Source organism: Malania oleifera, chromosome 1 (genome assembly GCF_029873635.1).
Source record: "Malania oleifera isolate guangnan ecotype guangnan chromosome 1, ASM2987363v1, whole genome shotgun sequence".
Lineage (NCBI taxonomy): Eukaryota > Viridiplantae > Streptophyta > Magnoliopsida > Santalales > Ximeniaceae > Malania > Malania oleifera.
This window is the reverse complement of record NC_080417.1, coordinates 32,263,332-32,335,420: the sequence shown is the minus strand read 5'-3', so window position 1 is coordinate 32,335,420 and position 72,089 is coordinate 32,263,332. Positions and strand designations below refer to the sequence as shown.

At 35.5% G+C, this 72,089-nt stretch overlaps 1 protein-coding gene and 1 non-coding gene across 2 annotated transcripts; one reads left to right on the top strand and one right to left on the bottom strand.

The window, feature by feature from the left end:
• Nucleotides 1-35,776: 35,776 nt before the first annotated feature.
• LOC131147410 (small nucleolar RNA R71) lies at nucleotides 35,777-35,882 on the bottom strand. The gene has a single exon (XR_009134792.1). It is a non-coding gene; the product is annotated as a small nucleolar RNA R71 (small nucleolar RNA).
• Nucleotides 35,883-63,011: 27,129 nt separating this feature from the next.
• LOC131160365 (GATA transcription factor 19) lies at nucleotides 63,012-65,354 on the top strand. Its single transcript, XM_058115990.1, has 2 exons — nucleotides 63,012-64,442; nucleotides 64,806-65,354. The coding sequence occupies exons 1-2, from the start codon at nucleotides 63,897-63,899 to the stop codon at nucleotides 65,127-65,129; spliced, it is 870 nt and encodes a 289-aa protein (XP_057971973.1). The 5' UTR covers nucleotides 63,012-63,896; the 3' UTR covers nucleotides 65,130-65,354.
• The last annotated feature ends 6,735 nt before the right edge of the window (nucleotides 65,355-72,089 follow it).

Here is a 72,089-nt window from a genome sequence, read left to right as displayed (position 1 = left end):
AAGAATGTGATTTCATTGGACACTTTAGATTGTAACGGGTATATTTACAAGACTGAAAGTGGGATAAAGAAGGTGTGTGAACGTGACTTGATGGTGATGAAGGGATAAAAATTAGCGGGAAATATCTATGCATTGTAAGGCCTACCACAATTGTAAGTGGAGCTGCAAATGTAGAATGTGAGTTAGATAACATTGATTTTTGGCATATGCGGTTAGGGCATATGAGTGACTACATTTATTTAGATATTTGGGGACCGGTGAGGGTAACATCATGGGCTGGACATGTGTATTTCATGAGTTTATCACAAAAGATCTGGTGTGTTTTATGTGGCACAAGTCAGAGATGTTTGTCAGGTTTAACTTGTGGATAAAGTGGAAAACCAGACTGGGAGAGAGATCCTCACGTCAGACATTTGAACATAGTATGCTGGTTCTGTTCAAGGAGTTTTGTTAGCAACATGGCAAGTTGTATACAGGGCTTGCAAGGAATTTCTTGGTAAAGTAGAAAGTATCACGTATTTATCAATTAACAAATCGCCAAGGGTATCACTAGATAGAAAAGTTGTAAAAAAGGTTTGGACAGGTAATGCGGTAGACTACTCTAGGTTGAGAGAATTGGGAGGTCCAGCCATGAGTGTGGTGAGATCTAAGCTTGGTATAATGTCTAGAAGGTAAATCTTTCTGGTGTATAAGGAAGGTGTATTCAAGTTGTGTGATCCAATGGCAAACAAGATGGTGATAAGTGGAGACGTGGTTTTCAGTGAGAAAGCCATGGTGCAACATACTCAAGTAAAGGAAGAGAAACAAATACCAAAAAATTGCAGCAGCAATGAGTATGTGATGCAAATAAAGTTACAGACTTAAGGTAGAGATGACATTGTTCATAATGCAGGGAGTTATAGCTCGAGAGACTAGCAGGATCACAATGGATCCAGATGCACTATCAGGCCATTACTCAAGTATGAATTTGATGTTCTGGTTTCTCATGCATTCATTACTACCAGCAAGGTTCCTACTATTTTTCAAGATGTGGGGCACAACAAAGGGAAAAATAGATAAATGAGTGCTATGGTGGAGGATATGAAGTTATTGTATATGAACCATGCATATGTCTTCTAGAAGGGAAGAGGGTGATAGGATGCAAGGGGGTGATGCATATGTTGTTGTATGTGGATAACATGTTATTTTTTAGGAAGGCTTTGATTGAGGCTAATCAGTTGGGAACTCTATTGAGAAATGTGCCAGACATGAAGGTTTTGGGTATGACCAAAAAGAGTCTTGGGTTGGAGATTCGCAAGGACAAAGTTGTAGTGAAATTAGGGTTATCTCAGGGTAGCTTTGTAAATAGAATTGCTTGGAGATTGTGGTTGTCTCAGGGTATTTTTGTGGAGAATCAATGTAAATTGTCTACCACTTGGAACCCAAGGACGGACGGTGATGTTCGGGACATGTCAAAGGTCCCTTATGCTTGTGCAATGGGGTGTTTCGACAAGCAACATAGTGATTCTATTTGAATCAAATGACTCAATCCAATTCTGCACAAATGGAAGAGCCCAAAGCTTCACAAAGAACACCTTTCTTAAGTTGTCAAACTCTTTATACTTGAATGATAAGATAGTATGATAATAGTGATGTGAAGGGAATTGTATGTAGAGATGTATCTTAGAGTCCATGCCATAGGGTATATATAGGCATACAAGTCCTAAAAACAAGGTCCAATTAATTCTATTGAATTTAAGAAACACAAAAAATCAAAACCTAAATAAATAGATTTCTAACTCTAATGTATACTCTTTTCAAAGACTTAAATAAATAAGAGTCTTACTTCAAGGTACATGTCCTTTCCAAAGGCGGCTCAGTTAACTAAAAATATAACTCCAAGATACATTTCCTTTCGAAGGACTTAATTAAACAAAGTCCAACTCCAAGATGATGAATCTTCTTTGGTAATATAATATTAAAAAAAAAAACTAACATTTATGATCTTTTGGCTTAAAGATATATGAAGAGATAAAAAAAAAAAAAATTCAACACTTTTTTCCTTTTTTCGGTGGAGATTTTAGAGATTTTTTGGTATAATTATCATAAATATTCTAAAAAGTCTAGGGGCTTGTGACATGAAACTAGGTAGCTAGGTCGAAACTCCTATTAAATGGTACTACGGGCAATGTAGTAGTCCGGGACTACCTAAAATTTTTTGAAGATTGGTTGGCACACATGCACCTCGCATCCACACAGACAACTAGCTATCCCTACACACAAATAAGGTACGTAATGTTTATTGATCTATTTTTAGATTATCAATTTGTTTTTTTTTTTTTAAATAATATAATAAGAAAATAAAAAGCTTGAAATGCATACTTCTAATTAAACCGTGTAAAAAAGATTTGCCTCTCTCATAGCATTTGATTCTAAAACACTTATTTTATGTTTGTAAGCATGAAATTTTGGATCTTAAGTAAGAGTTGTATGATGTGTGGATAAAATATAGTATAGATCGATTTTTAGGTTATCCATCTATAATAACTTCTCTCTCTCTCTCTCTCTCTCTCTCTCTCTCTCTCTCTCAGATGATATTTTGGCAGGGTGGTTTAATTTTGCTCACCGGCGCTACCTACTCTATGTTGACATGGCGGTAGAGGTTAGATAAACCAAAGGCATTTGAGTTTGATTATGTATGTTGAAGAGCATATCATATTCATATGGGCTGCTGGGCCCACTTAATTAATTCTGCTTGTTTGCACCCCAACTCCTTGTTGAACTAAGCATGTTAATTGGATGGGCATGGATTAAATGGGTAGTATGTAACATATTATAACCGAATTGTCCATAATTATAAAATTATGCATGTAAATTTTTTAATTATAATACTATTTACATAATTATATAATTTAATTATAAATAATAAACTATAATCATATACCGACATAATTACATACATGCAGAAACCTAATCTATTGTGCAATTACAAACATGCATGCATATTAATTTGTTTGAAAATCTAGACAAATTATGTATGTAGTTATGTAAATATTCAAACCAAATAATACATAATTATATTGCGTACATAGAATTTAAAACTATAATATTAGTTATTTACTTATAGTATATTTTTAAATGTGATAAATTAAATAAAGTAATTAAGGCTGAAAATATTAATAAGTTGATGGATTAAGCGGGTACGCCCATTTAAACCATTTAATAAATGGGTTACCCATTTATGACCTGTATAATTATATGAGTGTATTCTAACATTTTTATTCATCATGAGTATGGGTGGATTAATGGGCACGTGTAGTAATTGCCACCACTAATTAGAACATAATTAGGTTTGGCTTATAAAATGAAAATGTACCATTGGCCATCTCATTCCTTTTCAAATACCAAAAATTTGATGCAAAGAATATATGAGTCGTAGGCTCATTAATTTGCAACATGGAAGAAATGAGCTTGATGATTCCTAGACTCCTCCTTTGCCCCGAGCCCTTCTAGGAGGACAATAGAGCTCCAACATGCTCATCGATCTATTGGGTAACCTCCCACCAGTGTCGAGATAAATTCAAATTAAAGTGTCTCAATATTGATACTTTCGAATATATTAACTTTGCAGGATATAACCACCCTATCCCTAACAATGAAGGATGAAGAGACTGGCAGACAAGATAGCAGGGAGGAAGGACATGATGATGAGGAAATGACTTCTAGTTATCACTCATTTCGTTTCCCTAAAATCTCTCTCTCTCTCTCTGAATTCAAATTCATGTACTCATTAGAAACATTTAAGTTTCAAACTCTGAATAAATATCAAAAGCACCTATTATTTTAATGCAATATTAATTAATTCCAAATAACACATTTTCTATACAACCTTCAACTTCCCTTATTCTAGGATGATTGTATTTCATTTTGGTTCTCTTCTCCTTTTAAGAACCTTATTAATGCTCTAAACATTTTCCATTTTTTTTTTTCATACTTACTCTTTTTCTTCTAGCGATCATTACTTCATCTAAATTGATGTACTTTAGTTCTGGAGACATAACTCACCTATGCGTACATGGGGCTACTTGTCCGATGATACCAAGTTGTTGACCTCGACATAGCTCATGCGGTGTGGGAGGCTCTCAAAAATGCATATGTCCAAGACTCGCAAGAACATGAATTCACTTTACACCAACAAGTTGCATATCTTTGGAAAGAAGATCACACAACAATCACAGACCACATTTGCACCTTCAAAGGTCTCTATGACAATTTAGCAACAATTGGGAAGCCCATTCTAGACCAAGAAAAGGTATTTTGTCTTCTCACTAATCTTGGTCCACAATATGAAGTCTTCACAACAACTATGTTAAAGCCCTCGAGATATTCCGAGTTGGTCTCTCAACTCCAAAATGCTGATAAAAAAGGTAATTGGTTTTCTGGCCACACCGATGTTCAACCCACATCCCTCACCCATCAAGTGACATTTTATGGATAACAACAGTGTCGTCTCCAATCAAACTCTTCAGGATATTGTGAACCAACACAAAAATTCATGTCAACCGAATGTGGATTTCAGGCACAAAAAAATAAGGACTCAAGGCTTAAGCCTACACACAATCTACCCCTCATTCAAATACACAGTGGTGTCCTCCACCATCAGGTGAACGCCACATGACACCTATCGAGAGGGACAAGTACCATAACCTATTGATTTTTGAGTCCTATTCCTATTTTGATTATGACAAACAACAGGATCTCATGTTTGTATTTAGTATTGAACATGTTAAATTCTTGAAAAGCACAAAATGATGTTGCAATATGGAAGCCTTAACAAGCTCCCACATGATTGTATTCCAAGGCGTATTCCATGGACACTAGAAAGCAAAGACAGAACACTTATGTAATTTTGTGTTGTAATAGTAATTAGTGTTTGGATGTGCATGCATTTCATTTGATTTCTATTGAAACTCTACTAAAACCATAGATTGACCATAGAAACCCTAAACTGAACTAAAACCTTGTTTACTTAAAGTTAAACACTTTCACAAAAGGTTTAAACTATTTTTGGAATTAAAGACTTGGCCAAAAATTCATTTTTGCTGAGGTCAATCGACCGGCCAGTCAAGCTCAGTCAACCAACATGTCCTTAAAAGCAAAAATGATATTTTCATATAAGCTCAATTGACCGACCTCCCTATAGTTGTATCATGGTCAATCGACCGACGAATGCTTAAGGTCAATTTTGTAATTCCAATAAGCTTGGTAGACTAACCCCCTTAAAATGTAAATGGCTTAGTTGATCGACACTATTCACTCAGTCAACCGACGCTTTTGCTCAGCTGACTAACTATCACGAATTTTGAAATCGCCTAAGGGTCAATCGATTGGCCCTACTAGTCAGTCAATCGAACCTCGCGAAAGTTCAAAATATTAGGAATTTAATGGTAGAAAAATTCAAATTTTAATATTATTTTAATGCCCAATGGTTAGATAACGCCCATATCTTGAAAAAAGTCTATAAATACTTGGCCAAGACATCTTTTGAATATTAAAAAAATAGATTGAAAGTTATATTGCTTATTTTTTAATTCTTTCTCTTTTTCTACTCCATATCAAAAGATCAAATCCATTTTTCCCATACTATCTTTTTAAAAATATTTTTGGGAAAGATTGAGGTTCATATAAGTTGGCTTTGAGCATTTATTCAAGTTTTATATCTTACTTTGAAAGCCTCTTGTTCTTAAGATTTTAAAGAGCAATCCTTTCTCCAAAATTCTTTGTTTTGAAAAATATTTTCTTGGAGAAAATTTCTTTGGGTTCTTGAAAAAGACTTGAGCTTGTATTCAAGTTTCATATACTTAGCTCGAAAGTCTTTATATATTTTGTAATTAACCTTGTTAGCCTTGTCAGGTACACTATCTTGGCTTATATGTTTTGATGATATTAACCTAGTTGTTGTTTCTAGTATTTCCCATTCTTGCAAATCTTATCTAGTATAGGTACATAGTGTCAGATACATAGAGGTACCAAATCAAAAGCAAAGATCAGACCTAGTAGATTTTGGGCAAGGAGTATCTTTAGTGGATTTTGGAATCCTTGACTTGGTGCTAAGGCGTGGACGTAGGCTTGGTGACGAACCACGTAAAAATACTGGTGTTGTTCTTTCTCTCCCTTACACTCTTTATTTTATATCTTGTGCATAATTTATATTTATATTGCGATATAATTTCTTGTATCTTGTCAAGAGTTTTTATTTTTTAGAAAATACGTATTCCGCAAAAAGAGTCTATTCACCCCCCCTTTAGACTATATACTCCGGGCTGGGACTCCCAACAAGTGGTATCAGAGCCAGACGCTTGCATTTAACGGTGTAAAATCCAAAGTGTAAAGATCAAATGGAGTATTTAGCGAGTACCTCCTTCTAAGGACAGTCCGTGGCAAGACCACCATTGTTCAACAATTCAAACTACCCGGCTTGGAAAAACCGAATGACCATCTTCATCCAAACACACAATCTCAAAATGTGGAGTGTCATCTCAAAGGGAAATTACGAATTCAAAAATATCGAGGGTGAACCAAAAAAACTAGAGGAAATGTTAGACACCGAAATAAGGTTAGTTGAGCAACTTTCAAACCAAAAATTTTATTTATTGTGCTTTAAGTGATAATGAATATAATCGTGTTTGTGGTTGTGATACTGGTAAAGAAATATGGGAAAAACTTGAAGTCACATATGAAGGTACTTCACAAGTTAAGAAGTCCAAAATTTACATGTTAGTCAATGAATATGAAATGTTTAAAATGGATGAGGGAGAATCTATCACATCCATGTTCACTCGGTTCACACACATCATAAATGAATTAAAAGCACTCGGTAGAACTTATTCTATAGAGGATAATGTTCAAAAAATTTTAAGATCTTTACCCGAGTCATGACATGCTAAATCCACCGCCATTGAGGAGGCAAAGGATTCAACCAAAGTCACGCTTGATGAGCTTATTGGATCACTTATGACTCATGAACTTAAGAAAAATACGACTTTGGATCCTCAAAAGTCTAGGAAGGATAAGTGTATTGCTCTTCAACCATCTAGTCCAAAATTCAAAGAAATGTTAGAAAATGATGAGGATAATAAGGATGATATGGAATCACTCATAAAAGACTTTAGAAAATTCCTTGAAGAAAAACAACACTTTAGGAAAGAAGAAATAAGCAAAAATGAGGAAAAAGCACATCCATGCTTAATGGCTAACGAACAAGAAGATGAAGTAAGTTCGGATGAGAAGGATTATGCACCTTCTTATGATGAAGTAATAGAAAATTGTGCTAAATTATATGATGAATTAGTTTTAGTAAAAAGAATGAACAAAAATATGGAGAAAAAACTTGCTTTGTCAAAACATAGGGAATCCTCATTGATAGAAGAAAATAATTCTTTTAAAAAGAAATTGTTTTAAATTCTCAAAAGGAGCAAGTAAAGATAGAAAACTTGGAGGAAAAATTGTCAAAATACAAAGGAAAAGAACCTTGTCTTTGTTCCTCCTTGAAAGATGAAAATGCTTCCCTTAGAAAAGAAAATGAGGAGCTTAATGAAAAAGCACAAAAAGACCATAAAATTTTACAAGAGCAAGTTGAAAATTTGAAAAATCAAATTCAAAATATAATGAAAGAAAAGACTCTCTTGAAAAAGATAAAGGAAGATTATAGCAAAACCATTAAAGGAAAAGAAAACTCCAAAGCATTTTTGGGAGTTAAGAAAAATAATTTTAAACCACATGGTCATGCCTCAACAAGCAAAAATAATACAAATAAGTCAAGACCCTCACATGAAAATAAAATTTGTTTGTATTGTGAAAGAAAGGGCCACATAAGATATTTTTGCCATTATAGAGGAAATAGAGGCAAACAAAAGAAGTTATAATGGGTAGTGAAGAAAAACTCATTGGCACCCAAGGAAGAATGGGTACCCAAAGGAAACACGTGACCTTTGAATTCTTGTTTCCTTAGAACCTAGGATTAGGAATTAGTTTTAGGTAGACTTTACTTTACTTAGGTAAAAAGAATCTGATGATTAAGATGTGCTTAAAAAATAAAATCTCAATTAATGCATTCTAAATTGTTAAATTACTTTATTGGGAATTCTTGATGATCATGCCAATGTTGATGAATGAAAATACTAAAACCAATATGATTTCTTGAATTGTATTCATCTTGAAAATTGGTTTGTTTCCTTTTATTGACTATTATTTATGGGATGAAATAGCATGCAAAGTTTGATAGTTAAAAATAAATTTTATGGGTGATAAATGGAAAAACCTTGTTTTTCTCACGTGAATTGTTTTGATGATATATGCTTTAGTTTAGATATCTAAAACATAACATCCTTAAAAATAGAAATTTAGTAAAAATAATCATAACAACAAGTGGTATTATAAAATTAAGCATTTATTTGTGATATCATATGTTTGAGGAATACCTTCCCATTACTAGCAAATTAGGAGAACATGTCTCCTATTTTCTAAGAGCATTGTCAAATAAAGCCAAGTTAATTGGAAAGGTTTATTTTCTTCCTTCTACTTTATTTCATGCCATGATTCATGATTTACATCTTGTGTTAAATTCATTAACAATTCATGGGTTATATTTGCATGTCATCTTATGAGATATCTTAAAAGAAATTTTTTTTACTCATAAGATTCTTGTTAGGTTATAAGGGGCAGTAATGTTTTAAAAGCTTAAATAGTGTTTTGTGCTTAAAATTTTAAATTTTAGTATACATTATTGTTATACTAAGAACCTTAGGAAAATCAAGCCAATATGAGAACTTTAGTCAAATATCCAATCTATTTCGCTTAATATATATATCATTATGATTGGTTATTATATGATAGTATTGGTTATTGCATACTTAAGTAAACCCCCTAAATGGACAAAGGATCTTAACTAGTTAAATAATTTTTTAAATGCTATATACATATGTTTTTGTATGAATATCTTAAAATATAGCATATTTTGTCCATCATACAAAATTGAGCTTTTGCGAATTAATTATAGACTTTGCACATATAGCCCTAAACTCATCTTGAAGCTTAATTGATTAATATATTCAAAAGATCATAAATTTTTTGTGCTTGGGTTGTGTAATTGAAGGGAAGTAACAAATTTAAAGTTCATCCAATAAATACTTCAGTGTATTGTGCTTATTTTGGATATATATATTTGGATGCTTCATGTGAACTAAACGCTTACTATCCATTACTTTCTAAATATTACATTATTTAATAGTTTATATTGTTTGAATATACTGAACTGCATGCTTAATTTGAACATAATCTACTTGGTCGATGCAGATTTGTGCATTGTATGCTAATAGTTGACTAGGGTCTGGCATGTTGAATTTATTGATCTAGTTAGTCAACTGAAATTATGACTTCATAAGACTTATTTTTTAAATTCTAAATACTTTTGAAAGTCCTATGCAGTATTAGTATGGTGACCAAGTTAAACTTAGTGTTTTAACCTTAAGTGGTCACTTAGACTGGTTCATATACATTGTCATTAATGAATATTTATAAATGATGTATGATAAAAAGATCATTTGCATGAAGATTCATTGGTAATTATAAGTCTTTGCATGTTAAATGATCATGGCTTGAAATCCATTGCATGTGGGTTGAACTTTATGAATTTTTTATAATGTATGCTGAATAATTGAATGCTCTAAAATATACACATGCTTTTTACCTAGTTGTTTGGACACATTTACCATGCTTAAATTATAAGCATGAATATTTTGTGCTTATTTGAAAATGTCTATTCTTGAATGATCATTGAATGATTGATCTACAACAAAGGGTTTAACTTCTGAATCATCATTCATGAGTTTGGAAGGAAGTCAATCTAGACTTTTCTAATATTATGGTTTAGCACCCAAAATTTTGGTATATGTGTTTAGCACACACTCACCTCACTACCATGGAAACTAGTCTTAATAGGCTCTTAGAGTATTTTTAAGATAAATGACCTCTCTTTTTTATGATGATCAAAGGGGGAGAAGATATTTGAAGTTATCCATGGGGATAAGATTTATGGTGTTATATATGTGAGGGAAAACATGATGTATGTGTGGGGGAAAATATGGAATGCATGTTAAAAGCTCAAATGAACATGAATTATTTTTATGCCTCTTATGCATATAGTAAGGGGGAGCAAATTATAAATATCATTTAACAATATGCATAAATTAAGGGGGAGTGCAAAAATTAAGGGGGAGCTTTAAAACATACCCCATATAGAACACCAATGGTTTGCCATCATCAAAAAGGGGGAGAATGTTAGCCTTAGAGGTTACGTAAACTTAATTGTCTTGTTTTGATGATAACAACCCATCAGTGGTTCTAAGTAGGATTATCTTTGCACAATAAGCCTTAGTAAGAACAAACACAAATGCAAAGATTAAGTAGATTCTTAATAGGTTAGACATCATCAAAAAGGGGGGAGAATGTTAGCCCTGTCAGCTACACTATCTTGGCTTATATGTTTTGATGATATTAACCTAGTTGTTGTTTCTAGTATTTTCTATCCTTGCAGATCTTATCTAGTATAGGTACATAGTGTCAGATACATAAAGGTACCAAATTAGAAGAAAAGATCGAACCTAGTAGACATCAAATAGAAAAGATCGGAAGGACATTGACTCAGAAGCACCAAAGCACATCCCGGAGTTTTTATTGTGTATAAATTAATTATAATAAGGGTTGTGTGAGTGAGTGCGTATTATAACTCTTGCGGTGTGTGTCTTGCATGATTTTTTGAGTAAGAGTTGAGCCATTGCATAAGCATACTAGGACATATGAGTTTATAGGATTGCACTAAAGACGTAAACACAAACTTACCTTTCATGGCTTTCTAAGTTAAAATAAGAGTTTGTCAAATGAATCCTAAAACTCAAATATGTTTTCAAAGGAACAAGTTTATAACATCCTAGTTTTAAGAACATTTTTATACTTAGTCCCGATTGTATTAAAACAAGTTTAATGTTCTAAAGGTTCAAATAAAGTCAAGTATTTTTACAAAAGGACATACTAAGCATATAAGATATCAAAATGGGTTTTCAAACGTGTTTTATTAATTAAAATATCTTATATTCAAAAGTAAACTCATTTGGACAAGTTTTAATCTTCATTAGACTTAATATATTTCATATAATTTTTTCCAAGAATGTTTTGAGTCATTAAAATACTTTTTGACAAGGAAAAACAAAGTAATCGTCACTGCCGTAGTGCAGTCTTGAGTCCTGAATACCTTATGGTATTTTGGGCATAAAGTTTTCTAGAAAAGTTTAAGTGGGATGATCTTAGTGTCCCTGGAAAGCTTAGACAAAATTCCACAACTTTCATTTTGGTGACTTTTTCTGATTCAGGGATCTCATCGATGAAATTTAGAGAATTTCGTCGACGAATTCAACGGGCGGAAAACGGCTAGTTTGTAAAATAAAATATTTTTTCTCCCCCCCAACGGCTAGTTAACGCCTCCTAAGGTTCTTGGGCTATAAATACAAGCTTTTAGACTTGTACTAATATGGTTTTGAGCATTGTTAATCATATTTGTTAAAAATATCATTTTATCCAAAACCTAAGCACTTTGCACTTTGCATTTTAGTTTTTCTTCACAAGTGCTCAATCCTCTCTTGCTCACTTATCATGTAAGATTCATTCCTTGAGAGAATAGAGTGAGAATTTGGTTGTGTTTCATATTGGCCCATTTAAGGAGCATTAAATTGTATTTCCAATCTCTTGTAAGGTTCTTTGTGAACCATTGTTGTAAGGTTCTTTGTGAACCGAAGCGAAGGCTCATGGTGAGCACAGTAGGGGTTTCTTCCTAAGTGTAGGGATTTGTTCTCGAGTTGTAAGGCTTCTCCACCGGTGAAAGAGTATCTTTAGTGGATTTTGGAATCCTTGGCTTGGTGTTAAGGCTTGGATGTAGGCTTGGTGCCGAACCACGTAAAAATACCGGTGTTGTTCTTTCTCTCCTTTGCTCTCTTTATTTTATATCTTGTGCATGATTTATATTTATATTGCGATATAATTTCTTGTAACTTGCCAAGAGTTTTTATTTTGTAGAAAAATACGTATTCCGCAAAAATATTCTATTCACCCCCCTCTAGACTATATACTCCGGGCTTGGACTCCCAACAAACCTCAAAGATCAAAATCTCCTATACGCTTCATCATTGAAAATTGTTTGTGGAGATGATCTTTGAGTAAATCAAGAGTGCTTGAGCAATATATCAACTCATATATTTTTTTTCTTGAAAAGCCTCTTGTATTTTGGTTTAATACAAGGTCAATCTTGAGGAAAGGCACCATCCAAAACTCTCAGTCTTTATTTGAAAAATACTTTTGAGAGAAAAATTACATACTCTATAGAGCTTCAATTGTAAATTATTTGAGAGTGTTTATAGTGCTTTATTGTTGTACACATATGCTTATTGGAGAATCATTTTATTTATACAAAAATCATTTTATTCTATTTATATTCCAGGCGTGGCCTAAAGAGGAGGTCACCATCATGTAAGGTGTACTAGTTTGGCTCAACTTGGTAATTGAGCTGAGGTGACTCCGCCTCGTAAGGAGAACTGATTTGGTTCCGCCCAGTACATGAACTAGGGAGACTCTACCCCTACAAGGAGCATTGGTTGTGGCTATTGAGTTAGGGAGTCTCTGACTCATAAGGAGAGTTTGTAAACGGCGTCGCTCCGCCCGATTAAGTGAGCATTTAGTGGAATTCTCAAGTGAGTTGGCTTGAGGCGGGGACGTAAGCAGTATTGGCCCAACCTCGATAAAACCCTTGTGTCACTCTCTCCCTGTTCTCTTTACATTCCTATATTTGCATGCTTATATTCTTTTGTTGATATAACTGCTTGAGTTCTTAAATATTACACTGTGTTTGATTGGGAAACACTAGAATAGTGATACTTGCATAAATTATGTAAATATTCATATATCTGTCGAATTAATTTTAGGATTAGAACAACTCTAGGTTGGGGAATATTGATCTTGATTTTAGTTTGACCTAGAAATTTTAAAATCTCCAATTTACCCTCCTTCTTGGGATTACACCTAAAATCACATGACCAATAGTGCCAATATTGTGGCATGATGGGCCATATTGCAAAGATATGCTAGTAAGTACCGAAGAAATCAGTTTCTCAAGATGACATTCCACAAACACTTGCAGCATTAATGCTAGACAACACCATTGCAGACACATAATGGACTATAGACACTGGTGCTTCCAATCATATGACAAGTAAGTCAGGTATGTTAACTAACCTCGAAAAATACTTTGGTTCTTACTCAGTACTAATTGGAGATGGGTCTTCAATGCCAATTCTTGCCATTGGAGACTCTTATTTAAAACAAAAAAAAAATTTCCTTACCTTTGATGTGTTATAGTTCCCAACATAATAAAGAACTTACTTTCTGTAACTAAGTTAACCACTGAAACTCTTGTTAATTGTGAATTTTCTAATGCTGATTTTTGTATTAAGGAAAGGGAAACTCGACAATCAATGATGACAGTGAAACGCAAGGGTGATCATTATGTCCTACCAACTTCACTAGAGTTATATTTCTTTCATCGATTCAAATCCAGCACTGCAAGAGTTTGGCATCGACGCCTTGGCCATCCCCAATTTTTAGCTTTACAAATGCTAAAAAAATAAAGGATTAATTGACGTTGTAGGGACAACAAAGCCACAACATCTTTGTGATAGTTGTCAATTAGGAAAACTTAGTCGGTTGCCTTTTTCTTGCTCAGAACATTCAAGTACTAGTTCCTTTGAAAAAATTCATTGGGATTTCTGGGGACCCACTCCTACTCTTTCTATTGAAAATATTTAGATATTATGATTGTTTGGTTGATGATTTCTCTAAATATTCATGGATTATTCCTTTACGTCATAAATCTAATTTTTTTTAGTGTATATATATATATAGCCTTTGAAAATTATGTAGCTAGATAATTTAACAAGCAAATAAAATTTTTTCATTCAAATGGAGATGGTGAGTTCATAAATTCCAAATTGTCAACTCATTTTTTTTTTTTTTCCATGGGCATTGTGCATCAAGTATCAACACCATATACGCCCAAGAAAATAGGTATGGTTGAGAGATTCCATAAGACTATAAAAGAACTAGGTATGATAATGTTATTTCATTATGGTGCACCTTTATATTTATGGGTAGAAGTCTTCACTACCACTGTTTATCTAATGAATCAGTTGCCCTTATCAGCCCTCAATTGTGAAACTCCATATTTTGCATTACATAGAATCCATCTAGTTTACTCCTTACTTCGAACCTTTGGGTCTAAGTGTTTTCCCTACACTTGGGACACACGACGCCACAAGTTTGATCCCAAAACACTTCTTTGCATTTTTTTGGTTACATCGACCAACACAAGGCTTACAAACGTTTTCATCCATCAAGTAAAAACACTTTTATCTCCCGACATGTTATCTTTGATGAGCTGGTTTTTCCCTATAAGTCTACACACACCACCTGCATGACAATAACAATACCACACATGATAAATATCTTCAACACCTGGCTACCTAATAATAGCACTCACTCGCCTGGAGACACAACCTATAGCCCTTCCACACCTCCATAATTAAGTCCCTTACTGCCATCCCAAGATACTACAGCATCACCCTCCCAACATTCCATGTCACCCGACCCTCCACCCTTGCCTTTTCACAACAGAGTGTCACCTACCACCACTGACAATTTAGCACATGTTTCTCCTGCATTACCTCATAGAACAACGTCACCAAAAACATCACTACCCCACGAATCACTTCCACCTGATAACTCAGCAACATCCCACACCATAGTCCCACAACCCGTGTCTGAATCATTGGCATCATCTTACCAACACCCTATCTTTTTAGCACAAACACACTCTATGGTCACTCGGTCTAAACTTGGTATAGTCAAACACAATCTAATGTATGCCCTAACTTCACTCACCTCGACCACCATACCCCGTGAACCTTACAACATAAAAGTGGCCCTAGCACACCTTAGTTGGACAACAACCATGAATGAGGAACTTGCTACCCTCCATCAAAACAAGACCTGGACACTTGTTCCTCGCACACCTCACATGTATGCCATTGGTTCCAAATGGGTGTTTAAATCAAAACTCAAACCCGATGGCACCTTAATTATATTGATTTAAAGCACGCTTGGTTGCCAAAGGGCACCTTCAAATTGATGGCGTGTACTAGACTGAAACTTTTTCCCCTGTCATCAAACCTGAAACTATATGCATGATTATGACCATAGCACTCATTTGACAATGGTCTATTCGTCAACTAGATGTCAAAAATGCTTTCTTGCATGGTTTAAATTTTGAAGACCAATATATGTAGTAGCCATCAGGAATGGCAGATCTGCACCATCCAACATATGTTTGTAAACTACAACACGCACTCTATAGATTAAAACAAGCACCCCGTGCTTGGTTCGATCAATTTAGTGCCTTTCTTCTTAAATATGATTTCTTCTGTAACCTGACTGACCCTTCCCTATTTGTTTTTCACCCTGATTTTGGCTCCTTAATTTTACTTTTTTATATGGATGATATATTATTCATTGGATCTACTCCAACACTTGTTACAAATTTCATTCAAATTCAAAGTAATGAGTTTGCGATGAAAGACTTAGGGCATATTCATCACTTCCTTGACATGGAAATCACCATAACACCTAATAGGCTTCATCTATCTTAATCAAGCTATGCCTTCACTATTTTTGAAAGCTCCAATATGGTTGATTGTAAACCCATGAGTACACCGCTTGAAGTTAAAACTAAATTTACCTTTAATGATATTCCCATAGACGACCCTAGTTACTATTGGAGACTTGTTGGTGCTTTACAATACCTCACACTCACTCATACCAACCTTTTCTTTAATGTTAATTATGTCTCACAATTGATGCATGCTCCCACATTGACACACTTACAAATGGTTCGAGTATTTTGCGATATGTCAAAGGATCAATTGGAATGGGGGTTACATTTTTCTTCACACACTCCACTTGATCTAGTTGCATTTTTAGATGCAAATTGGGTAGGATGTTCTACAATGACGATCAACCACAGGCTACTGTACATTCCTTGGAGGGAACCTCATCTCGTGGTGTGCAAAGAAACAACACACCATTTCACATTCAAGCATGGAGGCTGAGTATTGTGCCATGGCCAACACAATAGCTGAACTCGCTTGGATCACCTTTATCCTCCAAGACCTTCAAATTACACTACCGTCACCTCCCATACTTTACTCTGACAATCTCAATGCACTTTACATGACCGTCATTCTTGTTTTCCATGCTCATACCAAACATATTGAATTGTATTATCATTTCATTCGTGAACGCGTTGCACGAGGACTACTCATCACTCAACATGTTTCAACTACTCACCAGGTCACCGATCTCTTTACAAAGCCAATGTCTAAGTCGTCACTTCATTATATTCGTACCAAACTTTGCCTCTAACCCTAGTAAGGTTTGCGGGAGGGTATTAGCAACACATGTGAGTTCTCCACTGCAGCCACCAATCTCACCTCAATCACTAGAGTGCCGTTAAGGGGTGCTCTCCCTGCAATCAATTCCATCCACGAAGACACATCAGTAAATCCTACAAATCAGGATACTTCACACCAACAAGGCAATAGACTTAAACTCACACCAAATAAGGAAGAATCCAATCAACATGACATTACAAAAAAATTGGCTTTTAGTGACAAAAGTATTAGTGATAGTTTCAATTTCGTAACTAAAAATGCCTTATTAGTGATGGTTTTTAAAAACTGTCACTACTAGTGTAAGTATTAGTGATGAATTTGACCACCGTCACTAATAAGCCACCTTTAGTGATGAAATTGGAACCATCACTAATACTATTGTCACTAAAAAATATTTTCCCCGCTCAAACCATCGCGGGAAACCACTTTTCGCGCAGCAACTATCCCAAGAAAATATTAGCAATATCTTTTAGGGTATTAGTGACGACTTGAAAGCGTCACTAAAAGCCACTTATTAGTGACAGCTAAACAACCATCACTAATAGAATCATATTAGTCACGTTTTTATAAGCTATTACTAATAATGCATTTATTTGAAAAATAAAAAATTTATTTGTTAAAAAATATCACTAAAAGCATATTATTAGTGACGGTTTATACAAACTGTCACTAATAGGTTTGTATTAGTAATGGTTTTTGAAACCGTGACTAATAATGCATATGTTGACTAGGAAAAGTCAACTTCATTAGTGACGGTTTATGTAAACTGTTACTAATATCCTATTATTAGTGATGATTTTATTTAACTGTCACTAATAGTCTTGTATTAGTCCCTCCACTAATAATACATTTTTCGATCGGGAAAACAAGTAGATTAGCTTATAGATAATCCAAACCTAAAAGTTAGGCCTTCCTATAGAGACAGAGATGACCAAGGAATCACATTGATTGTCGTGCTAGAAAAAAGACCCATGCGAGTCCCATTAGTGTTCTAGGTCACTTAATTAAGTGGCCAAGATGCACAACAAATGAGAATATGGATGAAATAAAATACAACGAGATGAGCATGTCCTATGTTTAATGGGACCAGAGCCCTTACACATCATATTATATATATATATATATATATATATATATATATATATATATATATAGCTTTTCCCCCAATTAGAAAGTCCCAATTAATTTCATCATCTGCGGATCAAAGATTTTTCCAATTTCTTGTTGATAGACTTTGTAGTATTATGCAAATCAGGCTTCATGGAAGCATTACTCATTTTTAGCTTTTTTAATGAATGAGGTCCTGAAGATCGTTTCTCCCTTTTCGTAATAGAAGTAACAACCTCTTTCAAATTTGAAGGAAAGATCTATATGTCTAGATGTGGACTGGGATTGTTCTTAACATAGTGGACGAAAAAAAATGGAAGAGCTGTCATTGATCGATAGTGAATATTGGTTGAAAAGATTCTTTAAATTTAAACTTTTTCAAGTTCATATATACATTTTGGAATGACCATGTAGAGACCAGGGAAGGTGTGGTGAAGTTATGCAATAATGATTAGACTGATTATTTTAGTGCAATAGAGTTTGAGAGATCTTTTGAAATTGTTCATCATGTAAAGTAAAAGGAGTGAGATGCACGAAAGAGAAACAATGCACTTTATTCAAATGTCTATACATATATGGGTAGGTTTCTCGTTAAAATGATTACAATTTAGTAGGGCCAGTAAGCTAAGAAATATATCTTCGTAGCGCGCAATGGACAGATAATTAAAAAGAGTTGTTGATATTGTCTAGTACGCAAAGCTTGACATCAAAAATGAGAATCTAGATGGAGTTGAAGATAAAATACAACAACAAGAGCATGTCCTAGGTTTCTTGCGCGCAGAGCCCTTACACGTCATATTATATAGCTTTTCCTCCAATTAGGAAGTCCTACTTTCATCACTTGCGTGCGGTAGATTTTTCCAGTTTCTTTGAGACATACTTTGTAGTGTTAATGTGCATGCAAAGGTTTTACAGAAGCAATACTCATTTTTAGCTTCTGTAATGAATCAAGTCTTGGAGGTATTATGTCACTTTTCCTAATAGAAGCATCCTTTTTCAAATTTGAAGGAAAGATTTATTTGTTTGGCCATGGACTGGGATTGTTCTTAACATAGTGGACGAAAAAATAAGAAGCTGTCATTGATAGTGAACCAGGCGTATGTATGGATTACCAGAAGTAGTATAAGCACAGGTATTCGAGGTCGGTATCGACTGCAGTTAAACTGTAATGAGATTCTGCAGCAACCATGTCAGTGCATGCATGGGTGGGTTGCTCGTGAAAATGATTACAATTCAGATGGGCTAGTAATATGAGACCATCTTCATAGTAGTGGATAGATAGGAACTGTTGCTACGACCTATACTATCTAGGAAGAAAGACCATCACTGATAGTCTTTATATTAGTGACGGTTTTTAGAACCGTCACTAATCATTCAGCTTAATTAATTAATTAAGCAGCTCATCTATTAATTTTATTAACAAAATTAATAAAATATAAATTAGTGACTAAATATGGAATTATCAAAACACTTCAAAGTAGCTTAAATTTATATTTAAATTTGTAATTAATTAATATTAATTCGGGTAACTGAATGAAAATTTATATTAATCGAACCGATAACCAATGAATTGAAAAATTGGTTCGTAACCGAATCGAATCAATCCTATTTATTGATTGAACCAAATTGACCCAAATTGGTCTCTTAATTCAATGAATTCAGGTTTCCTCGAATTATATGCTCACCCTAATTAGTACAATATATTTAATTTTAAATGACAGACTATTAGTGACGATTCTCTTAAACCGTCACTAATAACAGGCTATTGATGACGGTTTTTAAGGCTTTAGTGACGATTTTAAAGCAGTCACTCATAGTCTGGTTAATATCCTAATTTCCCTAATTCTGTGCCACCCTTGATCATTTCCCTCCTCCCCTTTACCTTCTTGCATTCCTCACCAAAGCTCCTCCCCCCGCCGTTGCAGTTGTCGTCGTTCTTCGCCGAAACTCCTCCTGCCACCATTGCTCGCCAATGTTTGCGGAAGCTCCTTGGCCTAGTACGCACTGCTCTTCATTTTCTTCTTCTTCTTCTTCTTCTTCTTCTTCTTCTTCTTCTTCTTCTGTAAACCGTGAGTTTTCTGTGTGTACGTGCATGGGTCTCAGTAAGTGTGACTGTGTATACGTGTGTGTTTGCCAGATTCCATGACGCTTCTTCTTCTTCTTCTTCTGCAAACCCTAGAATCCGTGTGTGCGTGTGTGCATGCGTGGTGCATGATTCAGAGTGTGTGAGTCTTTGTGTGCGTGCGTGCTTGCTAGATACCACGGAGGATTCATTAATACAATGAAGCTATTAAGTGAACATTGTTCTAGATTTAAAGATATGATTTTTTTTTTATGTATACAAGATGCAATAAATTTTATTTAAGAAAAAGCATGTTTGTGGGTTGCTATTATTGTTGGTTAGAATTGTTTTGTTTTGTTTTGTTTTTTGAATGTTTTGTTCCTCTCTTCAAAATAATAATCTTGAGTTTTAAGATTATATTAATGCTCTAGATTGGATTCTCTTTATTGTTTTCCTTCTCCTAGTTTTCTTAGGTTTGGGTAGTATGAAAGGAAGTTGAAATTACACACATGGCGAACAAAGCAGTTTGGGCAGATGCACTAAGTAGTAGAGAGACAGAGAGACAGAGATATATATATATATATATATATATACAGAGAGAGAGAGAGAGAGGAGAGAGAGAGAGAGAGAGAGAGAGAGAGAGAGAGAGAGATAGCCTAATTGGGCCATGTGGATTAGTGAAATTAGGCCATATGGTTTTGGCTAACTGAGCCTAATTGGGCCTTAAGATATGGATTTTAATTGTTGGTTTATGTTTGGGTTGAACTAACTCAAAACCCAATTTGGCCTGATATAGTTAAATTAAAATGGGCCTTGGGTCTTAAATGCAGTTGGGCTTGGTCGGTTGGGAGCCTGAGCTTATTAGGAATTGGGTTTTTGCTAGGTTAAATTAAGCCTAGTTAAGTTGGCCGAGCTCAATCGGACTTAATATGAGAATGGGTCGATCTTGTAAACCATTAATTGACTTGGGCTAGTACAAGGGAAATGGGTCAATGGTCAATGGATCCATGTTAAAGTTGACCTGGGTCCTGGGTCTTCAAGTCTAGGGTATTTGGATCTGAATTTATGTTTGGACCCAGACCTAGTATTGGTGATTGCCACATAATTTTATTCAATTTTTTTTAAAAAAAATCAGTGTGAATATCTACTCTCAAGGAATATTGATTCCCTTGAATTTTTAATTTACTGCAATTAAATAATTATATCTCTTTGATGGATAGTTTATATTTTGACATGAACTATATTGGACTATAGTGAATTGCTTAAATGTCCTGGATTGCATATTTGTCTGGAACGCCAACTACATGGTGTATGCAGTTTTGTGAAATGCTTGCTGATAGGTGATGATAGAAATGCACACTAATTGAACTGAATGCCACCTGCATGGCTGATGTAGTGACTTGTGTATTGCATGCTGGTATATGTTTTTTAGGTTGTTGCATGTTTCATGTGAATTACTTACTATAACAACCAGGTTTTTGGAGTATGTCTTTGTGGGAAAATGTTCTATTTACAAACGGCATGCTACCGAAATTTTGATAGAATTTTTCCAAAATAATCAAAAGTCCATAAATCATGTGCTAAAATGAGTATGTTATATACTACATGCTAAAATATTTTTGAAAGTGATGTTTGTATTTCAACCATTCTTGAATTGTCTAATGTGGATAGTTTTCACGGAGTTCATTTAACAATTTAGCATCAGGGACTTATTATATGAACTTATAAGAGTGAAAGTAGAAAAGGCCTTTGTGTAAGGATCCCACATCCGGTGTGTAGTATGGAGATCTTTGGTGTATAAGGATAGTTTTAGTTCCAAATAAATGAGGCATCTTTTAGAACACCTAATTACACAAGACATCAAATTAAGGAGATGTGAATATGAAAAGGATTAACAAAGGCACCTCAAGAGTAGTGGGTGGGTTGCTCGTGAAGAAGACTACATTTTAGCATAGTCATTAGGAGACTATCTTTGTAGCAGTGGGCGGATGAAAACAATTCCTGAAATTATCCCTAGAAGCAAAACAAGATATATATCAGGTGATATATTGGCAAACCTCGCTAGTGTGCTTGACACCATAGATGAGAATCTAAATGAGTTGAAGATAAAAAAGGATGAGCAACCTATGTCCTTTTAAGTCGAATGCTTGGAGAGAAAGGCCATCACTAGTAGTTTTATATTAGTGATGGTTTTTACAATCATTACTAATAATGCATTTGTTGACGGGGAAAAAAGCTCAATAGGTTACCAAGTACAGAGGACTCGCACGTGGGCAGTCTCATAGAGAAGAAATTATCCGCTAACTTCACCTTTATAAGTCAACTCAAGATCCCCCAAAAGGGTGGATTATTAGTGACGGTTTTTTAAAATTGTCGCTAATAGTACATGTTAACAAAAGAACAATCTGTGCTTGATTGGTTGAGTTTAGACGACGAGCTACAATCTTTCGTTAGGTGCCTAGGTGCTTGTGATAGTTGGAATAGGTTATGTAGCGAAGTATTTGCCACATCAGGTAGTAGTGCTCACAATGGATCAATAACTTTCGCGCAAGGTTGAGTTCTTGCCCATCCCACAAAGATCATTCGAAGCAGGGGTTTCCAGTAGGCCCTACAACTGGTGAAGAGTCATATGTTGACTCAAGCAAATTGTAATGAAGTATGTGCTTATGAAGATGAGTAAGCCTATGAATTCACCATCTTATCAAGCAAGAATGCATAAGGAGATGTTGCGATTCCTCTGCATCGAGGAATTCTAGCAATCGTAGTAAAGGACCTTGCAAAATGAAGGTAGAGAGTGTAAGTGAATGGAGCAACGAGTAGGAAGATTTCCCTCTGGATACAAAGGTTCAACCCAGTGATGCAAGTGAAACTAAAGTCAAATCAAAAGTTACACCAATGGTTCCACCCGAAAAGGTTGAAAGTAGTTGTCATGAATAAGTCGCATGAAGGAGTCCACTAAGACCATCACCATGGTGTAATGACAAGCTGTCTTGAGAAGTAGAAGCACCGGGAAGCACTTGCCAATTAAGGAAGAAATCATAATAGAAAATATTATTACTTACCTCTGAAATCCTTCACAGTGCTTGGTTTGAGACTTTGATCCTTTTATTGGCTTTGATCATTATCTTCCAATTACACTAAAAGTACATTGGTTGATGGATTGTGGATAGTTAAAAGGTCACTAATGGTCTCATCAAATGTAACGAGGATGTGCTTTAACCTAAGTAAGGGTTAATGAAGTCTTGAAATTTGTGATAATAATCCAATCATTTAATATCTTACTTTGATTAATTGCTTTTGTGAATGTTTTTATCTTTTCATCACATGTTGTGAACAAAAAATAATGGATGTTCTTTTTTGTATAGTCTTGTAAAGGGGGTTTAGTGGTCAAAATGAAACTATAAATTAACTCCTTATTGTTTTGTATGGCATAAGGTTGACTTATTTTTTCAGTTTATGAACTAGTGTACTTTACTATGTTCAGAGCTGGACATATTTTGGTTAGACACAATTTAACAATGGAGAATTGGCCTACCACCCTACTAGCTTCTAGTTCAGATTCAAAAGAAGGCGGTGATTCTAGTGTCGGAAGTGTTGCCTGCCATGAGGATATTTATAGTTCAAATGTCAAGAACAAGTCAAGCTTGTCTTAGTCTATAGAGCATGATCTAGATATGGGAGGAGAAACTTCATGGATGAATATAATCACTCGCTATGACCATTTCGTATTAATTGACAATTTTGAGAAAGACTTGTCTCCAAAAATAGTTAGTGAATTCCTACATAAGTAGATTACCATATCAATACAAATCTGCATTTTCCCAAGCTTGTCTTCAGAGACATGCATGAGGGGAACCATTGGGTTTGATTCTAAAGAGAACCTAGAGAAATTATGGGAATTTTTGGAGAATCCAAATCTCATTATAACATCTTCAACAAGAAGGTATCTACAAATGCATTATTATTGTTGATTGTGTTAATTTTTTGAGTCTGATCCTTATTTTGATGTGAACAAAGCATATGTATATTATGCGTGTACTTAGTTTGTGAAAAGGTTCATATTTCAACACACACATAAGGATTAAGGGAAATGGAGGCCAAGATGGATCTTAATGCACATAAACCTGGCATACTCTATAAAGTGAAGAACAAAAGATCACGAAGAAGATATTTAGTTGTATTGCATTGCATTTAGTTTATTATTTGGTCTGTAATAATGCATTGTATGCATAATGTGATTGATAAGCTCCAAGATGACAATAGACAGACCCTAGGGACCAACATTTTGAATTGAAAACCATTTTCTAAAATGCTAAAATCATACAAGGTTTTCAAAATGAATTTAGGGTTAAAACTGGGGCAAAAATAAGACTTCGGTAGACCTTAGATTTTTTGGCTTAATTCAAAAGCCTTGACAATAGGGAACCTGACGAGGACCATAGCAGACCTTAGGACCCAAAATATTTAATGGAAAAATCCCTCACTTAAAAACCATACTCATACATTTAAGGAAAAATTTTGTATAGTTAAAATTAGGGACAAAATAGGAATTTTACTGGCCTCGGTCGACCAACCATCGCAAGGTCATTTGACCTTGGTCGACCAACCTAAGAAGTTGACCAAAGTCAAAGCTTCGGTCGATCGTACCTTTGGCATTATAAATGCCTTGGTCGACGAACGATTAGAAGTCAACATGTTGACTTCGCCTCGGTTGACTGTTTTGTTTTGATCGTATCGTCCTAGGTCAACCGAACCATGAACGTCTGACACCCCAACTACTTGGTCGACCAAACATTGTAGTTCAAATTGGCCTTGGTCGAACGAGCCTCATGAATGGTTAACTGGCCTCTAGCCATGGTCGATCGAACCCATGAAGGATTTAGAAACACCCTGATATGGTGGACCAAACCTATAGTGCACATTTTCCTCGGTCAACTAAACTTATAAAAGTGGTCGATCGGCCCTTACCCTTGGTTGACCAAATCTCTCGGGTTAGGTTAATTTTTAGCACCTAAACACGCTTAAATTTAAATTAAACAAATTCAAAAATACCAAGTGTGTCCCCAACAGTCAAAATATTCTGAAACTCTATAAATACCCCCTCATAACCTTAGATTAGTAACTTTGATTAACTCTAAAATTCTCTCTAAACATTTGTTAATCAAAGTTCCCCAAACCAATTTTTATAGTTAAAATCATTCTTTTGGGGCAAATTTTTGTATCCATACCTCTCCAAATCTCTTCCATGCATTTACTTCAAAATCATTTTTGAGAAGAGTATTTTATGTAGGGCATTTGCCTTGCACATACTCTCACTTGTTCTTTATGTTCTAGAACTCATTTTTTGAGAGTATTGCTTGCATTTCTTCTGGTTATTTATTTGATAAATATTTTGGGATAAATTATTTACAGCACAAATATTTTATTGAGTTTAAATTCCTAGATTCTCCAAATGTTCCTTATTTACAAAAATATTTATAGGAGAACATAATACTCATATTTTCATATATTTCATTTGTACATAAATTGTTAGATAAGCACTTGTACTCTACTCAACAAATTGCGCATCATATTAGAGTGTATGTACTTGAGCTTTAACATGTACATCTCTTGTTGTATTTTTACAAGCATTTTATATGTACAAAATGTTTTTAATGGATCGGTTGGGTTCATCCTTTAAATTGAACTGGAGAGTCTCAGCCTCGTAAGTTAGACCGGTTCGATGCAGCTCGAAAATTGAACCAAGATGACTCTACCCCTTAAGGGAGACCAGTTGGACTCAGCCTAGTAATTGATCTGGGGTTTACGTCGTCCTATAAGGAGAGGTCGTAATGGCTTCTGCTCCGCCCATTTAAGTGAGTAGGGATAGTGTAATCCTTGGGGGGTATGCCCAAGGTGGGGACGTAGGCTGGTTTGCCCGAACTTAGATAACAAATATCGTGTGTGACTCTCTCTACCTATCTCATTTAATTATTGCACTTTAATTTCCATATGTGTATGCTTGCTTGTTCACTGCTGTAATTATTTGCATGCAAAGATTTAATTTAAATGAGATATGTTGCACACCTGTATGTCTGCACTGATAGTTCAATCATTTTACATACATGTTTTTAATATTGAATGAGATATGAACAAAGGTGAATCGAAATATTTTAATTAGCCGAAAATTTTTTAAATATCCAATTTATCCCCCCCTTGGGATCACACCAATTCCAAAAATTGGTATCGGAGCCTCGTTAAACCTTTGCAAATCCTCCACTAATTTTATTATATAGAATTTACCATTTGAATTTTTGAAAATGCCTTTGTAAAATCCATTGATTGGAGGTTGTGGAAAAGGTTTTGGCAAAGTATTTCATATCCCATTGAAAAGGATTTTTTTAATGCATTGTTTCTCAAACATGAAAATGATTTGAAAGTGGATGACTTGAACTTAATGTATATCATTTGAGTGTCATGCATATTGTATTGTGCCTTGGCTACTAATATTCTTGTAAAGCTTATGTTTTCTAGCAGTCCTAAGGAATTTTGGGAACAATAAAAATTTTGAAAAATCAGAGAGAGAGAAATACGCCACCCCGAGCTTAAACTTTGAAGAAGGAGTAAAGTGGAAAGGTTTATATCTTTCTCCTTCTACTTTATTGCATCTTTCATGTCATGATTTGTGTGTTACATTTTGTGTTGACTTTTTGAGTCCGATCCCTGTTTTGATAATGACAAACCACAGTATCCCACTTGTGTAACTGAGTGTGAACAGGTTTATATTTCTGTAAGCACAAGTGATGAATGTAAAATGGAAGTTGTAAAGAGCACTGAGAAGAACACCAATCGGCATATTCCATGGAGCATTGAGGAGCAGAAGACATGAAGACTTTATTTATTTTCTGGGTTGTAATAGTAATTAGGGTTGAATGTGCATGCATCTTACATGATTTAAAATTGAAGCTCTACCTGACCTTAGATTGACCATAGGACCTCCAAATAATATGAAGAACTCTTTTCATAAAATGCCTAACTTATACAAAGGTTTTTAAATGGTTTTAAAGTTAAAAGAAGGCAAAAACTATATTTTTCAAAGGGGTCGGTCAACTGGCCAGTTGACCGAATGTTAGAAATGAGAAATTTTATCACTCAATTGGATCTTATATCAAACCATGTTCAACATGAAAATTGTGGTATTTTCCCATAGCTTGATTTTGATACCAAGACCATCCAAATTGGAGTTACACAGAAAAAGTTATGGCCAAAACACTGAAACGTGTCCGTAAGAGAAAAACTACCTTCATGTTTCTTTCGTCTCATTGATGGACATTTTTCTTAAACCAACAGTCATTATCCTAAAATATATTCAACATGAAAGTTGTGGGAATTTCTCTTAGCTTTCTATTGATGTAAATAACATCCAATTTTGAGGTGTGTGGAAAAAGTTATGGCCAAAACACTGAATAGTGTCTGCACAGAAAAGTAGAGGCCGGTCGACCGAGCCTTCACTACGGTCGACCGAAACTCGTTGATTTCAGCCCCGGTCGAACGTACCTTGAGCCTGGTCAACCGAGCCTTCACTAAGGTCGACCAAAACTCATTCATTTTAAGCCCCGGTAGACCGTACCTTGTGCCTAGTCGACCGACCTTCTCAGGAAAGTGTCCCAACGGCTAGTTTTCAAAATAAAAATATATTTTAAGTTCCCAACGGCTATATAACGGTCACAAGGGGTTTTTTCCTATAAATACAACCCCAAAACACTTGAAAATGTTGGAGAATCCCTTTGTTAAATTAGTTTATCATTCTTTGATTCTCCCACACTTCTATACCCCATTTGTTCTTTAAATTCTTATTTTTCTCCTACTCTCCTTTTATTTGAAAATCATTTTGGGAGAAAATATTCTTGGAGGTTTTATGTGAAGAGGCTTGAGCATATATCATATACATATATATTGTTTGATGGCCTTCTTCTTTCATTTGTGATATATTTTCAAAGATTAAAATGTCTCCCATTCTCTTCTTTTGAAAACCATTTTTGGGGAAAATACTTTTGGGGTTATATTTGAAGAGGCTTGAGCATATAACATTCTTCATATGTATATTGCTTGAAGGCCTTTCTATTTTTCATGTTTTTCAAAGATTAAATTTCTCCCATATTCTTTTAATTGGAAAAATTTTTTTTGGAGAAATTTATTGTGAAAAATGTCTTGAAGGCTTGGGCTAATATTCTTACTCATATATTTTTCTTGAATGCCTTCTTGGGATTAATTTTACTGAGGACAATCATTTTGAAGAAAACCCTAATATTCTCTTACTCTTATTTTGACATACATTTGTTGGAGAATTTCTTTGGGTTATACAAGAGGGAGCCTTGAGCATATATCAATTTAATATATACTTGCTTGAGAGGCTTCTCCTTCTATTTTATAAAGGTCAATCATTTTCCAAACTCTCAAGTTTTACTTGAAAAATATTTTAAGAGAAAACCCATACTCTATATGAGCTTCATTTCAAAATCATATGAGAATGCATATTAGATTTTAATGTTGTACATCTCTGCTTGTATTTTAGAAGCATATTTTATGTACAAAATGATTTTATTGTAACGGTTCGGTTCAGCCCGTTAATTGAACTGGGGAGTCTTAGCCCCGCAAGTGAGACCGGTTCGGTTCAGCCCGGAATTGAACTGGGGAGTCTCAGCCCCGCAAGTGAGACCGGTTCGGTTCAGCCCGGAATTGAACTGCGGAGTCTCAGCCCCGCAAGTGAGACTAGTTTGGCTCAGCCTAGTAATTGAGCTGGGGTTTTCCTCGCCCCGTAAGGAGAGGTTGTAAAAGGCTTTTGCTCCGCCCGGTTAAGTGAGCAAGTATAGTGGAATCCTTGGGGGTAAGCCCAAGGCGGGGATGTAGGCTGGTTTGGCCGAACCTCGATAACAAATCTTGTGTCGCTCTTTCTATTTTATTTAAATTCCTACACTTTAATTTCAGCATGTGTATGAATGTTTATTTAATGTCGAAATTGTTCTCATGCACACATTTGATTTAAATAAGATACTGCACATGTGTATGTTTGCTTTTATTGTTAAACTCGTTTTACATACACGTATACATGTTGAATGGGATATGATACTGTAATGAATCGACGAATTGTTTAAATTAGCCAAAAAGTTTTTAAAACCCAATTCACCCCCCCCCCCTCTTGGGATCACACCAATTCCAACATTTTGTGTCAATTTTGTATGAATCATGATAAAATTTGTTTTGATAATAGCATGATATCTTATGAGGCACATTTCAAATAAATTTTATATACTCATAAGATTTTAGGATAAAATATATAAGGGGTCAAAATGCTTTAAATGATTAAATAGTGCTTTAAATTTTAGAACACACTATTGTTATACTAAAAACTTTATGAAAGCAAGCTAATATGAAACTCTTAGTTGATATATTCAATCTAAGCTTAATATACACATATGATTATGATTGGTTAATATATGAAGATATTGGCTATCCCCTTCGAATGGACAAATGTTTTAATTGTTAAAAGATTCTAAGTGTTATGTATATGCTTAAAGTTTAAAATTATTGAATAACAACATATTTTGTCCATCACACAGATTGAGGTTTAGGGAAGTTATCATAGTATTATATATATCATATAATTCTAAACTTATCATTGAGCTTAAAAGATTAATCATTTTCAAATGCATCTATTGCTTATCCCCTGTTAGATATTATAGATTAGAGTTAAGCATAAAATAATGAAAATTAAGAGCATAAGATAAAAATGCTTAGGTTATTTAATTGAGGGGGAGTTCTTTAAAAGCCATCCAATGAAAATTTTTAATCTGTGCTTTTATTTTTTGGATGACCTGTTTAAGCTAAATGCTAATATCCATCCTTGCTAAATGATTATATTATAAATGGGTAAATTTTTTTTAATGTAAACTAGTTTGCTCTAAATGCCTACAATCCATCCTTCATATAAAAGCTTAATCTCACTTGATGGATTGTATTTTTTATATGAACTACTTTGACCTGAATGTCACTATCCATTGTCTGTAAAATGAACATATTTAATGGATAGTCTATATTGATCGTATATTGAAATGCATGTTAGTACTAAATGTCTCCTGCATGGCTGATGCAGTGATATGAACTGCATGCTGGTAGTAGATATAGGTTCTTATATGCTTACACTGAATGGTATCTGTATGATGCAGATTATTTTGAATTATTTGCTTGAACCTATCAGGTTTTAGGTACATGGTAAAAATGGGAAAATGTTCAATTCACAAACGACATGCTTCCAAAATTTCGTTAGAATTTTTCCAAAATTTTTTAAAATTTATAAGCTATGTACTAGAACAAATTATGATAAAATGCATGCTAGGTGAACTTTATGATTATTTTTTAAAATGCATGCAAAATAATAAGATAGTTAACTATTCCATGTTGAATCTTAAAAAGTATGTGCTAAATTGAAAAACATGCACAATCTTCATATTTATTTCCTTGGATGTCCTTCATCATATACACTTATTGTTGTCCTAGGATAACTTGGTTTATGGACACCATTTTGGCCCAAAATCTTTATGTTATGAACTTCATGCTAGACCTAAATGGTTAGTAATCATGCTAAAAATTTCAAGTCCATGTGACTAAGGTTATTGCATGACTTAGGGGAAGTTTTCATTTTGCACACACTCATTGGGTATTTTGAGTTGTGTCATCTTTATAATAAACCCCTATTGCATTACCTTTGAGTATAGCCTTGATTGGCTATTGTGTATTAAATTGAAAAGCAATATGTCATCATAGATGTTGAATGACTAATATTTGCTGCATGCTGAATTCTTTTGAAAGGATGAATATATGAGGAATGCTTTTAAATGACTATCTTCCTTGAACTTAATGCAAGTATGCATGCATGCAAATATACAGGGGGAGTTTAAGCCCCACTTTGAGGAAAAATGAACATAAGCTTAACGTCTATAATCTCTTGCATGCTAAGTATATTATGAAGGATGAACATGTGTTGACTGTACTTAAATGAAATCCATCCTTGACCGTAAATGCACTTATGTGTGCTTGAGACTATACGAGGGAGTCTAAGCTCCATCCTTGAGAAAAGAATTAAAAGTCACCGGCCCCATGGACTCACATTATTATTGTTTCTACTTTTTGAGTCCGAAGTTTCTCTGGGCACCTTGAACATCATATCCTGCATTTATTGAATCAATATTTGATATGGATTGTTCTTGGGGCATATGAACACCTTGTACTTGACTTAATGATGAATTTATAGTGCATATGTGTTTTAGGAATGGTTTTACTGGTAAAATACAAAATTACATAACATATATCCAGTAAAATTTGTTCAAGAATGAGAATAACACTTATACTGTTTTAAACTCGTGATGAATTTTCACAATTAGTATCAGTATAAGTAATTAACAAAATCTAAGCACATATTCAAATTGATAGGGGAGCACCTAGAAATTAAATTCCTATCTTATTGTGCTCACCAGCTTTTCTAGCTTAGATTTGATGTTCTGAGTTCATTGTGGCATATGCTTTATTGTAATGTTTTTATTGAATATCATAAATGGAAATATTTTGTTTGCCACAGTGTCTTAGGCTCTGCCATATGATCCATTCTTTCAAATTGGTTTGATATTTTTATGATCTACATGGTTGGTTTTTCTAGTTATTTGTTGAAATATTTTGTGCATAAATGTCAAACCAGAAAAACATTGCTTGCTTTATCTTTAAAATAAAGTTTCCTTTTTAGCAAGCAAAGATCCCAAGCATTTGTTGACAATCATAAGGGAGATATATATTTATATATTTATATCATATATATTTTCTATTTTTGGCAAGAAACAAACTTACATAGAACATATCCTGTTTTCTTGCTTAGTGCTTAAATGCCTTCATGACATGTGCTATTTTGTGTTAAAAATTGTATGTTGTGAATTTTGAAATTTTTGTAAGGGTGTTATATAACTGGTTTATGGATCTTACATGAAAATACGTGCGACCTAGTTAGACCACTTTAAATTTAAATCTTTTGCGAGTCTTACATTGTGCGAAAATTATAATGGTTTGAGAATATTTCTGGTCTAATCTTGTTAACATGTCATTTTAATGCTTTAAATGACCAGTTAAACTATTTTATATGCTTAATGACTATATCTTTCAAATAATTTTAAAATTTTTATGCCCAAATCATATGCACAAAAAGAGGGAGAGAGTTTTCTAAGAAAAATAAAAATTATTTTGACAAGGGGGAGTTATCTTTTAAGCTAAGTTTGTTTTAAATGATCAAACTTTTCTACTTAACCCTTTTTGCTAAAGTCAAAAAGAGGAGAAGTTTTATGAGCAAAATATTTAAGACCAAAAGGGAAAATCGTTTTAAGGGGCAAAAATATAGGGGTAAAATATCTGAACTTGTGCTTTAACGCAAAAATTTAAATGCATAATTTATTGTAATGTCTTCTTTCTTAAACATGCTTGAGCTTTACTATTTATATTTTACATTATGCACATCCCTAGGGGGACACCTTTCAGGCATATCCCATTTTACTCTTGGATATTTGTCATCATAAAAAAGGGGGAGATTATTGACTTTTTGAGTCTGATCCCTATTTTAATGCTGACAAAGCATCTGTATCTTATGTGTGTACTTAGTTTGTGAACATGTTCATATTTCGGCACACACATAAGGAATAAGGGGAATGGAGGCAAAGACGGATCTTAATGCACATAAACCTGGCATACTTCATGAAGTGAAAAGCAAAAGATCAAGAAGAAGACATTTAATTGTATTGCATTGCATTTAGTTCATTACTTGGTCTATAATAATGCATTGCATGCATGATGTGATTAATAAGCTTAGAAAGACCATAGATAGACCCTAAGGACCAACATTTTGCACTGAAAACCTTTTTCTAACATACTAAAATCATACAGGGTTTTCAAAAATGAATTTAGGGTTAAAACTGGGGAAAAAATGGAGCTTCGGTCGACCTTGGATTTTTTCGCTTAATTTAAAAGCCTTGAGCATAGGGATCTGGACAAGGACCATAGCTGACCTTAGGACACAATATATTTAATGGAAAAATCCCTCACTTAAAAATCATACTCATACATTTAAGGGGAAATTTCGTTAAGCTCAAAATCAGGGGCAAAGTGGGAATTTCACTTGCCTCGGTCGACCAACCATCGCAAGGTCATTTGACCTTGTTTGACCAAATTAAGAAGTTGACCAAAGTCAAAGCTTCAGTTGACCATACCCTTGGTATTATAAATGCCTTGGTCGACCAAACCGTCAAAAGTCAACATGTTGACTTTGCTTGGTCGACCGAACCATGAACCTCTGACACCCCAACTACTTGGTCGACCAAACCTTTCAGTTCAAATTGGCCTTGGTCGACCAAACCTCATGAATGGTCAACTAGCCTCTAGCCTTGGTCAACTGAACCCACGAAGGGTTTAGAAACACCCTGATATGATCGACAAAACCTGTAATGCAAATTTGTCTCAGTCAACCGAATTTATAAAAGTGGTCGACCAGCCCTTACCCTTGGTCGACTAAACCTCTTGTGTTGGATTAATATTTATTGTTTAAACACGCTTAAATTTTAATAAAACAAATTCAAAAATACCATGCGTGTCCCCAAAGGTCAAAATTTTCTGAAACTCTATAAATGCTCCCTCATGACCTCAGATTAGTAACTTTGATTAACTCTAAAATTCTCTCTAAACCTTTGTTAATCAAAGTTCCCCCAACCAAGTTTTATAGTTAAAATCATTCTTTTAGGGAAAATTTTTTTATCCAAATCTCTTCCATGCTTTTACTTCAAAATCATTTTTGAGAGTATTTTATTTAGGGCATTTTACTTGCACATATTCTCACTTGTTCTTTATGTTCTAGAACTCATTTTTTGAGAGTATTGCTTGTATTTCTCCCGATTATTCATTTGATAAATATTTTGGGAAAAATTATTTATAGCACAAATATTTTATTGAGTTTAAATTCCTAGATTTTCAAAATGTTCGCATGTATAGGTTGGATAGCGTTGCACATAATTAATTGAGTAATGAGAACTCATTGGTAAATATAGAAGTAGGAATTAAGTGGAAAATAAGTTTCAAAGAATTTTTAAATGCCCAATTCACCCCCCCCCTCTTGGGATTACACCTGATTCGACAATAGATATAACAGATGATCTTAGATGTATACAAAAATTTAATATGACATAGTATGTTATATGAAATATGATTTATTGAGATGATTACAGAATAGTTTTAACAAATTTACTAAATGCAGTTGATTTATGTATAGATTTGCCTTATTTAGCTGATATAATATACCATGTACAATATATGCTATAACACAATGATACACATGATGCCACACACTGATGTAAGTTTATCTCCCTTATTGAGAGGTGTCTCACCCCAGAACTATAAACATTTTAGGAAACCCAGTTAGAAGAGCGGACCAAGCTCTGAGGTAGAGGAAGCTGTTTTATACTACCCTGTCTGAAGGGTAAGTTGTGGGTTGACTTTGACTCTGTTAGTATGTCATGGTATAAGAGTTATTATGATAATTATTATGTGGGAAAAAATAATAGCAGAAATTTCAGGTCATTACAAAAGGGATGATCTTTTTACTCTTTCTTTCATTTACATGCTTTCATTTACTGCTTTCCATTTACTTGATGTGCATTTGATGAAGGATTGCAGATAAGGATAAGCACTTCTACGTATCGGTATGAGGGAATTAGTCGACTACAAAACCGAGGAGGTGTTCGTTCATCGTTGAGATAGGGTATGCTCCGATTCTCGACCGTGCTCTGGACGGTTGGTGCACCTTTGCTACCCTGTGCCCTCGATTGCCCCTCTCCGCTTTGGCCCGCTCGGGTTAGTACTTCTATGGAAGTCTAGATGAACATAGATAGAGGCATGGCATCTAGCGTCTGATTCGGACCATAGTATCGCTTTGTAGGAGTAGGGTAACTCATAAATTTACTTGCTTTCCAATAGTATAGATTTACTTGCTTTCATTTAATCGCTTTCTAGTAGTTAGAAACAACCACCATTGCAAAATATCACCTTTTACTTTTTTTTTCATAATAAACTAACTTGGAAGTGGTTTACTAACTATGTTTCAAGTCCCTGTGGATCGATACCCGACTTACCCACTTTCTATTGAACTTGGGATAGTTTGGTTTATAAATATTATTTTTGGTAATTAAAGACCCAAGCCTTGGCGAGCCTACCAAATTTTGGCACCGTTGCCAGGGACATAGCTACGATTATAAGCCAACATCCTCTTTAGAGTATTATTGCCTTGTCCATTTGATTTGCTCTCCTTTTATTTTCACTTTCTTACTTAAATCCTATTTTCTTTAGTTTTGTTTTCTATTTTTGAAGTTTTAATATGTGTGCTTATAAGTGTGTATGTTTGGTCTGCATTCTTTGGAACCCGAGATAAATACCATAGATCTTGAGATTGAAAAATACTGTAGGTCCCTTAGGAAACCTATCCGTAATTCGAAGAAAGCTAAGTCGTCTGAACTAAAAGCAATGGACAAAAATAACCCGCCGGTTACCACTGAATAAATCCTGGAACCCCATGCTCCTCACCTACCTGTGGTGAGAGAGCAACACCTACGCCCTCTTAGGGACTACTTTATACCTACTGCATACACATCGCCATCCTGCATCCGGTCCTTAGATGTTGGGGCCGCCCAATTTGAGTTTAAGACTTCAATCATCTTGATGCTACCAAACTTTCATGGGATTTCCATTGAAAATACTTATCAGCATTTGAATGAGTTCTTGGAAATCTGTTCCACCATCCGCATCCCTAATTTCAGTGATAATGCTCTCTGTCTTAAGCTTTTCCTGTTCTCTCTGAAGGATAAAGCCAAATATTGGCTGACGTCCTTAGAACCGAACTCGGTGACCAAATGGGCCACCATGCAACATGAATTTCTTAAAAAGTACTTCCCAATTGGGAAGACTAATCAGCTTCGGAGAGCCATCACAAGTTTCTCACAAATGGATGGGGAACTCTTTTTCAAGACTTGCGAGTGCTTTAGGGACTTGCACTGTAAATTCCCACATCACCAGGTCCCCAAGTGGCAATTAGTCCAAACTTTCTACGAAGGATTGGCTAAGAGATATAGGTCTATGGTTGATGGATCGTGTGGAGGTACTTTCCTTATTAAGCACGAGAATGAGGCCTGGATTCTCTTCGAAAATCAGGCGGAAAATTCTCAGCAGCACATGACTGTCACTCGTAGACTACCTAATTAATCAAATTCCAAACCAAAAGGAGTTTATGAGTTGGCCACTGGCCAAGACCTAGCCCCGACCTTGCATGGCATATATAAAATGTTAGATCAATGCCTGTCCTTAGGACTGCAGACAACAGCGTGTGCAGAGGTTTGTGCAATCTGCTCCGACCCTACCCATACATGTTATAATTGCCCTCACACGCATTCCCAACTTGAGGTTTTGTAGGAGGAAGTAAAGGTCACTCAAAATTGGTACGATAAGCTGTCTAATGACCCTTATTCAAATACATACAATCTTAGGTGGAAACAACATCCTAAGTTCTCCTAGAGGCCGCAAGCTCCGGGTTTTCAAAGCCAAAGACCTTAACAAAACACTAATGTTTTGGCTCCACGCCCATATCAAAATTTTCAAAACCATCCAGACTCAGCCCCTAGACCTTTAACCATTCAACATCCACCTCCACCTCAATTCAAATATGATTCATTCCAAGAGACGGTGTTGACATCCCTTAAGCGAATTGAAGCTGAACGTCAAGTGGATAGGCAACTCCTTCACTCCCACTTCCAATCCATTGGAAAGCTAAAAACCACCATGAGATAGCTAGCCACTACTTTAAGTCGAAGGCATGAGGGTAAGTTACCAAGACAACCCATCATGAATCCAAAGGGACCATATGGGGTAGAATGTGAACCGGATTCTGGACCCTCCTCATACTCTAAGCAAGCTCAGGCGGTAACCACATCTCAAAATGGCAGATTGACACCTAAACAAGGTAAAGAGCAGCCGAGTACGGGGGAGACCCAAGATAAAAAATTGGAAGTACCCAACGCAGATTCATGCACTCTCTCTTCATCTAGTCGGGTACATAGACCATTGAGTCTCACACCCACCACCATAAGAACCACAGCTCACTTCGCCCCCCATAGAGCTTTTCATAGCTTCTCTGTGACACATCCAGCAACACCACTCGCACCCTCTATATTTTAGAAAGCGGCTTCACTAATTCCATCTGGGACATGTTTAAACAAGTGCGAATGGACCTTTCCTCAATGACATTGAGCAATCACCTACGTTTATAAAATTCCTTGAGGACCTGCTGATGCAGAAGACAGAATCAAGGGTGCATATGGATTGTTTAGTAAAGCAGACCGAGCATATGAGTTAAATAATACTAAAGCACCTGGTTCCTAAAATAAAAGACCGAGGCTCACCTACGATCTCGTGTGTAATTGGTAATTACACCATTGATGGGGCTCTTCTACATTTAGGCGCAAATGTGAACATTCTTTCACACTCAACCTATCATAAACTTAACCGAAGAGTTTTGCAACCCACCTCAATTTCCATATGCCTTGCTGATCAATCTCTTAAGCAACCCTGGGGTATGGTAGAAGATGTGGTAGTTAAGGTGGGAGATTTCCATTACTCCATTGACTTTATCATTTTGGGTATGGAGACCTCCACCAACCCAATCCCTGTCTTTTTAGGATGACCATTCCTAGCCACGGCTAACGCCTGCATTCAATGTAGGATAGGGATTATGGACATCTTATGGGGTCATAAGCAACGTAGGCTAAACATATTTAATGCTTCCCAACATCCTCTGAACGTCGTCGAATCTGTGGACGAAGACGTAATTGACAAAATTGTTAGGGAAGCAACTCCTTCAATGCAATGGAAACACCCTTGGGAAATTACAGTGTAGCTCGATAGCCCTACCCATGCTGAGTTTGGGGATTCCCTTGAGTAATCTATGCTAAAACTTGATTGGGACCCCAAATCTAAAACTAAGTTGGGGATATGCAACTTAGGCTGTGAGGAAGAGGAGGAAGAAACCAATGTTATTTGGGAACCAGGAAGAGTTTAAAATAATCGTTGAAGTGTCTGGCTGAAGAGGGTAAACTTACGCTACCGAGAGGCAACCCGATAGTTTTTCATCTTTTATTTAGTCCATAGAATGTTTAGAGTAGGTAAAGTTGGTTGAGTGTTTGTTACGTAGGATTTGGGGTAATCTGGGAGTGCGACAAAGCACAACAACCATCACGTATAAGGGCAACCTGGTTGAATCCCTACACTGCTATTAGATTGGGAGATACTGAGAGGGTCGACCAAGTCCACGTCTAGCACTGAACATGGTGCGACCAGGTTGAGAAACATTGAGAAGTCATTTAAATTTTGGTCGACCCCGACTCTGCATCGCCCACCTTCTCATCATAACTTGGGCTAGCATAGTCGCCCCCTTCTCACACGTGCTACTGAAGCAATCTGTAGTGATGTCATCTCCATCTGATTCATCTTCGACATCCTCTAATGCGTTGTCTCAGCCCGCTGCCAAGAGGCGACGACTTCTAGCCATGCCATAGCGAGGGTCTTCATCGCGAGGCTAGTAGGGTCTCGAGTTCCAGGAGGAGGTTATGCACCTAGTTTGGGCTCCTCATAGGTGTCTACATATGACACCACGACGAGGGTCAGCCCCACGACCAGAGAGTTCACTGTGAGGAGTAACACCACCATTCGTTGACCAGACCTCCATTGATCTTCATGAGGTTTGGTTTCCCTACCCCCTTCCATTTCACCACTTCCAGCCAACCATGCCATATATCCCACCGTCAGAGGTTCTTGATCGTCCCATCATGACGCCTCTGGTTCCCAGGTTTGACCCGCAACCATTACCATACCCCTTTTAGTCATATCAATCCCTCCCGCTATGAACAATGCTTAACCAACCGAGACCACTCTAGGCTCTTCACCCACAGCAGCCTCGACCTCCACTCTCGTCCCACCGGCTTCAGTATCTGTGGGCAACAACACCTACTCAGGATGCAGCATTGGCCAAACCGCTGATGATTTCATCTCACTCGGATTCTGACTCTAACTTCGACTAATATCAATACAACTTTTGGGTCTTATAATATGCCTGTTCGGCATTGGGTCATTTTTTTTTTGCTCTTGCATGAGTCCACTATGTTTTGAATGCTTGCACTATATTGTATAGATTGGAATATGAATGAAATGACCATGGTGCGGTTAACTAGTATCTGTCTTTTGTGCTATAGTATCTTCTTGCTTACATGTCATTTTGGTTCTTATATTTTGCAAGGCACTGTTTGCTCTTGCTGACACCGTGCACTATCTTATCCCTTGATTGGATCCTATTTTTTTTCAACACTGAAGTTCTAAGTTGGAAGTAGGGGATAGTACATTGCACGACATTATTTCATGCACAAAAATGACCTAATGGACACATAAAAAAAAAATTTGCGAATTCGAGGGAACCATGCTAACATATTTATAATTTATATATACACCCATATAACCTATGGTTACATGCATAAACTTTTTAATTATATGATTTCATTATCAACAATGCAGTAAATCAGTTGTACATGTTGGTCTAACAGGGCTTTTCAATCTTATTTTGATGATAACAAATGAAGGATGTTTTAACTTGTGTTGTTGAGTGGCTTTATTTCAAGTCTAAGTAAAAAGACACTCGTGGTCAATCATGGAAGTAAGCTGGAAATCAAAGTCAATCAAGTGAAAGCTTCTCAGTATATTGACGCAATGAACGAAAAATAAAGAGTTTAAAGGTTAAGCAGGTCTTGAAGTAAATACTGAACCTCAAGAGGCTAGAAGACTTAGTGATTAGGGAGATCATGCTTAGAAGGATATTTGTAAGTACTTCAAGTCATTACTATTTAGATATATGAAGCTCCTTAAGATACAAAGACTTAGAGACCAGCACTTGAAAAACTTTTGAAAATGTTTTTGAAAAGCTATATTTGAGTTTTTCACGTAAACTAGACGGAACTTCCCATTACAATCCGCTTGTTACTAGGGCGAAGCTTCCATTTACAATTTGCTACTTACACAAGGCATAGCTACCTATTTACAATCCGTTGCTTACACAAGGTGTAGCTACCTCTTTAAAATCCACTGCTTCAACACAAGGCGTAGCTACCTCACCACGGTTCATAATCTGAAAAGTAAATACAAATGATATAAGGAATGAATTTTTCATACAATGAAATGCTTCTCAATAAGCTGAGTTGTACAATGTAAAAACCTTAATGCACTCTCAAATAATTTATAAAATTTGAAACTTGGTAGAGTAAGGATATTTCTCTCAAATATATTTTTCAAGTAAAAATGAGAGAGTGGAATGATTTGCTCAAAGATGCCTTGTAAAACTCAAAATATTTTTTCCAAAGGATTTTTCAAAATGAAGAGTAGAAGAAGAATATTTCTTCAAGATTGACCTTTAAAAAACAAATAGCAAGAAGGATCTCAAGTAAAATATATGAAAGAGAATATATGCTCAAGCCTTGCTTGTATAACTCAAAAGAATTTTCCAAAAAATATTTTCAAAAAGAAAGAGTAGGAAAAAATAGATTTTGATCTTCAAAGAGAGTATAAAGATGAATAAGAATGAAAGAATTTTCAACAAGACTTTCCAAGTATCTCCCTTGTCTTCTCCAAGTGTAAAGACTTTGTATTTATAGGAAAATTGGAGATATAGCCGTTTTATGGCCGTTGGGGCATTAAAAATATGAATTAACTTGAAAACTAGGCATTTTCTGGCCATTGGGGCACTTTCTGCACAGACACCCTTCAATTTTTAGGTATAAACTTTTCCATACAACTCCAAATTAGATGTTCTTGGTATCAACGGAAAGCTAAGAGAAAATATCACAACTTTCATGTTGAACACTTTTTAAGATAAGGAGTTTTAGATAAAAAAAATAGCTCATTAATGAGACAAAAGAAACATGAAGGGAATTTTTCTACTGCGGACACCCTTTGATATTTTAAACATAATGTTTTCTATACAACTCTAAATTAAACGTACTTGAGATCAATAGATAGATAAGAGAAAATCTCACAACTTTCATATTGAACACGTTTTAAACAGTATAGTTATTGATAGAGAAAAGTGTTCATCAATGCGACAAAAGAAACATGAAGGGGTCTTTAAAAAGCTTGCTTTAGAGTTTTTCATTTCAAAAAAGATTTTTGCACTTGAAATAATTTTTGCACATTTGTTAAATGATTTTCCATGAAATATAGAGTGCTTAAAGTTAGTATAAGGTCAAGTATGAGTTTCAAATTTGATTATGAGATGTATGCACAATTAAATCTAATTAATTATTATAACCCAAAAATAAATAAAGTCTTCAAGCTTGCTCTCCTAATTCCCATAGAATATGCCGATTGGTGCGAGCTTGAAGTGCATTTACGGCTTCCATTTTGCATCCTTCACTTGTACTTACAGAATTATAAATCTGTGTATTCACTAAGTACACAAGTGAGATGATGTTATTTGTCATAATCACAATAGGGCTCAGACTCAAAAAGTCAACATAAACCACAAAATAAAATGAAAAATACAAACCTAAAACCTCTTTTCTTTAGTAATGTATTCTCCATATAACAATAGCAACACAATTTTAGTATCTGAATTTTCAAAAATCCAAAAAGGAGAAGAATAACATAGTTCATAGAAATTTTGGGGGGTTCCTTGCATTTTACTACATGTAAAAGTTGAGAAATTGGGAGACATTGGAAGTTGAAAGAGGTTTTGATGCATATATATGTCACACTATATGAAGGTCATAATACACATAATATATATATATATATATATATATATATATATATATATATATATATGAAGCTCATAATTTAAAATAAACAATTCACATCAACTATCATTTATGTTTCAAGTTCATATTCATAAAATAGATCAAGCAAAAGGTATTGTGGAAGTAGGCATAGCAAAAAAAATTAACAAATTAACATACCTTTCCGAAAGCTAGCTGGTGTAAGAATTAGGTGTGAGAAATTGAAGTTCGAGTGTGAGAAATTGAACTTTAGGTGCAAGAAATTAAAGTTTTAGTACAATAAATTAGGTGCAGTGATTGAAGATTAAGGGTGGGTTTTAGGCTAAAAATATAAGAAATTGCTAACAGTAAAGAAATTGCACAATGTGCACTATTCACAGTCAGTCACTGTTCTCATCAAAGTATGATCAAAATTGGCATTTGCTTGGACGTAAAGTAGACTAGGTAAGTTTTTTTTTAGTAAAAAATATGCACATATATTACACCAAGTAGGTAAAAGAAGAGCAGCCATAGAAATGGTTTAAAAGAAAACAACACAACCACAACAAATGGCTACCAAACATACAAAATAGCTAAACCAAACAAACTAGCTAAAGTACAATATAACTTTAGCTTTGTCCAAATTGGCTCTAATTGAACTAGGAATAAAACCAACAAAATTGTGTCATCAATACTCTTTGTCGCAACATCCCGAGTAAGGGCCTTGGGAAGGCAAGGAAATATATATATCATATTGAAAATTTTGATTTGGAGTCGCCATTATCCTATTTTCCTTGGTGCGGTTAAAACACCCGCTACTACTCATTTGATTGGTCACTAGACTAATCCTAAGCCAAGAAACCAGTAGTCTTGGTTTGCTTTTACCAAAGTTGGGATCAAGATTCTAGTTGTACGAGAGGAAGGTATCAGGACCCATACACGCCCGTTCAACAAACGATATCTAATTAATTATGACTTATCCCCAAATTGAATTTAATAACCTTTAATTAACTTCTTTTTAAAATAAACAGATAAATAAATAAATAACTAAATAAATAAACAAAATTAAAAGGAGATTAAAAATATCTATGAGATTTAGGAATGTCTAATAAGACCTCCAAACTAGGGGATCTTGTTAGATAAATTCCCCACAAAGTTAATATAGGTGAGGTCTAAAATACTTCATTGTCCTTCTTTTAAAACATAGGGTCACACGCAAGCAAAAACTAGTGAAAATGCCAAATTATAAGCAAAAAAATCTTAAAAATCATCCCTAGATTTTTCAATTTTTCTATACAAATTTTTTAGAATTTTTTCACTTTTTTTAAAAAAAAGTTGGTATATTTAAAGACCGCTCCTTATTTTCTTGGCTTGAAACAGGCCAAAAATCATTTTTTTTCCTACTTTTTTTACCCTCAAAAAAATATTTTCTACTTTCCCCCCAATTTATCCTGGTTTTTTCTAAATTTTCCTTTTTTTTCATTTTTCAAAAAAATAATTAAAAAAGTAAATTAATAAAATAATTAAAAAAAAAATGAACCAATTTGACCGGTCTAAACCAGGTCAACCGATTTAGGAAGTAGGGGCCACATATCAACCCCGAGTGTTGACACATGGCAAGGAATTTTATTTTATTTTATTTATTTTTTTTTTTTTGAATTAGTGTAGCTAATGTCACCCTGCCATGTGTCAACCAACGGTTGGCCCAAAGAAGATGTGTAAGATTGCTGACATAGTATAAATATGACCGTTTAGAGAAAACATAGATCGAACAATTCAAGTCTCTCCACGTCTCTCAAGTGAGGCTTGGCCCAAATCATGTCACATATCACCCTTCGGGTGGTGACACGTGTCCCACTTTATGAGTGTATGGATGAATATGAGCATGATGGATGGGGATGTAGGAATGCATATTCTTAGATGTATGAATGTATAAATGAATGTAATGTTGGATATGTGAATGGGTATGCATGCATATGCATATATGCATACATAGATGGGATGCATAAATATGTATGTATGCATACATAGATGGGATGCATAAATATGTATGTATGTATATAAATGAATGTTGGATGATGCATGTGATGTGTGTATGCATGCATACACATATGCATGGATAAATGCATAAAGGCATGGATGCATAAATGATGATGTAGGTATGCATGCTTGGATGGAAATATGGATGATGCATCTATGCATGCATGGATTGATGCATGTGCATGAATATGCATGACATGTATGTATGGATGTAAGTATGCACAGGTGCACGTGTTTGTGTGTGTGTGTGTGTGTGTATAATATATATATATATATATATATATATATATATTAAATATACATACATATGTGTAGATATATTTGAAAGTGTTTGTCTATTTATATGTGTGTGTAAGTGTTGACTTTATAGGTCACGTCCAGTTTTGATTATGACAAATACTCATGATATCTAATGGGTATTTGAGATTATGTGCAAGAACCTAAATCGTCAAGATCAAGATGCACGTAAAGCAAGTGAAGATTGAAGACCATATCTCATTGGGTTGTAATAAATAATTCATTCATGTAATTGGCCTGTAATAGTAAATTATAATGTTTACTTGTAATAATCACACACCCCGTGTGCATGGTCTAATAGGTAAGTTCAGAACTAAAACTGGACCTAGAAAAGACCTAAGATGCTCACCATTGCACTTATATGTGTTAGGCACTTGAATAGGGTGATTGTAATTTAAACAGGAGCGAAATGCACACTCTATGCACTTTTAGTCGACCGGCACATGCAGTTCATTCTGCCCCCGGTTGACCGAATCCGGTCTGGGTCAACCGGTTGACCATAGTTCGGTCGACTAAGCCATGACAGTTCATTTGACCCTGGTCGACCGAAACACCTTGAAGTCAACAGTTTTACTTCCTAGTCCACCGAAACCTTTTTGAACTACACCAACCTGGTCGACTGCGTTCCCCTGTGTAGGAACCCAATGGTTTAGTCGACCAACCAGATAGTTCATTTTCACCTTGGTCGACCGAACCGCGCCATTTTGGAAAAATCGCCCTTCCTGGTCGACTGACTCTGAAGTTCAAAATTGGCCTAGTCGACCAAGCCATATGAACTTCGGTTGATCGAAAGTCTTCTAGTCGACCGGGTCTCTCGGGTTGCCTTGTATTTTTTACCGTGGTTAAATAATTTTAATAGGGTTAAAATAATTAAAATGTCATTAATCTTTTCTAATAATACCAGCCTTGTCCCCAACGGTCATAATTCATGGGGTGTCTATAAATACCCATTCATTAGGGAAAATTAGGAATATGATTAGCAAAAAAAATTAAAAAATCTCTCTAAAGCCAAAAACTCTCTACTGCTCATACTCTCACTCAAAATCACTCAAACTTACCTTCTCAAGTTCCTAAATCCTCTATAAGTGTCTTAAGTGTTTGTGCAAATAGGTTTGCTCTCTCATTGTTGTGTGATTGAATCGATTTTCAGCGAGAGATAAACCTAAAGTGCTCTTAGGGGGATTTGCTCATAAGCCTATCCAAGAAGACTTGCCTAAGCTTCTGAGTATTGCATTTGTGTTGCAATATCTTAGGAAGCTTGTATTTGTGTTTTGGGTTGCAAAATGTTTTCCAAACTTACTCAAATATCTTGTGGGATTTACATTGACATATTTGTGAAAAGATATTTGTGTTTGTGATACTAATATTTGTTGCAATATTTACTCAAATACATATCACTTGCTAAATACAAAGATTATATATCTCTTGCAAACCAAACATATACACTATTTACGTGATTGATATATTTTGTTCTTTGGAATATTTGAAACCTGAGTGATATCTTTGTTTGAACACCTTGATTGAGAATATCCTAAAATACAAAGATTACTTGTTGACACTCTCACGTACACATTACATAGATAGTGAATATATTTGAGAGTTGAAATATTAGACCACACTGAGCTTACATATTAAATCAATATGTGATGTTTGTGACTGAGCGCATTTGGATACATATCTGCCTTACACGAAGGCACAATCACTATACCATTATTATTTGATTGTAAGATCTGAGTGTTTCTAAGCGTGGCCTGAGGGGACGGTAATCCAGCCCAGTAAGGATTGTATATAAAGGTTGAGGTCAGCCCTGTGCTAATTGACCTGGTTTGTTTAGGTGTCGCTCCACCCGTTTAAGTGAGCAAGGGATAATGGTAATCCCTGTGCTTGTTAGCCAAGGCGGGGACGTAGGCAATTGGCTGAACCTTGATAACATTTCTGTGTTGAACTTGAGAGAAAATTGGAGGATAGCTCCAAGATCATTTTCAAATTCACTGAGGGCAAACGCAACTTTGAAAAACTACTTGGTGCCCAAAGAAACTCCTTAAGTAAAGAGGGTCTTGGTTTTAATGGTATTGAAAATGTTAGACGACCTGATCTTTACTTAGGACATTTTACACGTAAGTCAAAGTCCCATATCCCTCCTAAAGAACCTAAGTGTAGATTAAGATGTTTTAAATGTAAAAAAATTGGTCACATTCAGTTTGATTGTCCACTTAGGAATAAGCATGCTAGAATTAGGAAAGTATGGATAGTTAAGGAAGATCTTGCCACTAACCCCCATGGACCCAAGAAAATTTTGGGACCAGCATCAGTTACTTAGCTTATTTTGCAGGTATGCATAAGATCGTCCTCCTCCAAGGACCGATGGTACTTAGATAGTGGATGCTCACGGCATATGATAGGCGACAAGGGAAAATTCACTTCAGTTGTTTTCAAGGATGGAGGCTATCTAACATTTGGAGACAATGCAAAAGGTCGCATCATCGGGGTAGGTAAGGTTGGTAAGGATTCATCTTTTACTATTGATAATGTTTTGTTGGTTAATGGGCTGAAGCATAATCTACTTAGCATATGTCAGTGGTGTGAGATAGGATATAAAGTATCTTTTGAAAATGATAAATGCATAGTAAAAGATAAAACAGATCACAAAGTACTTTTTACCGCCGATCACCATGAAAAAGTGTATACTACTTCTCTTGATATTTTGGCTCACAACAAGTAACATGCTTTTCTGCTGTAAATGAGGCTAGATGGTTATGACATAGACGGTTAGGACATGCAAGCATGGATTTATTGTCAAAACTTGTTAGAAAAGAACTTGTAAAAGGCTTGCCTAAAATGTCTTTTGTAAAAGATAAAATTTGTGATGCGTGTCAAATGGGTAAGCAAACAAAATCTAGTTTCAAGAAAAGAAATTCATATCTACTACTAGACCACTTGAGATGCTCCATTTAGATTTGTTTGGTCCTAATTTTGTGCAAAGCCTTGGTGGTAAATCATATGCTTTTGTAATTGTAGATGACTTTTCTAGATTCACATAGGTATTATTTCTTGCATACCAAAATGAATCATGTGAACAATTTACCAAACTTTGTAGAAGAATTCAGAATGAAAAAGGATACAAGATAACTCATATAAGAAGTGATAGAGGCACCGAATTCAAAAATGAATGCATAGAAAAATATTGTGACTTAAAGGGCATATCACATAACTTCTCTACACCTAGGACACCTCAACAAAATGGTGTGGTAGAAAGAAAGAATAGGTCACTGCAAGAAATGGGTAGAATTATGCTAAGTGAACATAACTTACCTAAATATTTTTTGGTCAAGGCAATTAATACTGCATGTTATGTTATGAATAGGGTGTTGATTATACCGTGAATTAATAAAACCCCTTATGAATTGTGGAACAACCATAAACCTAATATTTCATATTTTCATGTTTTTGGTTGTAAATGTTTTGTGCTTACGGACAATGAACACTTAGGAAAATTTGACTCCAAATCAGATAAAGGTATTTTCCTAGGTTATGCACTTAAGAGTAAAACATATAGGGTTTTCAATAAAAGAATATTGACTGTCATTGAATCTATTCATGTTGTGTTTGATGAATCTAATCCATTTTCTAATAAAGATGTTGAAAAGGATATTGATATTAGAAAATGCTTAGAGAAAATGTCTATTGAAAACAATGCAAGTGAAAATCAAGAAGTAGATGAAAAATCATCTGAAGATAATGAAAATGAAAATCAGGAGTTGCGTAGAGATTGGAAATTCGTTAGGAATCATCCCATAGATCAAATGATAGGTGAACTGTCCCGTGGTGTACCCACAAGATCCTCCTTGAGAAATCTAGTGAATCATTCTACTTTCTTATCCCAAAAAGAACCTAAAAATATTAAAGAACCCATAGAGGATGAGTCTTGGGTGATGTCCATGCAAGAAGAACTCAATCAATTTGAAAGAAGCAAAGTATGGACTCTAGTTCCTAAGCCTAATGATCACACAATTATTGGAACTAAATGGGTATATAAAAATAAGAAAAATAAGAATGGGGTAGTAAGTAGAAATAAAGTTAGACTAGTTGCCCAAGGGTATAACCAACAGGAAGGGATTGACTTTGATGAAACATATACTCCTATTGCTATGTTAGAAGCCATTTGTATGCTACTTGCTTTTTCTACTTTTAAAAATTTTAAATTATTTCAAATGGATATTAAAAGTGCATTTCTAAATGGCTTTATTAATGAAGAAGCATATGTAGAACAACCACCTAGTTTTGAAAATCATAAATATCCAAATCATGTTTACCGGTTGTCTAAAGCCTTGTATGAATTAAAACAAGCTCCTAGAGCTTGGTATGAGAGGCTTAGTGGTTTTCCATTAGAAAATGGGTTTACCCATGGCAAAATTGACACTACACTCTTCATCAAATCCAAAAATGATAATATGCTCCTTGTTCAAATTTATGTGGATGATATAATTTTTGAAGCAACTAATGATGAGTTGTGTAATGAGTTTGCCAAATGCAAGCAAAGTGAGTTTGAAATGAGCATGATGGGTGAACTTAGTTTCTTCTTAGGGCTGCAAATTAAACAAGCTAATTATGGAACTTTCATATGGCAATCTAAATATATTAGGGACTTGCTAAAGAAATTTAATATAGAAGATTGCAAAATTCTTGGTACACCTATGAACTTTTCCATTAAGCTTGATAAAGACGAGTAAGGAATCCCTGTTGACGTAAAATTGTATCGCTACATGATTGGGAGTCTCCTATATCTCACTGCTAGTAGACTTGATATTATGTTTTGAGTGTGTATGTGTGCTAGGCTTTAGGCCGCCCCTAAGGAATATAACCTAAAAGTTGTTAAATGAATCCTTAGGTATCTAGTTGGGACTATGGAGTTAGGCTTGCGGTACCATACTACTTTTGAGATTGTTAGTTATACTGATGCTGACTTTATCGGTAGTAAGGTTGATAGAAAAAGTACTAGTGGAACTTGTCATTATTTAGCACAATCTCTTATTTCTTGGTTCTCTAAGAAACAAAACTCAATTCCTTTATCCACAGCCGAAGCAAAATATATTGCGGCTGAAAGTTGTTGTGCCCAAACTCTTTATATGAAACAACAACTTGTGGATTTTGGATTGCACTATGAAACAATACCGATTAAATGTGATAATACTAGTGCAATCAACATCTCTAAAAATCATATCTCACATTCACGAACTAAACACATTGAGATTAGACATCATTTCCTTCGTGATCATGTGTAAAAAGGAGATATGGCTCTTGAGTTTGTATGCACTAATGAACAGTGGGCGGAACCACTTCCCGAGTATAGGTTAATACAAATTAGACGTGAATTAGGCTTAATGCACAGTAGAGAAGCTTCTTAGATGTTTCATAAATTGCACAAATTTAGGGGGAGCTCTCAAATGAACCTTTCTAAGCAACCAATATTATTGTTAACTTGCATTCTTGCTTTAGACTTTGTGAAAGTTGATTATTGATTGTGTGCACATGTATTATATCTATAGCATGATAATATTGGATGTAATGGATATTGATCATTGCTTGTGATGCACAATTCCTTTGTCCACTTCATGATGAAATTAGTGACAGTTTTAAAATCGTCACTAATAGTGTTGTATTAGTGACGGCTGCTAAAACCGTCACTAGTGCTTAGACTATTAGTGACTGTTCTTAAAAACCGTCACTAATACCAACTTTTAGTGGCGAAATTGAATTTGTCACTAAAAACTAGTTTTTTTTTAGTGTAGGCCGAAAAATATGCTAGAGGTTGGGAGTTTTCTAGGACCGACGAGTTATTATCGTCGGTTTGTCAAAGGGTTTCTAAACTGTTTGAGCCTCTAACTCGATTGACAAGGAAAGGAGTGAAATTTGAATGGGCCAGTGATTATGTGCAGTGTTTTTAGGAGTTGAAACACCGACTGGTCACTGCTCTGGTTTTGACAATTCCTTTGGGGGATGGCGGTTTTGTGATCTATAGCGATGTGTCTCTGAAGGGTCTAGGGTGTGTGCTTATGCACCAAGGTAAGGTAATAACGTATGCTTCTCGGAAGCTAAAGGAATACGAGAAGAATTATCCTACGCATGATTTGGAGTTGGTTGTTGTTGTATATGCACTGAAGATCTGGCTACACTATTTCCATGGTGTGCAATGTGAGATTTTCACTGATCATAAAAGCCTCGGGTACTTTTTCAAGCAGAAGGAGTTGAATATGAGGTAGAGGCAATGGCTAGAGTTGATCAAGGACTAAGATTGCATATCAGTTATCACCCAGGGAAAGCTAATGTGGTAGCTGATGCATTGAGTCGGAAGTCAGAGCATACAATTGTGTCTGTAGTTATAGCTCAGCATCATATCAGACGGGATCTGGAAAGCCTTGGCGTGGAGTTGGTGGTTGGTGATTATCAAACTTTCATTGCTAGCTTTATGATCCAACCGAATTTGTTTGAGCATATAAAAGCCGCACAGGCTAGTGATGTAGAGTTGGCAGAGGTTATGGAAAAGGTACAGTAGGGACTGGCTACGGAGTTTAACATCTTTAAGAGAGGTGTGTTGAGGTTTGGGAGCAGGCTATGTGTTCCGAACGATGATGAGATCAGGAGGATGATTCTGGAAGAAGCGCATCATTCATTATATATGGTACATCCCAATAGTACGAAAATGTATCGTGACTTGCGTGATACCTTCTGGTGGTCTGGTATGAAAAGGCAGATTGCTCAATTCATGGAGCAGTGTCTGACGTGTTAGCAGGTGAAATCTGAACATCAAAGGCCGGCAGGGCCGTTGTAGCCTTTGCCTATTCTGGTGTGGAAATGGAAGCATATTTCCATGGATTTTGTGACCAGATTGCCGCGAGCACTTCACGAGCAAAATGCTATTTGGGTGATCGTGGACAGATTGATGAAATCTGGTCATTTCTTACCGATGAAGGTTAGCTACCCTTTGAGTAGGCTAATGGATATGTATGTGCATGAGATTGTGAGAATGCATGGAATACTGATGTCCATTGTGTCAAATCGGGACCCGAGGTTTTATTGTCAATTCTGGACGAGCTTATAGGAGGCACTGGGGACGAAACTTACTTTCAGTACAACATTCCACCCCCATACTGATGGACAGTCGGAGAGGATGATACAAATATTGTAAGATATGTTGCGAGCTTGTGTGTTGGACTTCAGTGGTAGCTGGATATAGTTTATGCCACTAGTAGAGTTCGCTTATAATAACAGCATCCAAGCTAGTATCGAGATGGCACCGTTCGAGGCTTTGTATGGTCAGAGGAGTCGATCTCCTTTGTATTGTGATGAGTTTGGTGAATGTCAGGTGCTAGGACCTGAACTTGTGCAACAAGCATCTGAGAAGGTGGATTTGATCCGGGGAAAGGATTAAATCAGCTCAGAGTCGGCAGAAGAGTTACGCAGATGTTTGCCACTATGAGTTAGAGTTCGAGGTGGGGGGGTAAGGTATTTCTAAGAATCACTCCGATGAAAGGGGTGATGAGATTTGAGAGGAAAGGCAAGTCGAGCCCGAGGTTTATCGGACCATTTGAGGTTCTTGAGCGAGTGGATCCGGTAGCCTATAGGATTGCACTACCCCCAGCACTCTCGAGGGTCCACGAGGTATTTCACGTGTCCATGTTGAGGAGATACCTGTTTAGGTTCTAGACCGTAAAGTTCAAAAGCTTCGTACTAGAGAGGTACCGTTAGTGTAGGAATTGTGGCAAAACCACGAGGTTAAGGAAGCTTCTTGGGAACTGGAAACGGAAATATGCTGAAAGTATCCGCAGTTGTTTTGAGTATGTGTACATTAGTCTCCTTTGGGTTGGGATAGGTGGTTAGTCGTTGGGAGTGTATGTGTATTGTGAACTCCTAAGGCTGTTGTATATGTAACCACGGTATTCCTCCGCCATAAGTGAGGGTATGTATATATTGTGATGGGGCTGCATTAAAGTAGTCGCCAATTTCTTTCTAGAATTACGAATATGTATTTGCTTGTATGTTGAGTTTGTGAATAAAAGATGACAAATTTCGAGGACGAAATTTTTTTAAGGAGGGTAGGTTGTAAGAACCCGAACCGTGATATGTGGGTTAAATAATAAAGAGAAAGGTAAAATTGGAATTTGAGTAGACTTCGTCAACGAATCTAGATTTTGTCGATGAAGACTTTGTTCTGCTCGTCGACGAAGTTCAGAGACTTGTCGACAAGGAGAAGCCGAGAGATTTCAGGAAACCGGGGATTTCAGACTCGTCGACGAGGGCAGCTAGGCCAAAGGGCTATAAATATCCTTTGTCATTGCTTAACCACTAAGAAAACTAAAAATCCTCTCACTCTCTCTCTAGAACCCATCCTACTCTCTCTAGATTTCTTCGTCGTTTATTGTCTAATTCGACTATCTGAAGTTACCACAAGGATCATTGAAGGATTCTTTACAAGTTCTGCGGATCAGAAACTTATTTAAGAGATTTTCGAGTTTTTGCGTAAAATCGAGGTAAGGCTCAATTTTTAGTTCTGATCGGATAGTTTTGTAGAGAACAGTCTTGTGAGTATATTCTGTGCTGTTGGTTGTAGGTTTTGGAACTCGGTTCGCTGTTTAGGAGCCTTAGAGTTCGGGATTTTCCATTTGGGGGAAAGGTAAGGGGAATTTGTTTATGTCGATTATTTTCAAAATCGGACTCGGTAGAACTGTGGTTCACAGTCCTGTGTGTATTTTGGCTACTCATTTGGGGGGATCTAATGGAGGAAAACTATGGGTTTTTCATGATTAAAATTTTGGGAAAAAGGGGGCGACGGGTTGCGTCCTTGGTTTTGTTAAAAACCGAATGTATATGTTGATTTATACTGTGTTATAGGGATGACCATGCCTTGACTTGTTTAAACTGTATGTGTTTGGAAAATCATGATTTTAGATTACCAAATAGGTGTGGTTTGTTTGGTTATACGAGCATGCATGTTTATGTTGTGTTTGGTGGAAATGTGAGTAGGAACAGGGTTCTGAATTTGTTCCAGGTACTAAGAGTGTTCATGTAACACCCCGACCCCGAGGGGCCTGGGATATTAACTTTTTACTACTAATTTACAGCGGAAGCAAATAAACTCAATTTTATTCAAACCAGAGCGCTAATTATTCATATTACAATCACTTATTTCAAAAGAAGAAAAGTACACAAACGTAAATATCTGAAATCATACTAATGTTTCTAAATAAATCTTTATTTTTCTAATCCCCACCCGCATGCTTGCTAAGCCTGATTTCCGACATGTCCTTCAGAGTTATCTGAAATAAAATATGATTGGGGTGAGACGACGCTCAGTAAGTAAATAAGATTATTATTAGTGTGTGGCCAAAATGAGCTTTTAAAGAATTTCGTAAAACAATATTTAATACTATAACTTCAAGACTGCTTTTAGAATAAACATAAATTTAAAAATTCCTGCATAAAACTTTTGTCATCAATTTCAACAGTAAATTTTTATAATCATATACTATAACTATTAAATTAAACTTTTAACTTTAAAACTGTAAAAATATTTAATGATAAACATACATATACTTTTCCTTATACGTTTTCCTTAGATCGTCATTTAAGCACCAAAATGATCCTTTTCACGTAAACTTACACTTTTCCTTCAAATCATCAGTAACTTTGTACACGTAATTAAATATGTATAAACATATATTATAAAAATCACCCTTAGGCCTGTTTGCCGTAAGTCATGTTTACCCCCATGACTGGGTTGTGCGGTCCGAAGACTGGACTTAGCTGGCTGGCCGACCAAACTAAATCAACGTACGTAAACTTTAAGTAAGATTTTCCTTATTAAGTCCTGGTCCGGAACCAGGTGTGCACTCAGGAGAAATCCACTAACATAAATAACCACTCTGTAAACAGTGTGGGTGCACTCTGATCCGTATAAACTTTAAGCTGCGGTACCGAGCATCTGTAACTTTGAACTTTCGTTGCCATAAGGGGTTTTAAAATCATCTTATTATAATTTATGCAATTTAAAAATAATATCGTGAAAATCTCATCTTTACTCATATTTTCATAAAAATGCAACGTAAAAATAAACTCATGCCACACAATTTTTGTGTTAAAAATATATATAATTTTATTTTTGAATAGAAAGAAATGCTGAAAATTTACCCGAGAGGATTGGAACATTTCTTAACCCAAAAATAGATGCAAGTATATTAAAGATAGAACTGGTATAATTAAATATGCGTGAAAATAAACTCATGAAAATTTTGTGGAACTAATTGACATAATTAAAATTTACGTACAAAATAAACTCGGGTATGAATTTAAAATAAAAAGAAACTAACATAATCAAAATTTACTTACCTTCTTCTTTTACCGTGTGCTACGAACATAATAATTATCTTTAAGAAATGAGATCGGAAAAAGTGGGTGATTAAGAATTTATTCAAAAATTCTCTCTCCACCACAAATTCTTTCACTCACTAATCCTTTTCTTCCTTGGAAAATTGTTGTGAAAAATGAAGGTTGAGAGCTCCCTATTTATAGGAAAATTTTGGGGAAGAAATAGAATTTATAAAAGTGTGGGGAGATGGGTGAAATTAAAATTTTAAAAATTAAAGAATGGGCAAGGGATGGGCAAGGTATGGGTTGAGTGGAGGCTATTTGGGAGTGCTTGCCACCATTCCCACTAAATAAATTTTTAATTAATTACTTACCTAATTAATTAATCCATTACCTAACTAATTATTTTATTATTTTATTATTTTTCTTAATCATTATTATCATTATTATTATCATTGTTATTAATTTTAAACTTGAGTGGAGGCCATTTGGGAGTGCTTGCCACCATTCTCACTAAATAAATTTTTAATTAATTACTTACCTTATTAATTAATCCATTACCTAACTAATTATTTTATTATTTTTCTTAATCATTATTATTATCATTGTTATTAATTTTAAACTATATTTAGTATTTATTTTATTTTATTTTATTTTTGAACAAGAATTAAATTTAAATTTTAAAAACTCATGTGGGCCCCACATGGTCTTGTGGGCCCCATGTAGTCTTGTGGGTCCCACACAATTTCGAGACCCAAATGGATCGTACGTAATTCCAATAACTCTTATACGATTTTATGCATCCTGCATAGTTTTGAGACTTGTGAAAACCTTCATACGGTTTTGGGACTCATGTGGGCCCCACACAGTCTTGTGGGCCCCGCATAGGATACCTATATTATTATTATTTTATCATATATTTCTATAAATTATATCAGTTAAAACATTATTTTATGTACTTATTTACGTATATAAACAGTGTCTTGTGGCTCTGGGACTCATGTGGACCCCACATAGTTTTGTGGGCCCCACATATGATACCTATATTATTATTATCTTATTATGTATTTCGACAAATTATGTCTGTCAAAACACTATATTATGTATATATACTTATTTACGTGTACAAATAGTGTCTATCCTGTTTATCCTATGAAATTCCATTTTGACCAGGCCGACCTCCAGGGAGCGACTGAGCCGCAATGGTCTCTGAGCACTCGCTAAGACAAGGTCTTTCTTAGGCATCAAACATGGAATCAAGGATCCTACAGAAAAACACTTCTGTATTGATATTAACTTAATGACTATTTTTATTATTTTATTATTATTGTACTTTAATCATATATATATATATATATATATATATATTTGGGTCATCACAGTTCAGCTCTATATCTGAGGGCGTATGAAATTGCTGGCCATGTTTGGCAAGAGTGTCCGGCTCTATATCCGAGGGCGTAAGCCACCGAAGGGTGTGGATCCACCAGTTTAGCGCCAATACGATGCCATGTGATTTTGGGACTAGCCATGTGCTGGTGGCGCAATGTTTCACAGGTTGGCTACAGGCCAACGCCGTATGTTGCAGGCCAGCTTCAAGCTGAAGGGTGTGACGACATCAAGATTGCTGATCATGTGTGCGTGCGTGTATGCACTGTTGTGAAATTAGTACTGGAACTGCATTTAACTGTATATGTGTTGCGTCATGATAACACTCAAATGTCACACACCAATATAACCTGCATTCTTCCTTACTGAGAGGTGTCTCACCCCTGCTGTACATACATATTTTTCAGGTCCTTTGAGTAACCAAAACTAGCGTCCTTGTGTCAGGAGCGTAGTGACCGATGTACTGCGGGTAGCACTTGGGTAAGTGTTAGGACTTATGTTTTGTGGGTTTCTATTTTGAGATATGTTGGGCACCCTGTTGTATGTTGTATGATAAAGCCTTGTTTCTACTCTTGTATAGACTCTGGTATGGTACCATGTATGTATAGAATGACCTTTTTCCGCTGCGTATATTCTATTGTGTTTGAATGTGTATAGGGTGCCTGGGAACCCCACGGGGTCAGACCCTCATCCTTTGTACTGTATCTTTGGATAGTTTGTATGATACAGTGATAGGTTAGATTACATTTTCACCTCTAGGTCTCATTTCCGGGTTCAGAGCGTGATACTACAATCAGATGCAGCTTTTCATTTTTTTGTATTTTTTTGTATTTTTTTGTATTTTTTTTTATTATTTGAACATATGAGATTCATGTATAAAACATTCAGAATTTTTATAATGTATTTTCATTTGATTTTGAATTAGAATTTTTAATAATTTATGAATTTTTTTAATAATCATGGTTATCTATGCGAAAATGTAATTACAAATTTTCACAGGAATTAATGATTAAAAAAATATTAATTTTAAATTATTACGGTTTGAAAACCGTCACTAATAATTATCTATAGATTTTAGTGAAGGATCAAAACCATCACTAATACTATACTATTAGTGACGAATTTTGATCCTTCCCTAAAGGGCAAGTATTAGTGACGGTTTTGATCCTTCACTAAAGCCCAACTATTAGGGACGAATTTAAAACTGTCACTAATACTATACTATTAGTGATGAATTTCGATCCTTCACTAAAGGCCAAGTATTAGTGACGGTTTCGATCCTTCACTAATACTCTACTATTAGTGACGGTTTCAGTATTCGTCACTAATAGTACAGTATTAGTGACTGTTTTGATCATTCACTAATACTACACTATTAGTGATGGTTTTGAAATTTGTCACTAATACCATACTATTAGTGACAATTTTGTGCCGAACCAATATAGAATTTATAGTGACGATATAGGGGTTTAGTGATGATTTCAAAATTCGTCACTAATAATTAGTAGTAACGGCAGATATAACAACTAATTTAAAACCGTCACTAATACTTATAAATTCGTCACTAATACTATTAGTGATAGTTTTGTGATTATTAGTGACGGTTTTGATCCATCGCTAATAACCTTATTTTGTAGTAGTAGTGGATTACTTGGCTCGTCAAAGCGAGGGAGGCAACACAAGGAGATATTTTGTAGGTGATGTGTTGCCGCGTAAAATGAGAGGTCTAATTTGTATGGATAAGATGAGTATTCCAAACTTTCATTTTTAATTGACATCATTTGGTTCTCCTATGTTTTCCTTGAATTTTTTATTTTGTAGGTATCTGTCATCAGTTTGCAGGTATTTTTTTTTTGTTTGTGTTTGTGTTTGTTTTGCTTTGATTAATATGGTCTTGTTTAGTTTGTTTGGGTTTGGTTTTGACCCTTGTTCTGTTAGATTTGTTTTGGTCTTGTTGCTGGAGATGGTTTTTGTAAATCCCTTGTGGCTCTTTTGTAACCACGGTTTTCCTTCGCCATACATGAGGGCTATCAATAAATTCGGGATTTTCGTTTAAAAAAAAATTTATTAGTGACTGTTTTAATAACCGTTACTAAAAGCGTAACAGTAGTGACGGTTTATTGATCGTCACTAATAGTGTCATATTAGTGATAGTTATTAAACTGTCACTAATTCTTGGACTTTAGTGACGAATTTGAGCCGAGAATTTGTATAATTTATTGTGAGGATGGTAGGCTATTAGTGACGATTTTTTTTTCCGTCACTAATACTCCACTATTAGTGACGGTTTGTATTATTCGTCACTAATAAGTATTTGTCACTGTAGATATGATGGTTAATTTAAAATCGTCACTAATACTGATCAAACCGTGACTAATACTATTAGTGATGGTTTTTTTTATTATTATTAGTGACGGTTTAAAACTGTCACTAATAGTCCTCTTTTTTGTAGTGTAAAGAGTCATAGAAAGACAATTTATGCATGGCTAATAGATAAGATAATAGGATGCTCAATACTATTTGTTTTTTAAGTATGTAAATTTTTTAATTATATTAATATCATTTATAAATAGATAAGGTACAAAACACATGGAATTTCTTACACATTTAAGTGTCTTGTTAATGGACCAAAGAATCATGTCATATCATATTCAGGTTATATCATTAATGGACTACATACTTGTCCATACAAGGGTATCAAGTGTTCATGATGAAATTTGTTGAATCAATATACAACCTCAATTTCTTGGAACAAAGTCATAAAAAGCTTAAAGGACATGAGATGTACTCCAAGGGATCTATTTGGTGCTTAAGTTAGGAACCAAGAAGTAAGGATGGATAGGAAACAGCATAAAAGATGTGTTATAGTTGTCTTACCTCCCTTCGAAATGCCTTTTTATAATGAAAAACTTGCTTGGAATTTAATACTAAGGCGTCTTTAATTTGAAGGAGTTATACCCCTTCATTTCCCTTCTTTACTCAAGAGTTACATGCCTTTTATTTACCCCCCTTAATTACTTTGAGTTAGCCCATTGTTTGTCTAGATCTCCTTTTGTCTTTTTGTCATGAATATTTCATCCTACATAAGTTCCCCACCACTCCCAAAGTCTCAAAAAGCACATTCAAGTTTAGGAACATTTATTTTTTTTCACATTATTTTTTACTCAATTATTGATTATAAGTAATCATCTATCAATTATAAGTCAAGTTCATTTGTTACTTATATAAGCAAAGCTCATCTATTGGTTATGAGTAAAGATCATATGTCTTTATGAGTAAAGCTCATTTGTTAGTTATGAGTGTAGTTCATCTCTCAATTTACTAGAAGGATTTGTCTATCATTTACGAATAGATATCTCATCATTAGGGGGTTTATTTAGAGTTTACTTGCATCTTCTTCATTTCTCTATAGTTTTATAGAAACGCTCTCCTTAGGTTTCTATTACATAAAGCGCGTAGATCTTGTGAAGGTGAGTGGAAGCTAGCTAACAGCAATACAATAGATGATTAATACGATTAACTAACACTAAAATTAAAGGCATCATCACTATGACAGTGCCCACAAAAACCATAAAATGACTCCCCGCGATCATCAAATTTCAAGTGTGAAGTGCATTTGCCATGGTGTGGGTAAACTACCCTGTTTTTTTTTTCCAATAAATTGATGTAGGACATGCATTTTCCTTATACATACAAATTCGTTATTAATTATTTAAAAAAAAAAAAAAGGAAAAGTAGTCATCACAGGGTGATAGAGACAGACAGCTCGTTGGCAAGGTAGGTGTAGCTGGCTTTTACCATGACTCCCTAATTTCCGTTTCCCAGAGCCTTATGTTACGTGACAATCTAGACCACCTGGAATCCACAAGCCATATCAGAAACTCCCCCGCCCTTTAATAAAGATATACTATATATTTAAAAAACAAATATAATAAAATATAAATGGTAAAGAGGAAATAAAGGTCGATGGAGAGATAGAGAGCTTTCTCTGGCTATAGACCTATGGTCGTTGGACCTCCTTGGAGGAGACAAATAGAGGTTACAGGAGTGACTTAGATGTCATGATTTTGACAAGACCTTGTCTTTCCCATCATACACACTCTCACATAGAGACTAATATCTATATATATATATATATATATATATAGGGCTGCTACTGGCCCTAGACTCGCCTATACAATGCTTGCCATTCTTCTTCTCCATTCTCACTTTTCCCCTTTTCCACATTAATCATGATCCCCACATAAGATATTGTTACTTTAATATTTCCTGTACTCCCAGAAGATCCTCCTCCTCGCTAGCTATAACTTCGCCACACCCATTTATATTATTCTCATTTGCCAATTCAACCAATCCGTCTCCATGCATGAGAGAGAAAGCACTAGAGAGAGGGAGTGAGGGGGGAGTCCGGTCCAGTTGTATCTTTTTTCTTTTTTCTTTTTGTTGGTGTCGATTAAAACATTCCAGTTGTATCTTGTTGCTTTTGAGGAATGTGTTTTTTGTTTTTTGTTTTAATTTTTATGAGCTCAAGATTGATCACTTAGTTCGAGAGGTAGTGGGGGATACTGCATAATGCATGCATGCATGCATGCATGGAGATGCATGGAAGGGGAGAAAGAATCCACGTCATCATCTGGGGAGGCGGGACGTAGTCCACGTGGAACGTGGGATTAATTAGTGGAAGTGATTATTTACATTTCGTCGGGTAGGGAGCGAGGGAGGGAGATACGATCACGATCGATCTGCTGCCTTGGAAAAGGGTAGTCAAGGTGGGACCCACCAAATCCAACGAGCCACAAAACATCATGATTAAACCAGGTAGCTAAATATATAGGTAGCCAGGCAGCGAGCGATCAAAGCATGCAACAAACATTAATTAATAATTTAATTCAAATTTAATATATTTGGACTGAGCCCAATTGTCAAGATGGGGTTGTAGGGATGATTAAGCAAATCCCAGAGTTGCCATTAAAAACAGTACACCCCAGATCCTTGTTCTTATTACCTAAGACTTTATTGACACTATGCCACCCACCCTCCACCTCCTCCTCCATTCCAAACTCCCTCCTCTCCCAGCGCGTGTGAAAACCTACTCCACGTATATTCAGAACCATACAATGAGTAGAATTAAATTATTCAGTCCAATTACAGAGAAACTATATATTTTATAAAGTTATTAGATACGTATATTATTGTATTTAGAAGGTAACCCATTAATTTGGAGGAGTTTTATTATGTTATAAAAACAAAATTAATTAAAGGAGTGTGGGTCACGTGGTAGGAACGTGCGCGGGGGTGGGGATGGTAGTGTAAAATGACATTAGTAAAATATAGCTAGGGAGGGAGGGAGTGGGGTATTGGGTAAAACGAAGTAGTAGTGGTGTTGTAGTTTTGGAGTTTACAAAGCGAATGGAGAGCATCTTTTGGAAAGCGGTGGTCGTCCCATTTGTCGAATTGAAACTCTCAACAGTGATGACTCCAATCTCAAGGCGATCTGATTCTCTCTCTCTCTCTCTCTCTCATGGTTTTAATTTTTTTGGGGTTGTTTTGAATCTTTCGATCGAATCGATCGATATTCCAGAGGAGTTTGTTTGGTTGCATGAGGTTTGGCGAGGGATGATGGGGGTTGTATGTGCGTGGGGTCCCTCTTTTGCTGTTTTGCTGTTTTTTCTCCATCACCCCCCACCTTTCTTGTTTAATAAAAAATATTTGAGGGATGTTTGTTTGGTCATATACTGTTCAATTCCTGGTAGCGTGCGACTGTATGTGTTCTAAACCCTTTTCCTTTTTTTGTTTTGGGGTTTTTGAAGTTTCCATCTTTGACCATGGGGGATCGAAAGGCAGGCAAAGAGGAGAGGTGTTGCTTTGATGATTGCGGAGTATCTTGTTTGGATACCTTTATCTCTCTTTACGCTTTTTATATATCTAATCTATCCATAGTAAATTATCTATATGTCACGAAAAATAACAATAAACAAATAAATAAATTTTAATAAAATAAAATAAAATAAAAAAGAGAAGGGAATTCAAGCAGGGAGAATTAATGGGGAGATCAGTGATTAGTGATGGGATGGAGGAGTTTGGGGCGGGGATTAACGCGGGAATTGAAGTTGTTGGAGTTTGTATAGATGATGATGATGATGATGAGGAGGAGGAGGAGGAGGAGAGGCATGAGCAGATAAATATGGGTGATGGCCTGATGGGCGGAGGATCCAGATCCATATTTGGTTTGGAATGGTGTATGGGTCAATTGGGCCTTCGCGGGGTTCAGGTTCACGTGACGTATATTCCAGGGCCAGTGCAGGCCAGGGTACGGCCACTGCCTGTGACCATGCTTGGGAACTGCTTGTTTGGAACCACTCTTTTTTTCTTCTTAGAAAAACAATTACAGAAAAAATTATAATTATCCGAATTTTTTTATTGGACAAAATATCTCAAAGCTGTTACTTTTTTCTAATTCGACCGTTCCCATTTAAAATCATAGTTATAAAACTGAGTTTAATAAATTATATTTTGTTTTAAAATTTTAAAAAATTAAAATCAAATCATATTTTAAATTTGAAACGTACTACGATCGTCCAACTAATTATAAACAACCAACTCTCTACTGAAAAGTTCCTAAGTTTTTAGTTTAAAATTTTTAAAATTTATTTATTGCTCCTCTCATTGTGTCATAAAAACAATTTTCCTTTTACGAGGCGTGAGAACCCCAATTAGTGTTTAGTTAAATCAAGTGAAATTTCTGTAATTTTTTTTTAATAATAATATCATTAAACCTTGCATTCGGCTCTCCATGCTTTCCTCCCCCACTCGCGCAAGGGAGCGTGAAATGCACGACACAAAAGCCTACTCCGTCATGACTCGAGTTGGAGCGTGGGCGAAACGTGCCGTAGAAGGCGAGGGGAGCGAAGGGAGGAGGGTATTCCATTTTCCTTGGGAGGGTGGCAGTGGCAGGAGGGGGGGAAGGCCGAGCAGAGATACGGATGCGGACAGGGAGGTCTGCATGTAATGTAAGCAAATAAGAGAGAGAGAGAGAGAGAGGACTACTACTGTTACTATTACACCTCGTGATCGGAGAAGGCAGGTCCATGGAAGACTGTTCCCGGTAGTCACGTGGGTTCTTTTGACCACCCTACGACCAGCCACCCCCCCATCTGCTCTCTCTCCCCCTTACCGGTTACCACTGCCGCCACCCAGCCCCCCCAATCGTTGTTAGGGGCACCCCAACAGCCCCGACCCTCATACTATATATATAACAAGAAACCAGTCAATCACATCGGTTAACACCAAAAACAAACAGTAGAACTCCAGAGGGAGAGAGGATTACACTTGCCCGTTAATGAGGGGATATCAGTTACAACCTCTTGCCCCCCGCTCATTCATTCACCCACGCACTGATTAGTGCTTGCTGCCTCATCGCTCGTACGTCCAACTAGCAGCTAATTTCCAATACACTGCCTTCTCTCTCTCTCTCTCTACAGGCATGATACAGCAGCTAGCTCTGGTGTAGTACTTCTGGGGTCCATCTCTTCTGTTTAATTATATACAAATATATATACCTCTATTTATCCACCTCTACTTTCTAGCATACGTATGCATAGTTCTCCCTTTCCATTCCGCGACAACGTCCCACTGCAGATGCTATGCTGACCGGTATTTCGCCATTTTATTAGCCTAATTGTAAAAGCTACCAGACAACACCCTCCCTCCCCTCACGTACTCCATTATATATATATATCTATAATATATCTATTCCTCTGCCCTCTATCTATATTCCACGTCTATCTCAGTAGTAGTACAGCTGATCATTCAAACCTTATATAATTACCTTTCTCACAAACCTCTCATACCACATTATCAGTTCTCACTGTTCACTCGTACTCCCTCCATCATCATCTTCTTCGTCACCTTCTTATATCTTCATCAGTCGATCCCTCTTTATCAACTACTGTAAACTCACCTCCCCATTGATGCCCTCTCCTCATTCCCTTCATCCCAATACCTCCATATCCCTCTTTCATTTTTTTCTCATCTCCCTTCAATTAATTCTTTTTCCATCTCCCAGCGGCTTCTTCATCCTAAGCATTAACATTCTTTTTCATGTTCATCTGATTGGGTGATCTTATTCACGCTTACATACGACAGAGAGAGAGAGGGGGAGAGATGATGCAAAGGTGCAATAGCGGTTCGGGGGGGAACATGGTGGGTCCATGCACATGTGGTGTGTTCCACAGTCAAAGTAGCAGCTGCTGCAGCAACTCCTTCTCCATGCTATTCTCAGTGCCCAATAATCAAACCTATCCTTTTGATATTAATCATGAAGCCGACCACATGTACCCCTTCTCCTATTCCCCTTCTTCCTCTTCCCACGTGGATTGCACCCTCTCCCTCGGTACCCCTTCCACCCGTCTTACCACCACCACTGATCACGAAAACATCAATGCAGCAGCAGCCGACAGGCGCGGCCACGAACGACGTCTTCCCGGCCGTACTTCCTCCTACATCCCCAACTTCTGCTGGGATATTTTGCAGTCCAAGCACTCGTCACCCTCCTCCCCCGCCGCTGGCGCACACAGTCAGAAGAGCAGCAGCCGAGGCGGCAGCCATACCGCCAACTCTTCGGCCAACGATCCCCTTCTGGCCCGCCGCTGCGCCAACTGCGACACCACCTCTACCCCGCTTTGGAGGAACGGACCCAGAGGCCCAAAGGTCGATCTACATTCATCTTCATTATTATATTAATTTATTAGTATTATTTTTATTGTTTTTTGTTCATCACGATGAGCTTGGATTATCCAACGCGTTAATCTCTCCAATCCCGCGGAACTACAAGGTGTCACCTTGGGATTATAATTTATTAATTAATTAACCTTAATTAAGTCCTTACTTCGCTATTAATTAATTAATTAACGTTACAGTTTTCACCATTTGAAAAAAAAAACAAAACAACAACTCATGTCAAACTGGCAGTACGTCTTTTTTCTTTTCAAATTGTTTCTTATTTGTGTTATTTATGGGATTAATCAATTGTAACATGTTGATTTAATAATTGAATTTATGGAATAATTGCAGTCGCTATGTAATGCATGTGGGATTCGATTCAAGAAGGAAGAGAGGAGGGCGGCGGCCACGAGCAGCAACGGGAGTGGCAGTGCAGGCGCTGGCGGAGTTGCATCGGGAATGATGGAGGCGCAGTATCATCCTAATAATGGCAACTCCTCGTCGTGGGCTCAGTACTACAACTCTCAGCAGGCCCACGAAAAGTCAGTCCCCAACATGGGCCACGAGTTCAGGTTCATTAACAACGACGACGACGACGACAGGGACTCACCTTACCTCTCATGGCGTCTTAACGTTGCCGACAGGACCGCCCTCGTCCACGACTTCACCCGATGATGATCCATCAACGGACGGCCAAGATCGCTCGTGCTATGATCATGATCTAATTCTTTTTCTTTTAATGCTTTCTTTAATTAATTTCCTGCATTTTAATTAGATGGGTGGAGAGAAAATCGATAATCCTATGCCATTCCACGGTGCTTTTCTTTAGCACTGATCTTTTATTTTTGTTTTTTCTTTTTATTTATCAGTTCATATTATAGCGTTCATCTCTTTTTTTTATTTTCTTTTTTATAAAAAATTTATTGGTAGTACGAACGTTATGGTTTGCTTGACTCAGTTATTGTATGAATGGAAGCCGCCTGAGACTTTGGGACTTGAAATTTTAGTACGTACACATAATTTATTTTCAATTACATATTTTCCCTCATTCCTTGATTTGAGTATGGAACCCCAAATATGAAAATGACAAAACTTAAGGGGGGGAGGGGGGGGGGGAGGCGCTTTTGATATTATTATCAAAAATAATAAAAAAAATTAAAATTAAAAATCAGAAATAAAGATTAAAAATTAGAAATCATTAACTTATTTGATTAATATTTATAAAATTAATATAATTTTAAAAAAAATTATTTTCGTTTTAAAATCAAATGATATTATAAAAATATGATTAAACTAATAAAATTGCAAAATAATATACATTAAGAAATGCTGAAACAAAAATAAAAATTATTATAATTATTTTACTCTTATATTTTTTGAATTTACTTTATAATAAAATTCTTTTGTACATGAAATTGAAAATTAGTCAAAATATTTTGTAATTGGTTTTATTATTATTCTTTTTTTAAAGTTTATGTATAGTTTTATTTTAATTATATTTAACTTCACACAATCATTTTATTTTTATTTTTATTTTAAAATATATAAATAATGAATAATTTAATCCGAAAGGACTATTTCTTGGTATGAAAATTTCTGACAAATAAATTTTGATTTTTAAATTTTTTTTTTACAAACAACAAAAAATTAAAAAAAAAAAAAGAAATAGAAAACTAGTAACATAAACAAAACACATTTCTATAATTTATATCTTCATTCTATAGAAACACAAATTAAAAAATAGCAATAATATCAAATGGGTCTTTAATTCCCTTTAATATAAGTGACTCATTCTTACATAAGAATGAACATAGATTTATGACTAAATTTCTCACATATGTATTGTTCTCAATGCAAAATCACACTCATAATCCTTCTTTAGATACTCATAAATTTCAAAAATAAAAAAATTATTTGATATTAAAAGTGCAAATATGTTTATAATTGTGTCAAAACTTACAAACCGAGATCCGAGATCAAAGTCTCAACAAGGATGATGACCCTAAAAATTATTTTTTTGAGTGCTTTAATTGTTTCAAGGGTTCAATGAAGTTACCGCTAACCTTTTATTTGCTTAATTGTAATAAGTTCACATAATTACTACCGATCAATTAGTCTCGCAGCTAGTTTAGGTTTAGGGAACTAAAATTTGTGATCTACATTATTAGGCAAAGTAAAAGTCCTAGAAACTGTACTAACTAAACAAAATGACAATAACTAAGTGTAGGAAAAAAAATTATATTTTCTATTATTTTTAAATATTTTTTTATTTTTTGAACTTTCAATTCAATAATAACCAAAATAATAGTGAAAAAATAATGACAATAATAATAATAATAATGTTAATAATTATACTAATAATATTATTAGTTAGTTGTAATGTTAGTGGGAACAACAAGTTTGCCAATAATAATGACAATAATGACAATATCTTAGTAATTCACTATTCACACACATCTTCATCAAGGAAAACAAGCTATTTAAATAATTTTTTTAAAGGAAAGAATCAAATAAATAAATAAATATATATATAACAAATAAAGGCTGTCAGTCAAAAGTAAATATAGGCAAGAATCAATTAGAACTCACCCCCCAGGGGTTGCTCTAGTAGCAAGGCGACTTGCTTTCTCCTGGCAAGTCCGGGGTTCGAGTGTTGTAGATGGATGTAGTTTCTGCTATTAAAGACATGGTGGACCTAGTCTGTGTTGGATGGCTGTTGTTGAGCCATGCGAGATTAAACTCTGACTTTACATGGCAAAAAAGAGTGGGTCGAGGGCCTCCTCTAGATTCCAAAGTTGGTGCCCCTCAAGAAGGTCCGAAGGATCAGCTTGAGGCTGGAGTCTCTTAGTTATCAAAAAATAAATAAAAAAGAATCAATTAGAACTCTACCAACCCAAAAATAAAAAAAATAAATGAAAAAAAAGAAACCAAGGGACCAAAGCATTAACCAATAGAACAAATCATAAATAACATGACGAAAGATGGTTGCAGAAGCAATTTGGCCCAATTCTACATGGGCCATGCAAACATTGGTGTTCTGGCTTGTAATGCCCGCATATTTCTACCATTATATATATATACTAGAAATTCACAATCATATAATACACATATGTAGCGGAAACATAACATCGAAGCTAGAATACAATACTAGAGTTCTAGTGCTACCATATATACATAATTCGCTCTCCAAAATATTACTACAAATCCAAGTGTACAGAACATCTCTACCTACAAAAATAACCCTCACCAGTACTTACTTTCAAAACTATCTATGCCCCTCCCTGGAGCACTAGGCACGATCCTCCCGATATCCTAAATTGTTAGAATAAATATCGAGGGTGAGACACCTCTCCGTAAGACGGGATAGGTTATTATCAGTATGTGGCAACATGAATTTTAATATAATAAACACATTTATTTAATCAATAATTCAACTGAGAAAATGTTTAAAATTGTACTCTTATATATATATATATATATATATATATATAATTGATGAAACGGTCTTTTCTCAAAACATGTACAAGCTCAGTAAAATGTCTCCATGTAAATAACAACACATATTCCATTAAAAACCTACCCTGTAGGGTATCACTAGCTAATGTCATGCTTCCTCTCTTGACAGGGTTGTGTGGCCCGAAGGCAAGACTTAACTAAGGCTGGCCACCACCAAGTTAAGTCAACTTCCATATATATATTTGTTGTACAATTGGCCTACCACGTAGGCCCAATCAACTGTCAACACCTATACTACCATCCCAGGTTAGTGTGGTTGCATTCACTCCTTTAATACTGCAGCTACGATACCGTGCTCTTTACATCAATCATCCACCAGGATTCTTAATTCATATATATTTCCATTTACACAGTGTTATATAATATCAATATGACAAACACCTCATATCCTGCCAACGTTATATTGGTATATATATAACGACGAATATAACGAACTCCTCATATCCTCCCAATGTTATATTCAACCAACAATATAACGAACTCCTCATATCCTGCCAATGTTACATTGTGGTTCAAATAAAATCATAAACATGCAATATAACAAACTCCTCATATCCTGCCAACGTTATATTGCAGTTTTCCATAATATTCACAAAATCAAATAATATAACAAACTCCTCATTTCCTACCAATGTTATATTGTCATTTTCATATCCAACAATATAACGAACTCCTCATATCTTGCCAACGTTATATTGTTGTTTTCATAACAACAGTACAAAATCCCATTTTTCATAAATCAACAAACAGTTAGATAAATCGCATCTCGTATAAAATTCATCATTCTCAATTCTAGTATAAATCAGCAACTAGTAAATCATATCTCAGTATAAAACCACCACTCTCAATTTCAGTATAAATCAACAATCTTTTAAAACACATTGTTGACCTTATAAGTCACGCCCGATTTTTATAATGACAAATACCTATTATATTTAATGCACGTTTGAGGTTATGTGCAATTATTCTAATTGGAAGATCATAATGATAGCACAAAGAGAGATTGGAGTTGAAGACCCAATACATATGTTGTATTTCATTTTATTACTATCTAAAGGGCCTGTAATAGTAAATAGGGCTTGGTTTGTAATAATTGCATGCATCACCTGCATGATGTGATGAGTAAAAAGGAACTAGAAATAACCCTAGGACACTCACTCATGCATTTATATGTTTGGTCATTTGATTAGGGTGTTTGCACAAATTGAAAACAACTAAAATGTATGAAAATTACATGTTCGGTCGATCGTACTCCCATGTTCAAAATGCCCTCGATCAATCGAACTAGGACCGGGTCAACAAGTTAACCACAACCCAGTCAACCGAACTCACTTAGTTCATTTGAACCCGATCGACCGAACCCCCTAGGAGTCAACTTAATTGACATTTTGGTCGACCAAGTATAAATTGCATATCAACGTCCTAGTCGACCGAGTTCCCACGTGTGGAAACTCAATAGTCTGGTCGACCGACCAAGGTAGTTCAAAATGTCCCCGGGTGACCGAACAGCACAAAAAGGGAAAAATCGCCCTTGGAGTTACAAGTCTAGTCGACTGAACTCATAGTTCATTTAATGCCCAATCGATCGAACTTTAAGCACATCGGTCAACCGAACTCATCTCGGTCGACTGGTGCTCTCGGGTTGCCCCATATTTTTTACCGAAGTTAATATTTTTAAACGGAGTTAATTTATTTAAATAATATTGAAACTTTTATAATAATTCCATTTGTATCCTTAACGGTTATAATCAGGGGGAAATCTAAATATACCCCTTCATTTGGAATGATTAGCAAGAGATTAGCAAACCCGATTAGTGAATTCTCTCTCAATTCCAAAATTCATATTACTCATTTCTAAGCTCCATACACTCATTCTTACCTTGCCATATTGCCAAAAATCCTTTGTAAGTTTGATTTGAGTGTTGATTATTCTATAAGATTGCTCTCCTAAGTGTTGTGCTTGATTAATACGATTTTATTTGAGAGCAAATCCTCAAGTGTTCTTAGGGGACTTTTTAATAAGTCTTTCCTAAGAAGACTTCGTTTGATCTTCTGAGTATTGCATATTCATTGCAACATCTTGAGAAGCTTGTATTTGTTTTTTGTTACAAAATCTTTTTAAATCACTTTCAAATATCTAGTGTGTCTCATATTGACAAATCTTTGAAGAGATATTTGTTTATGTGATAAAAATCTTTGTTATAATATTCATTAAGTTATATCATTTGTTGAATACAAAGATTAAATCCTTTTTGCAACCCAAACTCATACATTACTTGAGCTTTATACATTAATAAAACCTACTGGTTGAAATATATGAAATTTAACTGATATCTTTGTTTGAGCATTTAGATTGAATGCATTTTGTGATACAAAGATCATATGGTTTGCACTCTCGCCCACCAATTACAAAGATTGCAAATATATTTGAGAGTAGATATCTTAAACCACATCGAGCTTACTTCATTATATCATTTGGTGGTGTATGTGATTGCACGTAACTAGGTACACATCTTCTTTACATGAAAGCATAATCACTGTACCATTTTCATTGTTGTGAAATTATTGAGTGTTTCCAGGCGTGGCCTGAGGGGGCGGTAATCCAACCTGGTAAGGATTGGTTGTAAAGGTTGAGGTTAGTCCTGTACTAATTGACCTAGTTTGTTTAGGTGTCGCTCTACCTGTTTAAGTGAGCAATTATAGTAGTAATCCTTGTGCTTGTTAGCCAAGGCAGGGACGTAGGCAATTGGCCGAACCTCGATAACATTTCTGTGTGTCACTTTACTTACTGTTTTCTGGTGCATGTGTAGTTAATTAAATTGCATGATTTAATTTCCAATAGATATTATAATTGCAATAGATTGTCCATAGGGTTGTGAATATACTGCTGTTAGGATACTCACCTAGGGAATAAATTTTAAAAAGTATCGATTCACCCCCCTCCCCCCCCTCTTGGGATCATGGTAAAGCTAACACACATTTTGGTATAAAATTATCATTATCAATTTCAATATAAATCACTTATCATAAATGGCATTATTGCCATCATATCGTAACTGGTAAAATCATCATATTTATTCAATCCCTAAAAACATTATCCTCATGCCACACAATTTTGGTCTGATAAATTATAATAATATATCCACTCAAAAAAATATAGATTTTGCTAAAATATCATTTCCCACATGCTTAGATAATCAAAAAGGCATTTATATAATATTCCAAAAAAAATCCCTAACATAACCTATTCCTCTTACCCGTTTACTGAGAGCGTGCTTGCAATTACTCTAAACCGATGTCGTGGCATTCCCGCAAATCCCTGCATTCACATGCCTAAATTCAATTAGTTCAACCCCAAAATCATAGGTATTTAGCATTCATAGGCCCACACACTCCATTAACTAGTTAATTCTCATAACAATAACTTAATCAACTCTCTTACCTCAACTTTGGAATGGTGTCCAGGATCCTCAAAACAAAATTCTACTCCAGTTAAACTAACGGGGATCGTCCCTATGATCCCGTAGTAGCATCTAATTGTCGATTTGGGTGAGATTCAGGGGAGAAAATGAAGAGAGAGAGAGAGAGAGAGAGAGATTTAACTTTTATTTCATGAAATTAGCTTGCAGGATCCTTCTTTATTCAAAACTGCCAGATAAAACCGTCGACAGTTTAGGTTTTTAACCCTTCTATTTTCCACTATTTTACTGCTATTTGGCCACGATTATACAAAACTATTGACGATTTTTTCGGGCTCCCACCAAAACCGTCGATGGTTTGGTCATTACCAAACCAAATTCCTCTTTTCTCTGCTCTTCTTATTATTTATATTTTTCAGGTCTCTACATCCTCCTCTCCTTACAAAAATTTCATCCTCGAAATTTGCCATCTTTCATTTGCACCAATTCTTAAAGAAAAAAAAAATCAAAATTTTATTAATTACCCTCACTTATGGCGGAGGAATTCCGCGGTTATAATAGAGTCCTAGGAGATTACAGTTATTCTGTAACGACCTGCTTATTTTATCATTTTTATTATTATAATAAAATCAATATAATAAACCTAACAGATCATAATCAACCTGAACCCGTGGGTACCAGGGATACATCAGAAACACAA

Excerpts from the sequence above, each read along its gene's own strand:
- LOC131160365 (XM_058115990.1), top strand. The coding sequence starts at position 63,897 with ATGATGCAAAGGTGCAATAGCGGTTCGGGGGGGAACATGGTGGGTCCA. Across the intron at positions 64,443-64,805 it reads ACGGACCCAGAGGCCCAAAG|TCGCTATGTAATGCATGTGG; the intron begins GTCGATCTACAT and ends GAATAATTGCAG.